Source organism: Lissotriton vulgaris, chromosome 7 (genome assembly GCF_964263255.1).
Source record: "Lissotriton vulgaris chromosome 7, aLisVul1.2, whole genome shotgun sequence".
Classification (NCBI taxonomy): domain Eukaryota; kingdom Metazoa; phylum Chordata; class Amphibia; order Caudata; family Salamandridae; genus Lissotriton; species Lissotriton vulgaris.
The window spans coordinates 1,057,738,911-1,057,810,999 of NC_141695.1; positions in this window are offsets into that span (position 1 = coordinate 1,057,738,911).

Consider the following 72,089-nt stretch of genomic DNA (forward strand, 5'->3'; position numbering starts at 1 on the left):
AGTGTGAAACAGGTATGGTCTCAACTTCTTTAGTGTGCAGACCACAGCAAAATCTTCTCTTTCATTGAGACCTCCACCTCTGTTCCCTGGGGAGTAACTTCCTGGAGATTTAGGCTACAGTTTGATCCAAGTTCTCTTCATTTAGCTATGATAAAACTGCCCCTATTCCATGTTATGAGGCATCTGTTTAAACGATAAACTCCTTGGAGAAGTTAGGGGCCCTGAGCACATGGCCTTCTTAAATGCAGTTTGGCATGCCTTTATCCAAATCCCATTTCTGGGCTGCTTCGTATAGATCAGCTCTGTCAAGGGGGCAATACTGGGGCCATATCCCTTGACACGTCTCTTGTTGTACCCAGTGAGGCATAAGAATGCTATGACTTCAGCCTGGGCTTTGCTGGGCTCTCAGGCCATAATAGTCTGTAGCTTGGCCTGGAAGGGCAGCGCCTTACCCCTGCCCACCAGGTGTACCAAATACACCACAAACCCTTTCCCTTCTGTCACTTACTGGTGAGGCCTGCTGTGACAGAGCCTGAAGCACTTCCTGGAGGTGAAAAAGTGGTCCTTCCAACTGCTACTTAAGACAGCTATGTCATCTAGATAGGAAGCTCAGAAGGCCTCCATACCAGCATGGTTCACCAACCTCTGGATAACCCATTGCCTATACTTAGTAGTATTTGAGGGCACATGGATGTTATGAACCATCTCACTGTTGCGCAGGGACACTAGGGTGACCCCAATAACTTCTTCCCATTATTTTGGACAGGCTCCTCCCCCAGCACTATTCTAAACACCCCTTGATTCGTGTCTCCAGTAGGAGGAGGTGCCCTATTGTACACTTGGGATTGTCTTGTAGAGTCCATACTCGTAGCACTCAAAGCACCTAATGGACTTGGGCTGCTGTCTCTTTATCAGGGTTGTTTTTGGTCTCTCCTAGCCAGCGTGCATGCGCTGCACTAGGAGGGTCTTTAGCTTTGGACTTCAGTTCTCAAGCACTGCACTCATGCTTGTGGCGGCATCCACCTTGCACTAGCGAGCAGCAGAGCGCCACAAGCACTACTTCAGTGCTTGAAAAGTGAAGACTGCTCTCACAAGCGCGCACACGCACCATTTACTTTACAGCTCATGTTTGAGCTCCATTAGTTGTTTGACACTCTCTCTGCCTGCCATCTGGTTTCTTTCATTATCAGTTATCATTCTCGCTCCAACATTAGCTCGCTCGTAATCGGGCTTGCAGTGCATCTGACTACAGTCTGTTAAAAGTATCTGAGTCTAGTTAAAAGATAACATTTTATGGTTCTTTTGTGCATCTTGTTTGTCTGTTATAAAAAAACAGTCTCATTTATAGTTGCCTTTGTGCTCCCTTTCATATTTGGTACGTTTTCTGGCTTCAGGGCGTTATTATCTTATTTTGGTTATGGTACATGTTTTTTGTGAGAGAATATGCTATTTTTCATGCTCAAGGTACTTAGCTTTGGGTATGGGATGGTCCGACCTGAGCTGTATTTTTATTTTTTATTTTTATTAAAACAATGATGATTGGTAGCTTATGTATCTGTTCTTGGAACATAGGTGGTCTGAATGATAGGAGGAAAAGAGGGGTGACCGCTCAAGTTTTAAAGGTTATGCTTATCGACCTGCTCTGTTTACAAGAAACCCATATCCCTTGGAATAATAGGGGGTGGCTGAGGGATTTGGGTTTGGATGTTCTTACCTGTATTAGACAAGGTACTACGACTAAAGGGGTAGCTATATTGGCTAAACACGGCCTAGGAGTCTGTAAAAGTGTAAAAGCGGACACTTTGAGGCGGTGGGCCATTGTTGAAATTCTGGTAAATGGGTCTTTGTTGTCAATTTGCTTCATCTATGGCTCAAATTTAGATGACCCGGAAGTGCTGTAATATTTGAGTGTTAATTTAGCACTATGGTCTCATCCCGTAATTCTTTGTGGAGATTTTAATTTACACTTAGATAGTGGTTTTGACGTAACGAGTAACCTCCCATATAGGAGGAAAAAAGGGAAAGCCACTCAAGGGTTAGTTAAGGAGTTTGGGCTGGTGGATGTGTGGTACAGGCCCAGAAGAAATGATCATGGAGCTACTTTCTACTCAGCTCCCCATAAAAAATGTGTGTGTCTTGATTTTTTTTTGTTTCTGTGGAAAAAGCTGAGAAAGCCAAGATAGAGATCGTACCCAGGGTTGTTTCAGATCACAACCCGTTAATTTTAGAATTACCAGTCAGTTCTAAGAAACAGCAAAAATCTTGGACTCTTGAAGGAAAATTATTACTGGACTCTGTATACTGTGTGCACATGGGAAATTGAATTCAAGAATTATTCCCGATCATGTATCACCAATGAATGGATTAACCCTAATCCACCCGCCTTTATTAATTGGCGGTCGAGATTACTAGCTATATATAAATAGAAATCTCAATCTACAAAACCAAAGGGAAAAGAAAAAGGGCTTTGGGTTGAAAATTTGGGCTCCTGTCACGGATTGGGTACAGTAAACTTTGTGCAGGCTGTATGATAAGGTGGTAAGAAGGCTAGGGTGCCAGTATCTGCTTATCTTTGCTGGATTTTTCTTTGAAGGATGTCATGTTTATGCTAATAATCTACTGGTGGGGTTTGGGAAACAATGTTAGGTACTATTGTAATACGCAGTATTTTGTGGCGGATAACCAGCCCAAAATGGGTAGTGATTTGTTCAATCTTTTTTCTGTTGTTTATTGCTTCTGTTTATTACTGTCTTGGTTGTACCATAATCATGCTTATTCGGTTTGTTCCATGTAAAAACGAAAGTTCGAAAACCTAATAAAAATATTAAAAAAAGAAGATATTGGTGCAGCTCTGAAAAACAAATATCAAGCATGTGCTTCTTTAAAATTAAGTTGCACAGCCATCAATAATCATCAACCTTGCTGACCCTGACCTGTCTCTTCATTTGCTTCCTGGCATAATCCAAGAACTCCACCCATGTTTCTGATGAGATCTTGTGACTGCTCTGAATCGGAACTTATGCCTGTCAGTAGTCAATCCAAACTTACTGACTAGGATGGACTTCATTGTAGTGTAGCATGTCTGGTTCTCTACTTCTAGTAGAAAGAGTGTGTCCCCGCCTCACGGTGGGCATATACCTCCATTAACTTCCACCCCAGAACTCTCCTGTGACCTTGTACACTCTCAGAGCCACTTCATAGGCTGCAAACCCTTTGTCTATGTCATCCCCACCCACATAATTGGGCACCACATCCTTGGGTATCTGGACTCTGGAGTCACCAGTGGACACTGAAGGTATACTGCCACACTTGCTGTTTCTGGGTCATTTTTTTCTCCTCAATGGCCAGCTACCTTTCTTCTCGAGCCTGATCTAACTTGGCAAGCTCTAGCTTTAATTTTATTTCCCCCCTCTTGTCTGCCAGCTCCTCTGGGTACAGGTTCCTGGATGAGACACTGCTCCCAGGCCTGGGAACCACTACTTCTCCAGGCAAGTTGTTGGCCTCCTCGAGAGGCATTCCCAAATCCACATTGGAATCCAGGCTCAGGTCCTCCTCCTGGCCAGGAATTTTTTGCTCCACCTCTGGATTGTCATCTCCTGCTACCCAGGTCTCCGCACAGTCTCTCAAGGCTTCCCGCAGCTCCACCTTCCCGGTGAAACTCCTTCTAGACACTTGAAAGCCATTACAGAAACCCTCAGCTGTTGCACAGTGTAAGACACTAACCTGGTCAGCTCAAAATCAATCACTGCAGGTGCTGGTGCTGTTTTTCCAGAGAGAGACATGGCTTTAGCAGAAAACTAAAAAATACAATAAAGGAGAAGTGAAAAGGGCTTGAATTCCTCTTAGTGTGGAGTTGTAGTGAACAATGAGTTGCTATATGGTATTCCACAAACACAAGTTCTATCCTCACTGCTGATCACCATTGTTAGCAATTGGGTCTCTAGTTGACAAAAGTATGCACCCTGTCCAAGAAGGGACCACAATACTAGCCAGGGTAAGCTAGATGAACACTTAAAGATAATCTGTGCTCAACCTCTGGCAGCTTGGACCAGAGACAGTCAGGCTTATCTAAAGAGGCAAATCAATATTTTATTTTTATTTTTGCTCAATGGAGAACATTTATTTTTCGTTGGAGAAATCCTAACCCAAACACCCTCATAAAATGGGTATTGCTAGAAATTGGGTCGCTAGTAGGCAGAGGTATGTACCAGCGTAAGATAGATACACACCAAAAGATAACCTGTGCTCCGCCTCTGGTACCTTGGCACAGAGCAGCCAGGTTTATACAAAGAAACAATGTGCAAAGTATTTGTGCAACACACACACACACACACACACAGTATCACAATGAAACACCACTAAAATACTCCACACAGCTTTAGAAAAAGAAAAATAGAGAATAGTTTCATGAAAAAACACAAGAGCAAAACAACACACATCCAATAAGTAGAACCGGGGTTATGAATTTTTTAAAGAATAATTTAAAATGTAGTGCTTAGAAGAACTCAATAGTGCTAAAGAGTTAATTGATGTGGCACTAGACTAGGGTAAATTCAAAGTTCCTGTCAACTGCGATATAGGGCAGTCAAGCTACAGAACTCACTATCTACTAGATAGAAGGGGGACCCCGCAAGATGATAGGCAGGTATGCGGGGAAAATACGAGGAACACTATCAGAGAAAAAGGACATGCATGTTAATATCAATCAAAGCCTCAGGAGGAAGTCAGAGTAATTGCAAAAGGTGCTCCATGGAACAGAGAAAAGCAAATTTACAAAATTATAAAAAGTTATATTTTATTACATGATATAATTCTTTAATAAATATACACATCAAACAAGATAGGGGGTTTTCTTAGGTTTCAAAATATGATTCATCATGATGGTCCCACATATCATTCTCAAACAAACCTTCCATATCAACATACATTCGCGAATGGCATACATTCCATACCACATACACACAGCGTATCCAAGTACAAAACAGCGACTGGCTGATCTACATATTACAGAGTGAAAACAAATTCTCGCGGAGATGGAGGAGAGATCAGTCATATTGTCCCAGAGTGAAAAACGCCAATGCGCGTTTCGGTGTATGGCCCCAGCCGGGGCTACACATTCGCCAGGGCTGGGATGTACAAATCAAAGTGGGACACAGTGATCTGAAATGAAAACATATAAATAATTCAGCAAAAATACATCCTAATACATGGATATTTAATTAAACGAAGCATAAATAAGTCCAGGGAGCAGAGAGATAATTATGATAATATAGACTTTAAACAAAATATGCCAGGCATAAGCTGCAAGATCATAATGAATCAGGTCAAAAGGGAATCCACCAATGGAAAATATCAAGAGTTTAATAGAATAGAAGAGATAGGCCCAGGACAGCCACGTGATTCGGGAGAAAGAGTGAACATTTGGGTGAAAGAAAATTAGCAAAAGCACAATTGTGATCACATAGACCAATAGCCACATACTCAGAAGTTCAAAAAACTAACATGTGACATGGGTTCCGGCATACAAAATAGTTCAGATCAGCAATAGATATAGCAATCTCAAAAGAATTATACCAACCCAGGGGGAAGAACCCCTCAAAATTCCAAGGAGATTAAATAATCCTCAGAGGAACAAATAGTAACAAGGCAGGGAATATCTGAAAGGAATAGCGAATATTAGAGAATAGGGTTCCATGTCTGGAACTATATGTTCAAGTCAAGCCCATGTCTGATTATCAGTGAAGCCAGAAGCTAATACCTACCAGAAATCTTAAAAGTAGACAGTCCTATGTAGAGTTCATTTAACGTCCTGTTAGGGAGCCGGATACCATAAGGTAATATGAGGTATTCCGGAGTTGGGAGCACACCACTGACCTCTTCCGCCGTATCGCCCCACTGCATCATGGTCTGTGCAGTTCAAGTATTGTCAGGAACGGTTCAAAGTTCAATTTTCAAAGTTTCTTCACCATAATCGGTGCAAGTAAGTACTTGTGTTTAGATCATCTCTAGACACGAGCCTAGCTAGTGTTTCGGGATTGTTTCCCTCATCAGTAGAGATAGTTTTCGGGTTGCAGAACAGGTCGCCAAACACCCGTCGAGGGGCCTCGTTGCCCCTCTGGCGCGCAGGTGCATCTCCAACTAGCTCGTCAGCTATTATGGCTACAGGGAGCCATCAAAAGGGATTCCGGAGTTGGGAGCACACCACTGACCTCTTCCGCCGTATCGCCCCACTGCATCATCGTCTGTGCAGTTCAAGTATTGTCAGGAACGGTTCAAAGTTCAATTTCAAAGTGTTTTCACCACAATCGGTGCAAGTAAGTACTTGTGTTTAGATCATCTCTAGACACGAGCCTGGCTCGTGTTTCGGATTGTTTCCCTCATCAGTGGAGGGGGTTGCAGAACAGGTCGCCAAACACCCGTCACGGGCCTCGTTGCCCCTCTGGCGCGCAGGTGCATCTCCAACAAGCTTGTCAGCTATTATGGCTACAGGGAGCCATCAAAAGGGATTCCGGAGTTGGGAGCACACCACTGACCTCTTCCGCCGTATCGCCCCACTGCATCATGGTCTGTGCAGTTCAAGTATTGTCAGGAACGGTTCAAAGTTCATTTTTCAAAGTTTTTTCACCACAATCGGTGCAAGTAAGTATTTGTGTTTAGATCATCTCTAGACATAAGCCTAGCTCGTGTTTCGGGATTGTTTCCCTCATCAGTAGAGATAGTTTTGGGGTTGCAGAACAGGTCGCCAAACACCCGTCACGGGCCTCGTTGCCCCTCTGGCGCGTAGGTGCATCTCCAACTAGCTCATCAGCTATTATGGCTACAGGGAGCCATCAAAAGGGATTCCGGAGTTGGGAGCACACCACCGACCTCTTCCGCCGTATCGCCCCACTGCATCATGGTCTGTGCAGTTCAAGTATTGTCAGGAACGGTTCAAAATTCAATTTTCAAAGTTTTTTCACCATAATCGGTGCAAGTAAGTACTTGTGTTTAGATCGTCTCTAGACACGAGCCTAGCCTGATGTTAGTTCCTTTGATGGGGGTTCCGGGTCCTCGGGCGAAAATTCCCTCGGCGGTTGCCTAAAGACTGGGCTGGTCTGTCAAAGGGTTCTGGCCTGGCCTGAAAATTCGAATTATAGTTGGGGTCGTAGTTGGAGTCATAGCTATTGGAACCTTCCCCCTCCGAATCAGTGTTATCCGAGAACGTAGTAACTCTCCAATTACCCCCTCTAGGGGTTGTGCCTTGGGGGTTAGCCTCACCCGTATTATAATAGTTGGCAGTCAAAAATGGATAAGCATGTTCTTGAGATTCTCAGTCTTCCTTTTCAGGAGATAGTCTGAGAAAGAATCGAGTTCGTTGGCTATTTCTTCCAACTTCCTTTTCCCAATTCAACAGAATTATCTTGTTTTAGTTTAGCCTCCAGTTCCTCAATTTCCTTGTTGAGAATGGGAATAACCTCCCTGGCGGTCTCCATGATGAGCATCATCCAGTCCCTGGAGCACCTATTGGAAATTAAGGCCCATTTTTCTAGGAACTGTCTGATCTCAATGAATAGGCCAGGGATGTTGTGCACCCTCAGTCCAATCGGTATTGTTTCAGCCTTTAAATAGCCTAACATAAACTGGGCATGTAATTCAGTCCGTTTCGACTTATTACGTAGGTTGAGGAGTTTAGTCCATTCGCCCTCTAAACACTTGGATAAAGTAAACTGTTTATCACTACCTGCAGAGGCACCAATCATCCTCATAAAAATCCACATCGGAGAACCCGAATGTTTTAATGCTTTCCATTGTCTAGAAATAGGAAGATGGATAAAAAAAATAACAAAAAGAAAACCAAATCAAATTCAATCAATAAAGAATACTAGATTTGCAAGACGCAAATAAAGAGCAGATATAGACCCGGGCACCAACCCTATCACCAAGAAATAATCAACACAAGGTGGATTTCAATAACAATATACAATTGCAACTATGCAGGGCAGCAGACACACAAATAACCCCCACAGCTCAGGGCTGTGAAAGCAAGTACTAAATAGAAGGGGGACCCCCGCAAGATGATAGGCAGGTACGCGGGGAAATACGAGGAACACATTCAAAGAAAAAGGACCTGCCTGTTAATTTCAATCAAAGCCTCAGGATGAAGTCAGAATAATTACAAAAGGTGCTCCATGGAACAGAGAAAAGCAAATTTACAAAATTATAAAAAGTTTTATTTTATTACATGATATAATTCTTTAATAAATATTCACATCAAACAAGATAGGGGCTTTTCTTAGGTTTCAAAATATGATTCATCATGATGGTCACATATCATTCTCAAACAAACCTTCCATATCAACATACATTCACAAATGGCATACATTCCATACCATATACACACAACGTATCCAAGTACAAGACAGCGACTGGCTGATCTACATATTACAGAAAGAAAACAAATTCTCTGGGAGATGGAGGAGAGATCAGTCAAATGGTCCCCGAGTGAAAAACGCCAACGCGCGTTTCGGTGTGTGGCCCCAGCCGGGGCTACACCTTCGCCAGGGCTGGGATGTACAAATCAAAGTGGGACACAGTGATCTGAAATGAAAACATATAAATAATTCAGCAAAAACACATCCTAATACATGGATATTTAATTAAACGAAGCATAAATAAGTCCAGGGAGCAGAGAGATTATTATGATTATATAGACATTAAACAAAATATGCCAGGGATAAGATGCAAGATCATAATGATATCAGGTCAAAAGGGAATCCACCAATGGAAAATATCAAGAGTTTAACAGAATAGAAGAGATAGGCCCGGGCTTGGACGCCGGCCAAGATGGCGACGTAGACCGGGAGCTCCGACAGTGATCCTCGCTCTCATCACATTTGGGGCAGTTCACCCGCGACTCCAGTCAGCATGCAACGCGTCCCGTGAACCGGAACATGAGGAGAGCCTAGCGCCCTCATTGTTTCCCGGTTTTGCGGTTCCACAAGACAGCTGTGAGGGAGTTCCGTCTCCGCGGCTGCAGCCGCCATTTTGTGCGCCGGCCGCGAATCTCGGAGGCGGCTGGCTTCTACGCTTATTTACTCCCTCCAATACTCCCTCACTCAGTGGATGACTTCTGCTGCGCGGACCTCTACTGGTGAGCCTCCTTCAATTCTGAACTATTTTCTGGGATGCTTTCTCTTTTGCTCTGCATTCCCTTTGGCTTTTGGGCGCCATTTCATGATTACTACGCTTCCCCTCATCGCCTACCTGCTTCACATCTCTGCCTTCACGCACCGCAGCTATGAAGTGCAATGAATTAGTCTTTTGCAACGCTTTCCAGCATCTGACTTCATTTTGCTGTGCCATATATTGAAATACTGCGTCAGGAGATTCCACCTCAAGATTGTTTTCAGGTAATCAAGTCACGCTCGTTGCGCATTTCCATGTAGTTTTCTCTCATACATGTTCTTGCCTGGAGGATTGACTTTGTTCTCTTATGAACTCCTGGAATGCTGTATTTGGCTATATTTGTTCCTGCTGCTTTCTTTCTCCTACGCAGTGTCATCATCCTTAATTGCATCTTCTCACATGGCTCTTTTGATTTTCTTTCTGGTCTAACACCTGCTATTGTGCTGCCTGTTTCCATGGCTTCGTGCTGGGACTTTTATCATTGCTCTTCATGCGTTTTTTCTTGTCAGGAGGACTCCATACTCTACACTGACTTTTTGTCTTCACCTTCGCTACTCTCGCTGGCTTGTATGGGGAAACTTCGCACTTTGAAGTTCACCAATTTACCGAAGTTACCTGTCGGTTCTGATTCCGACTCACCTACCCAGGAAATGGAGGAAGGCAAACCTTCGAAGTCGGACTCTGCCCATGGGGCTATTCCTAAAACTCAAAATGGAGGGAAGGTGCAATCTTCCTTGACTTCATCCAAGCGTCTGAAGAAAGATCCGCCGTCCCCTGGGAGCAACTCTTCATCTTCCTCTATGGATCTTATCCTGGAAGAACTGCGGGCCTTCAAGCCATTTATGGAGGCAACCACGAAAAATATGCAGGCCATGCAGGAGAAATGGACATCTCTGGACTCACTTGTCGCAAACGTGGAGCAATCCTCGGATTCTTTACATTCTGCTTGTTCCCGAATCTCTTCAATAGAAGCTGAGATCCTTCTGCTCAGGCGTCAAAGAGAGGATTTGGAAAACAGAAATCGCAGGAACAACCTACGCTTAAATGGTCTTCCGGAACTTACAGAGGGGCCCAATCCTACCACCTTCTTCCAATCTTTCCTTGCAAAGATCCTCGACGTTCCGGCCTTATCCTCCATTAACATCCAGCGAGCTCACCGTCTCGGACCTAAGGTAGCTTCCAAGCCTAGGGATGTTATTATGCTGTTCTTGCAGTACACCGACCTCTTGCAGGTCCTTTCAGCCGCCAAGCTCAAAAAGCAGATTATTTGGGAAGGTCACCGCCTTTATCTCTGGCAGGATGTCTCCAAGGACACCACAGATTGGAGAAAAAAGTTTTTAGACCTACGGCCGCAGTTAAGAGCCCTCAATGCCAGATATGGTCTCTTACGCCCCTGTCTCTTCAAGGTCACCTATAAAGACAGAACAACCACATACGAAGATCCTGCAGCCTTGCAAGCTTTCCTTCGACAGCAGGTTCCAGATGTCATGGACACCTCCAAGCCTGGATGAGAAGCTTTGTTGTTCTTTGCCTTATTGATTTCACCACATTGTGGTTCTGCTTTTCTTCTTTGACATTGCTGGTTCTGTTTCATTACCGTTTTTGCTAATTTGATTGTTTTATCACTCTATTGTTTTTATACTCTATGCATTCCATTTCAGCTCGTGTTTTGTTGTAGACCCTTGTATTTTCCCTAATGTTTCTCTCATTTCTTTAGATATGTCCCTCTTCATCCTCATCCTGATGTCTTCTACCGTTTTCCTATCTTGCCCATTGGATTTATGGTACTAGAGGTTCGATGTCTACCCTGGTTGTTGTCGTCGTCGTCTCCCGCCACCACCATCCCCTTCCCTGTTCTGGGTTTTTTCGTTTTCGTAAGTATGTCTTTCAGTCGTTCGTTTCGGACTCGTACTGTCTCTTTGTCTATTTTTGTCTCTGTTCTCTTTCTCATCCTCTTATTCTTGAATTCTCTCTTGCTCTTTTCCTGGTCTCTCCTTCTTTCTTCTTTTCTTCCTTCTCTGACTCAGTCTTATCTATTCTCCTTCTTTTTTCTCTTCTTCTCTCTCAAATTCATTCCTGTCTTTTTAACAGTCTTTCTACTTTTTCCTCTCATCTTTATTTCTCCTCTTTATTTTCTCTCATCCTTTTTTCTTCATCACTATTTTTCAATTTTTCTCAATTTGTTTCCAATGTATTTCTTATGCATTAATAAGCATGTTGCACTTAGTTGTTTTTCTAAATTATTCTGTTCCGTGTAATGACATGGAACGTTAAGGGATTAAATAATCCCATTAAAAGACAGAGTGTTCTCTCACATTTAGCAAGACTTAAAACTGATGTTGCCGTCCTTCAGGAGACTTATCTTGCTGAACCAGAGACTCTGAAACTCAAACGTTGTTGCGTGGGTCATGTTATTTGTTCTCCTACGACATCTAGAAAGAATGGTGTTGTAATTTTGTTGCCTAAAAAGTTAAAAGTTTCCTCGATTACTCATGAATGTGATGTTGATGGTCGTTGGCTCATTGTTACTTTACTCATCGATAACATCCCACTCACCCTTTTTAATGTGTATGCTCCTACTGGGATCGATAGATCCTTTTGGCTTTCTATCTCTACCAAGTTGTCTTCCCTCTCTGGAGATTACATACTTCTCGGTGGAGACTGTAATCAGATTGTTGATCTCTTCCTTGACCGCGACTCGAAAGTCAATTTTGTTCCCTCTAGAATGCACACGCAGTTTGTGAACTCTTTTCAAAACAATGCCTTAGTAGATATTTGGAGACTATGCAATCCTGATGTTAGAGAATATAGTTTTTTCTCCCCTCCTCCCCAATCCCAATCCCGCATTGACCACATCTTTCTCACTAAATCCTTGTCCCAGCACGCTATCCGTTCTGAAATTGACTCCATCTTACTTTCCGATCATGCCCCAGTTTTTGTAGATATTGACCTACTCCCATTCTCTCCCCACTCTGGCAGTTGGCGATTTAATAATGCTTTGCTTTTGGAACCTACCTTTTGTACCGAATTCACTGCCTTTGCCAAGGAATTTTTCCTATTAAATCAAACCCCTGACTCCCCTTTTGTTACGGTTTGGGATTCATTTAAAACAGCCTCTAGAGGTTTTAATATGAATTTTGTGTCTCGGCAGAAGAAACTTCGAGAGGGCAAATCGGAGAAAATGTTGGCTGACATTAAAGCTCTAGAACTTGCCTATTATGCTTCTAAATCTGATTCTTCCCTTAAGGCTCTTATTGAAGCGAAAATCTCCTTTAACAAATTCACAACCGACGCTGCTTCTAATATTCTGCTAAAATGTAATTCTAGATATTATGGAGGTAAGAATAAAATGGGGAAGCTTCTGGCCAATTATTTAAAGATTCGTAAGGAACGTACAAAAATTCAATCTATTAAAACTACTTCGGGCGAATCCACATTTAAGGATAAAGATATCCTCACTGAATTTGTCAAATTTTACGATACCGTTTATACTCCAGAACAGGTTCCGACGTCTGATGATCTCCTTTCTTACTTACATTCTCTCCCATCTCCCTCGGTTTCACATGTTGACTTCCACACCCTGGAACACGACATTTCGCTCTCTGAAATCTCCCATGCTGTATCTGAACTTCGTCATGGCAAATCTCCCAGCCCTGATGGGTTTACTATCGAATTTTACCGCCACTTTGCCTCTCTCCTTCTTCCTAAACTTTTACTCTTATTTGAATCTTACTCTGATGCCGGTTCCTCTAGCGGTTCTTTTCAACAAGCCTTAATTTGCTTAATTCCCAAGGAGGATAAGGATCACTCATTATGCAAAAATTATAGACCAATATCTTTGGTTAACACTGATTACAAAATTCTAGCGAAGATATTAGAATTACGCATGGACCCCCTTTTACCGGAACTAATTGGCCCAGAACAATCTGGTTTTGTCAAGGGGCGTCTCTCCACCGATAACTCCTGGGTTTTTCTTAACGTACTTAGTAAGTCTTCTTCTTTGACCCTTCCTTTCGCAGCTATCTCCCTAGATGCGGAGAAAGCTTTTGACAGGATTGGGTGGGATTTCATGTTTCAGGCTTTACGTTGGATTGGTATCCCTCCTAAAATCATTTCTATTGTTTCTTCACTTTACTCCGATCCTCAAGCTTCTATTTTTGTTAACGGGATGTCCTCGGACTATTTTTCTTTACATAGAGGGGTTCGACAAGGTTGCCCCTTATCTCCCTTACTTTTTGTTTTAGCCTTAGAACCCTTCCTTACTAAAATTCTCTTAGATGACACTATCTCTGGTTTTCATTTGGTTCCCAACAAGTCAAACTCTCGGTTTATGCCGATGATATTCTTTTTTACTGCTCCGATTCTCTTACTTCTACTTCTTCTTTTCTTCAGCAGGTCTCTTCCTTCTCTGCTGTTTCTGGCTATCGCTTGAACGCCGACAAGTGTGAAATTTTGCCTCTGAATCCTCTTTGCCAGAAACATCTTTTTTCGTGTACAGGTTTCTCATGGCAACCATCTAAAATCAAATACATAGGGGTTTGGTTTGCTCCTCTATCTGACACTCTCAAATTAAACTTTGATTATCTTTACAAGAAAATGGACACGGCTATCACTCGTTGGCATCCGCTCTTTTGTCCTGGTGGGGTCGGCTCAACTCTATAAAGATGATGCTATCCCCCTTGCTTCTCTATACTATTTCCATGCTCCCTCTACACATTCCTCTTTCTTTCTTTAAAAAGATTGACTCTTTATTACTGAAATTTTTTATGGAACGGCAAACGTCCTCGAATAGCTCTTGCCTCTCTGCGTAAGGACAAAGCTCAATCTGGAGTACGTTTTCCTGATTTTAAACAATATCACCGTGCTTTTTCCTTGAAGCAATCAACTCGCTGGTTTTCATCTAGTCTGCCTCATTATCCTCCTGTCTGGCTAAGTATGGAATCCTCTTTAATTTCCCCTTTTACCTTCCGCGAATTCTTGTCTTTTACATCTTCTTTAACTCGTCTTCGCACGCCCATTATTTCACATTCTCGTAATCTTCTTTCTCCCTGCTTATCTTCATCTTATCCTTCCCTCCTCTCGACTCACGAACAACCGATCTGGAATAACTCCCTTCTCAAAATCCGTAATCGTACCATTTATTGGAAAACTTGGCACTCCTGAGGAATATATACAAACAAAATGGCGGTAGTGTTTCTCATCAGAGAAAACGTCCGCACCTACTGTTGTTGGTTATTCTCCCCGGGTACGTAATGCGTGAGGTATCAAAAAGATATAGAGGTGCACTGAGAACTTGATAAGACACCCACCACCAGGGGTGTTTGAGCAATGCAACTTAATGCAAATACCATGAATCAAGAGAGAAAACCAAATTGCACAAGCACCCTCTTAACAGTCCATTAATCTATGAACATGAATGTAGTCATTTCCAAAGTTATTGCACCAACATTATTCAATGGTTCGATGTCAATGTAAAATATGGATCCAAAACCGAATCTTGTACTTAAAGTTCTTTATTATTCAAATAGGTTAAAAGATTCCCAGCTTATCACTGCCGACACGTGTTTCGCCCTCTCCAGGGCTTTTTCAAGGCTGGAAATATAAAAATTGCAATAAGTATCTCATAAAATATATATACACTAAATATATACAAAATCCCTAGATAGATACATTTGGCCTATTTACATGGTCTCATACATATAATCCCGTATATATACATTCATATTAACATCCCTAGAAAACCACTAAAACAGGGACATTAATATGTTGCCTGTGGGCTGATCACAAAGATATAGAGAAATGTCAGATATTGCCTGTAGAGACATCACAAACATATCAACACAGGCTAAAGAAATATATACATATGGTTTCAAACTACGAGGCTGTAGTTTCATAATACTGCATGTGTAAATTAAGTATGTTAAAGGTTTCTTAGCTCCAGTATATTGAAATTGTCTAATGTCTGAGTGGTATCCAGATCTTGTTGCTTTTTCACTCTTCACTTAACCATGTTCAAGATTAAATAACACAGTATTCTGCAACAAATGTTGGGCTTTGAATACATAAGATGCAACTATGGTGAGACAAAGACCTACCTATCTTGTTCTGGTCTTATGCTGCTCTGGTCTTGTGCTGCTCTGGCATCGGACTGGTTTGTAGTCAAAAAGATATGGGTATGAAGCGTTTTGTGCGAAACCTAATAGGGATGGAGTACAGCATATGTTATAAACCTATTGGGATCAAGATGTTTAAATGTAAGCAAGATTGCGGCCTAATTAAAAAGATTACCCTACCTATTAGAAGTCTTGGTCACAGCGAGCTATTCAGCAAGTATATTCCCTCTAAGTAACACGGATCTAGTTTTGTCCCTCATGGAGCATTGAACGAACAGAGCTGATTTGGATTAGACAAGAAATGGACACATTAGTTTTGGTTCTGGGTGCAGCAGAGGGAACACACAAGAAAAGTGTATAGGTGTGTTAACACATAAATCAGGCCAGTTATATCGGTGTGTTGACTGTGCTCCTTATAAATGCAAGATATTAATCAAGCTCCAAGAGACAAACTTCCTACAGTGAGAACAATGGTTTTGTGTTTGTAATTCCTTGTAGCATATCCAAGGAATTACGAAAATTGGAGAAATTCCAAAAGAGAGATTTGATTACTAGTCACTCACTTGTTATAAGGGTGCGTCTCGCTGCGTGGAGATACGTCCTATCTCGTTGAGTGAGAAATTCTTAAAGACCCTGATAAGTCTGAAAAAAAAAAAAAACAAATAGAAAAAGGACTGATGTATCCAGAGTCTATATGCCCTGCATGTCTGCGTTTTAATAAGAGATCTGTTGGGGAGAAGCCCAATGTACAATTCAAAATGGGGTCAGAGTTTATATTAACCCTTGTGGAACCAGTGGCAGGAGGTAAAGTACACCAAAAAACGTTTCAACGCACTGTGTGTCCCACACGACCTGTTCCTGGCTAGCCACGAGGGATTCAATGGAAAGAGACCCAAAGAAAACACACAGGCAGACCAAACTTAGTGTTATAGTTGATCTTTCCCAAAAAGTTGAAGTATAGATGGGCACATGGAAATGTCTATGTGCTCTTGATTAAACCCCATATCCATAAAATGCTGAGCGCACATGGCCCTAGTCGTATCCCGGTATAATATAGGCACCAAAAGGGTGCCCGTGGTATGTTAGACTGACGTGGACAAAATAAAATGGAAAAGAACGGGCAGACAACTAACTGTCCGAGTCAAAGAAATAGAAAATGGCGCATGTCTGGCAGAGTGCCACACATGTACGAGCTTTTTCATTTACCTTATTCATGTTGTTTCCGGGCGCCGAGTCTCCACTGCAAGGCACTGAAATTGACGAGACCCCGCGTTCAATATTTAAAGGGACGCCGGGGGGGAGTTACCGCGGGAAAAACAGAGGCAAGCGACCATCCTATCAGATGCGACTAGTTCAATGGAAATACGGCGGCCATCTTGGAACGGTACTTAAACCATAGTATTACATGCCGGTCCACAAAACAGACCTTTGGTATTTGTACTCGAGCAGTTGAGTTTTTCAAAAATATGAATTTGTAAGTAAAGGACTCTATTTATGCGGTAATATAAATTACAAACCCGTTTAGAGTAGGAATGCAGGCATAACATTGTGTTCAGTTCATTTCTACATTCAAACTGATGCCTGTGAACGAAAAATGACAGGCTAGTACTTCTGACATGACCAACTATTACTGTTGTTGTATCATCGACCTTCTGTTGGGTATATTCTACGAGTATACAACTATTTTGGAATTAAAAGACTGTGAGTCCTCATATAGACTAGTTTGATAAATTATATAGCGTCCCTATGTATAAATTTCAAGCCTGTGGGGCCATAACGGGCTGAGTGTAGAAGAGAAATAGTACTTGGGGTAACAGTATTAAACCCCCTCAATATAGAACAGTGTGGCAATCTATCCAAACCCTTTATGGCAGTTAAAATAAAAATATAGAAGGAAGAAGGGTTAGGAAAAATTAGTTAAACTTGAGGATACAGGAATCAGCATATCCACATATATACATCCTAGCAAAGTCTTGTATATGATCTTTCATCAGGAAAACAGTGCATTCATAGATGAAACATATATGTACTACATGTCACTATGAAACTTATCACATGTAAAAAACACAAAGATCGCAGTTAAATTTCATAATATACAGAGACATATGACAGATATAATTAATCCTTGAGGAAGACATATAGGTCCCTATCTGTGTTCAGCCCTAAGTCTACTGCACGCAATTTGATTAACCATTGTGATTCTAATTTACGGAGGGCAAGAGTGTTATCACCTCCTCGTGGGTCAGGTTTGATCATATCAATGCCATGAAACCGGATGCCCAATACCTCCAGTTCCGAATGCTCCTTATTGTAGTGTGCTGCTAGTGGGTATCTGGCATCGTTATTGCGGATAGCTCTAATGTGTTCCTGCAGTCTTTCCTTGAGGGGACGGATGGTACTCCCCACATAGATCAACCCGCAGTGACATATGATGCAGTAAACTACCAACTTTGAATTACAGTTGATAAAGTGCCTGATTTCGTGGGTTCGTTTGGTGTTGTAAGAAAATGTCTTTTTCTTGTCCATGGCAAATTGGCATATATTGCACATGGTGCATTTATAGAAACCACAGGGTCTGATGGGCATCCATTTGTTAATGATTGTACTAATTGTTGGAGTTTCTGGCAGATCGTCATCCAATTGGAGAAGCATTTGAACCTCCATAATGTCCTGTATACTTTTCCCACTTTCACATATATCAAAGACCTTGATTTCTTTAGGTTTTTTATTTTGATCAAAAAACTTTTTTAGTTTTAATTTTCTCACAAACTTATACAAGTCTATATGTACAGAGGTGAAGTCAACTTTACTCATGGGACAAAAACGTAGTCCTTTTTTTAACAGTTTAAGCTCATTCTCCTCTAAATCTATTTGGGAGAGATTAATCACAGATACATCGTCAATAGTTTCTCCTGATTTCATAACATTATCACAGTCAACAGTATTGTTTGGCATCATTACAATATTCTCTGTACTGTCCAATACCTTTATTTTCTCTGTTGACGCGAGACTGATCTGGTCACTCTTTGGGTAGGGTCTTCGTCTGTTCTTCCTACCACCCCTCCTTGTTCTTTTCCTTGTTGGGGTTTGCGGTTGAAGCCCGCCTGAATTCCTTTTCGGTACCTCTCCAGCTCGTTTAAAAAAGATGAACCTGGGATTGGACTTTTGGAAGCTCCTGCCAGTAGGGAGGAGTCACTGCGTCTATCACTAATTTCTGTGAATTCGCTGTTGATGCTTGATAATTCTGATTCACAGACTGAGGTGGTGTTATCTGTTCTGGGCTGGGCTAGGGTAGATGTACCAGATCTGGGTTTGGTTTCATCAAATTTCTTTGCAAACGTGAAGACTCGACCATTTTTATAGTCAAGTTCATCGCGTTTCAGTTTTCTGATCTTTTTGTCCCTGATGTAATTTTGGTGAGAAGTCAGTACATCTTTTAGTACTTTGTAATTATGTTCAACAATATCACCTTGATTGAGTGCACTTATGTCTCCTTCTACTTTCTCAATCTCTTTTAATAATTTCTCTCTTTTCCGTTCCGCATGGCGGATTAATATGTCCATCATCCCAAATGAGGATCCTGCAATGAGGATCTCCCATTCCTTAAGTAGGTCTGGGTCTAGGTCCTCAAAAGTTGGAAAAATAATGACCCTCAACCCTCTGGGGATTTGTTTGAGTTCTATGTATTTCTTAAGGGTAGTTAGATCCCACCAACGGGATAATTCTGCCTTGCGAAGGCGTTCCAATTTAAGGAACAGTTGTTTAATGTTATGTGGTTTTTCCTCTACCGAGACCTTGGGTTTGCTTTGGATCCCCTGTGATTGGAAGATTTCATTGAACATTTTGTCACGGTCATCCTCAAATGTTGCCATGATCAGGGCGTAAGGACACGAGTTATTACTAAGCTAGTGGATAGTACCAACCAGCTACACGTCAACCAGAGAGAATATTACAGAAGTGCATGGACTCACTTAACAAATTTATACAAACAAAATGGCGGTAGTGTTTCTCATCAGAGAAAACGTCCGCACCTACTGTTGTTGGTTATTCTCCCCGGGTACGTAATGCGTGAGGTATCAAAAAGATATAGAGGTGCACTGAGAACTTGATAAGACACCCACCACCAGGGGTGTTTGAGCAATGCAACTTAATGCAAATACCATGAATCAAGAGAGAAAACCAAATTGCACAAGCACCCTCTTAACAGTCCATTAATCTATGAACATGAATGTAGTCATTTCCAAAGTTATTGCACCAACATTATTCAATGGTTCGATGTCAATGTAAAATATGGATCCAAAACCGAATCTTGTACTTAAAGTTCTTTATTATTCAAATAGGTTAAAAGATTCCCAGCTTATCACTGCCGACACGTGTTTCGCCCTCTCCAGGGCTTTTTCAAGGCTGGAAATATAACAATTGCAATAAGTATCTCATAAAATATATATACACTAAATATATACAAAATCCCTAGATAGATACATTTGGCCTATTTACATGGTCTCATACATATAATCCTGTATATATACATTCATATTAACATCCCTAGAAAACCACTAAACAGAAGGTCGATGATACAACAACAGTAATAGTTGGTCATGTCAGAAGTACTAGCCTGTCATTTTTCGTTCACAGGCATCAGTTTGAATGTAGAAATGAACTGAACACAATGTTATGCCTGCATTCCTACTCTAAACGGGTTTGTAATTTATATTACCGCATAAATAGAGTCCTTTACTTACAAATTCATATTTTTGAAAAACTCAACTGCTCGAGTACAAATACCAAAGGTCTGTTTTGTGGACCGGCATGTAATACTATGGTTTAAGTACCGTTCCAAGATGGCCGCCGTATTTCCATTGAACTAGTCGCATCTGATAGGATGGTCGCTTGCCTCTGTTTTTCCCGCGGTAACTCCCCCCCGGCGTCCCTTTAAATATTGAACGCGGGGTCTCGTCAATTTCAGTGCCTTGCAGTGGAGACTCGGCGCCCGGAAACAACATGAATAAGGTAAATGAAAAAGCTCGTACATGTGTGGCACTCTGCCAGACATGCGCCATTTTCTATTTCTTTGACACGGACAGTTAGTTGTCTGCCCGTTCTTTTCCATTTTATTTTGTCCACGTCAGTCTAACATACCACGGGCACCCTTTTGGTGCCTATATTATACCGGGACACGACTAGGGCCATGTGCGCTCAGCATTTTATGGATATGGGGTTTAATCAAGAGCACATAGACATTTCCATGTGCCCATCTATACTTCAACTTTTTGGGAAAGATCAACTATAACACTAAGTTTGGTCTGCCTGTGTGTTTTCTTTGGGTCTCTTTCCATTGAATCCCTCGTGGCTAGCCAGGAACAGGTCGTGTGGGACACACAGTGCGTTGAAACGTTTTTTGGTGTACTTTACCTCCTGCCACTGGTTCCACAAGGGTTAATATAAACTCTGACCCCATTTTGAATTGTACATTGGGCTTCTCCCCAACAGATCTCTTATTAAAACGCAGACATGCAGGGCATATAGACTCTGGATACATCAGTCCCTTTTCTATTTTTTTTTTTTTTTTCAGACTTATCAGGGTCTTTAAGAATTTCTCACTCAACGAGATAGGACGTATCTCCACGCAGCGAGACGCACCCTTATAACAAGTGAGTGACTAGTAATCAAATCTCTCTTTTGGAATTTCTCCAATTTTCGTAATTCCTTGGATATGCTACAAGGAATTACAAACACAAAACCATTGTTCTCACTGTAGGAAGTTTGTCTCTTGGAGCTTGATTAATATCTTGCATTTATAAGGAGCACAGTCAACACACCGATATAACTGGCCTGATTTATGTGTTAACACACCTATACACTTTTCTTGTGTGTTCCCTCTGCTGCACCCAGAACCAAAACTAATGTGTCCAGTTCTTGTCTAATCCAAATCAGCTCTGTTCGTTCAATGCTCCATGAGGGACAAAACTAGATCCGTGTTACTTAGAGGGAATATACTTGCTGAATAGCTCGCTGTGACCAAGACTTCTAATAGGTAGGGTAATCTTTTTAATTAGGCCGCAATCTTGCTTACATTTAAACATCTTGATCCCAATAGGTTTATAACATATGCTGTACTCCATCCCTATTAGGTTTCGCACAAAACGCTTCATACCCATATCTTTTTGACTACAAACCAGTCCGATGCCAGAGCAGCACAAGACCAGAGCAGCATAAGACCAGAACAAGATAGGTAGGTCTTTGTCTCACCATAGTTGCATCTTATGTATTCAAAGCCCAACATTTGTTGCAGAATACTGTGTTATTTAATCTTGAACATGGTTAAGTGAAGAGTGAAAAAGCAACAAGATCTGGATACCACTCAGACATTAGACAATTTCAATATACTGGAGCTAAGAAACCTTTAACATACTTAATTTACACATGCAGTATTATGAAACTACAGCCTCGTAGTTTGAAACCATATGTATATATTTCTTTAGCCTGTGTTGATATGTTTGTGATGTCTCTACAGGCAATATCTGACATTTCTCTATATCTTTGTGATCAGCCCACAGGCAACATATTAATGTCCCTGTTTTAGTGGTTTTCTAGGGATGTTAATATGAATGTATATATACGGGATTATATGTATGAGACCATGTAAATAGGCCAAATGTATCTATCTAGGGATTTTGTATATATTTAGTGTATATATATTTTATGAGATACTTATTGCAATTTTTGTATTTCCAGCCTTGAAAAAGCCCTGGAGAGGGCGAAACACGTGTCGGCAGTGATAAGCTGGGAATCTTTTAACCTATTTGAATAATAAAGAACTTTAAGTACAAGATTCGGTTTTGGATCTATATTTTACATTGACATCGAACCATTGAATAATGTTGGTGCAATAACTTTGGAAATGACTACATTCATGTTCATAGATTAATGGACTGTTAAGAGGGTGCTTGTGCAATTTGGTTTTCTCTCTTGACTCCTGAGGAATATGTTGGATTTCTCAACTCCTTTCTCGGGATACACCTCTCTCCTTCCAGGAACTTCAATCCCTTTTCTCTTTGCCTGCTTCTGCCTGATCGCAATACACTGCCCTTTATCCAGTCTTGCTCTCCTATCTTCAATCTTTTTCACCTTCCAACGATGTTCCTTTAGATCGCAGACCCACTTCTCTTTTACTGGAGACTTCTCCTTCTGCATCCGCTCTGTATAATTCTTTCAGTTTTACCAATGATAGATTGAAGTCTCGCATTGAACTTGCCTGGGAGTTGGACTTTTTTCAGAGTTGGCCTGTACTTTTTTGGGATAAAATTAGGACCTCTAGAGCTGCTAACACTACCCAAACTTTATTCTTCATTTATCACAGAACTTTATTTACTCCACTTGCTTTATCCCGTTTTTCACCAGACACTCCCTCTACCTGCTGGTCTTGTCCCTGCCCCTCTGCTGATCTCAAACATATGCTGTTTGATTGCCCTGCTACTTCCCAGTTCTGGCAGCTGGTTTGGCGGCAAATACAAAAGATTTTCCAGTTTCAGGTCCCCTTTTCACCCTCACCAGTTTTTCTAGGCTCCCTTTCATCGGAACTTCCTCATTCTCCCAACCACTACCCTTTACTTGACCTTTTCATTGCTGTAGCTTTTCATATCATCACTACTAACTGGAAACAGGCTGCAAATATTTCATATCAGTCTTGGTGGAATGCAGTCTGTTTTAATCATCGTTTAGATACCAATTATGTATCTCCCATCTCCCTAGCCATCAAGCGTGACCTGATTTGGCTTCCTTTGGTAACATACCTTTCTTCCTTTGCCCCTGCTCATCCCTCTACTGATTCTGCAACAGTTGAAGTACGCAAACCTCCTTGATTTTCTTATTCCCTGTTTTTTCTTTTTATTTGACTGCTGTAATTATTAAGTCTAAATATAATGTATTTTACTTATTGTATTTATACTCATATGATGTGTTCATAATTCTTCATGCTTGTAATGCTTACTTTTTATGAAATTATTATTGTATTTGCTTATTTCATCCATCTGCTTATTGTAACGCTTCTCCCCCCTTCCCCCCTTTTTCTATTCCTCAATACATCAAACTTAAAAAATGAAGTGATAGACCCAGGACAGCCACGTGATTCGAGAGAAAGAGTGAACATTAGGGTGAAAGAAAATTTGCAAAAGCACAATTGTGATCACATAGACCAATACCCACATACTCAGAAGTTAAAAAAACTAACATGTGACATGGGTTCCCGCATGCTAAAATAGTTCAGACCAGCTATAGATATAGCAATCTCAAAAGCATTATAGCAACCCAGGGGGAAGAACCCCTCAAAATTGCAAGGAGATTAAATAATCCTCGGAGTAACAAATAGTAAGAAGGCCACACCACAGGCACATTGGCAGGGAATATCTGAAAGGAATAGCGAATATTAGACAATAGGGTTCCATGCCTGGAACTATATGTTCAAGTCAAGCCCCGTCTGATTATCAGTGAAGCCAGAAGCTAATACCTACCAGAAATCTTAAAAGTAGACAGTCCTATGTAGAGTTCATTTAACGTCCTGTCAGGGAGCCGGATACCATAAGGTAATATATTACTGAAGGAGCTATTGCACGAACCAACCTTCGATTACATCCAAGAATAGAGGTTCAAATATCTAGAAGAACTCAGAACTCAGGTAGGTCCTGCTGACAAAGTACCTTGGATGGAGCAAGCGTCAATGTTTAAGATTTGATGCAAGGAGCCGGGGATGTGATGCATCATCGTTGATCCCATGGATGCAGACAAAGCTGCGGGTCGGAATCACGAGGCTGGAGAAGGCCTTGGTATCGAACCCCTTATAATGTAGGTGCTGAATCGTTTACGAACCTCGCAGTCAGGTTCTACATTGCATCGAGCCATGCAGGGATGTCCTAGGGTCGGCATAGCGTCGGTGTCTAAGGTCACTACGTTGGTTCTGATCAGTGGAAAGTAATCACTGAGTTGATTTTGAAGCAATAGAGCTGAAGAACCCCCTTCTAAAGCCCAGGTCCGAATTGGCCCCTCAAACACGGTAGGACTCACAGATGGCAGAGTCCAGCAACAGTGTTGTAGGAAGTCTTAATGGCCTTGAGACATCAGAAACAGGGGGGCAAGCTTTCAAGCACTTGGAGTCACTCTGAGTTCAAGTGATATGGGTCCAGTTCGTGCCCTCAGCAGGGCATAGATCAGTGGCAGCAGGGCAGCTCAGCAAATTGAAGAGCAGCAGTAATCGATGTAGCACAGCAGTCTTTACTCCTGGCAAAGTTCTTCACAGGTCCAGTAGTGTACTGTCTTGGCAGGGTCAGAGACCCAGTACTTATATCCAAAAGTGCCTTGAAAGTGGGAATTACTTAAAAGCAGATGACTTGAAGTGCATTGTTACCCCTTTCACCTCAGCCCTGGCTCCAGCCTATCAGAATGGTGTAATCAGTCATTTGTGTGGGGAACAGGACACTGCGTATTCAGGTGTAAGTGTCAGTTCCCTCTTCCTGCCCAGGAAGAGCTATCAGAATGTTGATGAATCCAGATGAGTTCTCTTTCATGCCCAACCTTCTGTCACATGGTCTGGATAGGCCTAGCAGAAGCAACACCATTTACATGCTCATGTTTCTTGAGTTGCCTTTTCTTTTACACACAATTACTTTTGACAGTCATTTGTATGCTTGTCAATGCAGGATAACATTCTCTGAATCGGCTTTGCTTATATTTCAACTTTGTATGCACTCTATCACGATACCTTGAACATTCAGTACAAGGGAGAAAGTTCACTGCATAAATGTCATATTAGTTATTTGTCTCAGTTGGCGACACTGTTATCCAACTAGAATAAGCAACTGCGGTCCAGAAAGGGGTTGCAACATGGTCACATGGGTTCTGTTGTTATAAATACACAGTCACTTCCTTGTTTAGGCAGCGGAGCACTGCAGGGTTACCACATGTCGGAATTTCATCTCACCCGATTTCTGCATACCAACATCGGGGATATTCAACTTTACATCAAGACGGATAACCTGGTGATATTTATTCACAAGTAACAGGGAGTTAGTCCACCCGGCAGGGATTTGGTATATGATCCAACCTAGGCAAAAACTAGGTTAGGCAGTGCTGGTTAGACGTATACATATAAACAGTACTTATATGCCTGCATATATGGTGAACAGACATATTATCAAAAAAAATATAGACTGGAAAGAATATCGAGTTTTTTATATAGAATGGACTGAATATCGAAGTGCAAAAATATAGTGGTGCAGAATATCGAAATTCAGGTAAGAGAAAACGATTTCCATAATATCCAAGTTAGTAATATCGACAGTCATAAAATAGTTGTTAAAGTGTTTTAAGTGTTAGTACATGTGTTAAAAGTATGTATTATTTTTGTAATGTATGTTTGAATTGTTTTAAAGTAATGAATTTTATGTTATTTAATTTTTGCGTAATGTAATTCCGTAGCGGGTTGTGGGTTTATAGGGGAATAGGGTGGGAATTTAATTATAGTAAATGACATATTAATTTTTAGGAATTATTAATTATTTTTAATTTCATTTAGCGTTTTTGTTCTGTAACAGGTTGTGGGTTTATAGGGGAATAGGGTGGTAAGTAATTTACTTGATATTAAGTATTTTGTTTTATTGTATTGATAAATAATGTATTGTTAAATAATTATTAATTGTTAATTAATTTTTCTTAATTGGTAATTATTTTTTTAATTGGTAATTAATTTTGATTCATTGACTAATTGATAAATATATTACTTGTATTACTTTATTATTCAGAGCTGGTTGTGGGTTTATAAGGGAATATGGTGGGAAGTAATTTAATTGTAATTAAGTATTTATTGAAATTGTTTTTGTGTATTGATAATTAATTTACTGTTAATTAATTATTAAGTGGTATTGTTTTTATTGCTTAGTAATTTTTGGTATTGAAAATGAATTGGTTGTTAATTAATTATTAATAGGTAATTTATTTTTAATAAATAATATGTATTGGTATTTATAATTAAATAATTATTTCATATTTTGTAATTTGTAATTACTTTTAATCATTTTTTATTGGTATTGATAATTAAGTTATTTTTATTTAAATATTAAATCATTAATTTCCCAACTGTTGCACTCACCGGAATGGGAATAGTAATTCTTACCCCTACGCTATCCAACACTTTCCCTACTGTTTCACTCTCTGGAGTGGGAACAGTAATTTTTACCCGTACGCTATCCAACACTTTCCCTACTGTTGCACTCACTGGAGTGGAGATAGTAATTTTTACCCCTACTCTATCCAATTCTTTTACTACTGTTGCACTCACTGGAGTGGGAATAGTAATTTTTACCCTCCCGCTATCCAACGCTTTCCGTACTATTGCACTCACTGGAGTGGGAATAGTAATTTTTACTGTGCCGCTATTCAGCACTTTCCCTACTGTTGCACACACTGGAGCGGGAATAGTAATTTTTACCCTCCCTCTATCCAACGCTTTCCCTACTGTTGCACTCACGGGAGTGGGAATAATACATTTTACCCTCCCGCTATCCTACTCTAAAATATTGAATATTTTTTATTAATATTAAGTTAATATATATGTATTAAAAATAAAAATGCATGTTTATTTTTATTTAACTTACATTAATTATTTATTAGTTTTAAGGTTATTTAAGTATTTTTAAGTATGTTTAAGTTAATTATATTTATTATTTCATTAATTTTACATTACTTTAAAGAAATTTTAAAAATATGATATTTTAACAAACTATATAATTTACAACAATATTTTGGATTCAATATTTTTTTACTTACCTGATTGTAGATAGGAATTCGATATTCTGCCATTCTATATTTTTTCCTTGATATTTTGGCAGGTCGTTATTTTGCTCCTCGATATTCTGTCGTTGATCCTGCATATATACACTGTTTCAGCACATTGATGGAAACTGTTATTCTTTTCACTGTTCTTGTAATGCTAAATACACTAATCTGTTTCATTCTATTCATAATCACAGTGCACCTCTTTTATGCAAGAATCACAATGCTAAAACAAATATTTTAAAGCCTTGCTAGTATTACTTATGTACTTCTTTTAATATGCAAGAGAATCCAAATTAAAAGTTTCTAGATCTGTTACCATGATTTCTTTGGGGATCGGGTTGTCATGTTCTAGGAGGCACACACATTTGTTACACTGTTAGGCTAGGGATTCGGATGGTGCTAGCAGGATTATAGGCCAACATCTCCTGAGGGGGTGCAGGGAATCAGACTCGCACCATTCCAACTTTTATATTGTCCAACAAATGCACAGGTTTACCACACTCGATACAAGCACTACAACATGGCACCACCAGAGTTAGAATTTGGGCTCTTATTTAGTTGGATCACCTGAGTAGTTTTCCTTGTGTACCCAAGGACGCCTCCACAGCAACTAACAGAAGACGTCCTTGGTGTTAGGAAAAACATCCTCCTCAACTAAGTAGATTAAATTCTATGTTTTGTCTATAGCTTGAACCGATCAAAGGATCTCCCCTTAGGGGTACCCTCTTTGATTCTACATATCCAAATGACTGACAAAGAAGAAATGGTTACCAATATAACAAGATGACTGCAGATTTTACCTTTGTGGTGGAGGCTCATGAAGCATTCAGGGCAGAGGTATTCTATTCATGGGTTTTATTCCCAGCAGTGAATCAACTACAAGACTGTTTCACACATACACTGCAGATGCAGTACCTAACAACTACAAAGCTTGTGAAGCTCTAAAAGTACCATTAACTTACCAAGAACATCAAAACTGGTTTGAGGGCGCCCTACCACATATACATACCTGTGCTATACTAGTTCCCCGTAGCAATGAGGGTGCAACAAGGCCAGTTTTAGCAGGATACACACCATATCCAGATTTATATTGCCTAGGAGCTCCAGAACTGCATACACTGTACACAGAACTGGTTAAAACATATACAGGCATATGCATCAAATTAAATACCGGGAGCAAAGGGGCAGATTCTCAGAATCTGTCCGTTTGCTCCCGGTATTTTTGCATTTGGGATGCATCATCCCAAATGCAAAAATCACAATTTAAGGAATCTCTAAATTGAGATTCCTTAAATTGCGATTGCATTTAAGGAATCCCAAATTGAGATTCCTTAAATGCAATGCATGAAAGTAAAAAAATTAGCGAATTCGCTAATAGGAGTAGCAAATTACCATGAAGATAAACTTCATGGTAATTTGCTAAAACTTTGAAAAAAGCACTTTTGTGCATTTTCAAAGTTTCATGTTGCGCACACACATGCCCTTAGCTCATGTGTTTGTGCAATATATGTGCAGAGATCAATTTCAGGGGTGCAAGAGGGTGTCATTTTGACACCCTTGCACCCTTGAAATTGCATGAGCAATTTGCGAGTACCTACTGGTACTCGCAAATTGCTCATGCAATCTCCAATTCATTCCTATGGGCCTGTAGGCCCATAGGAATGAATGAGACAGCATTCCTTAATTGCGACTAGCAATTAGCGAGTAGCAATTAAGGAATGTTTAGGAATCGCTATTTTAATAGCGATTCCAACATGCATAGGCTTTTGCTGTTCCTAAATAGCGATTCCTTAAAATTCGCTATTTAGGAATAGCAAAAGGTTACGTTGATGCATCTGCCAGATAGATGTTTAACAAAGTTTGTCTTGCAAACAATGATAATAAATCCTGGGCTGCTCAAGCTGCACAAACACAATTGTCTACACCAGGCATTAGTCCACAGACTATCAGTGCCATCATGGGTAAGATACCCACAAGACATGAGGAAATGTTGTTCTGAATTGCACAAAAAACAAGCCAGTGTGAAGCAGTGTTTCCCCATTCGACACCTCAGAATTTGAACAATTTGCTTTCCAATGGGGATGGCTCCCCAGAGGAGGACTGCATCACATGGGGTATGGTCTTTGTCAAAGTATATACCAGAACTCACGGTACACCCTCATTAGCTGTTTTTCCAGATGTGCCTAAACAAATTCAAAATGAGTATGTGGTGGACCTTGCCCTGAATTAAGGGATGAAACTGATGAGTCATTTTGCTGCAGTGTGCACCATTATGTTAAGTAATGCTAAAGGGGAAGCAGCAGCATTGGCTATATGCCAGCACCTTTGGGATTTGGCTTCGGATCAACAGGAGCGTGAATTACCGAACATTATCAAAGAAATTTACGCAACAGTGGGTAGAGATACCTTGGGAGCCAAACCAGGTAAACCTTAACTTAAGAGTAATTCTGAGAAGGATGACTCTAGGCAAGTGCCCGACTCTTTTACAAAGAAGAATTGGGATAATAAAAAACATAAATAAAAAGACAAAGGGGTAGATTAGGGTGGCGGACGGACTTAGTCCGTCCACCATCCTGTCGTAGCATGAGACAGTCCGCCATAATGGCGGAGGTCCCGTGCACCGAATTAGGATGCACCCGCCACAGTGGCGCGTGCTTGCCGCATTTTTAACATTGCAGCGGGCGGTGCTGAAAGCAACGCCCGCCGCAATGCTAAAAATGCATGTTGTGCGTTTCAAAGAACAACATGACAGGCACCGCTCGATGCCTGCCATGTTGTACTTTGAAAGGCGGGGGGGTACCATAGGTACCCCCCCCATGTGTACCCCCCAACCCCCCCCTTCACTCTGGGGGCCCGCAACGGACCCCCAAAGCAAAGACCGTATGCCTTTCCGAGGTGGCATTGCCGCCACGGAAATGCATTCCCCAAAGCCCATCCTAATATGGCTGGCGGTGTCTGATAGACACCGCCACCATATTAGACCTTTTCCGCCACGGTCGGAAGGTGACCGCGGCGGAAAAGCGGCGGACGGTCTTCCCGTCTGCCGCTGACCCCCCAGTCATCCTAATTTGGCGGGGGGGTCTTTTCAGGAAGGATGGCGGACGTATTGCCCCCGCCGGGCCGGTGGGGGAAATCCGTCCGCCATCATAATTGACCCTTTAGTCACGGAGTGGAATCTCCACAAAATGGGGCCACTGAAAAATGCTATAATCTGCGTAACCATAATATTATCAAAGCGGCTGACAGGTATAATGTTACTGATACATGTTCATCTTGTTCCTTGAAGGAGACATCTGAAAAACGTTCGGAGATCGGGGGACAGTCAGAGCGCAGATCAGAGGAGTAGTGAAACCAACGAAGGACTTAAAATGCTCATCCTACTACAAAATGAACAAGCATTGGAAATGCAATAGGTCTCGGATTTATTTGAGTTAGAGCAAATGGCATTGTAAATGGCAATGTCTTTTAGCCATGTGTTATGGAGTGTATGCATGTGGTGTGTAGTGGAATTATGTGGGTTGGATTGGAATTGTAGCAATGGTGGCATGCTGCGCTTTAGATGAATATGTTTAAAAGTAAAGTGCACCATACTGCGATTGCTACAATAGTTAATTGTGGATGTAAAATGTAAATGTAAATTGATACTTGTATAGCGCACTACTCACCCGCAAGGGTCTAAAGGCGCTTGTACGAATACCACTGTGGAACCCATACTGGCTTTCCCTGTGAGGCGTCCACTCCTGGGCACCCCCAAGGTGGAGGCCAGGCATCCTTAGTGTTGTGGGGGGCGTTGTGGAGATTAAGCAAGCTATTGCCCAGAGTTGCAGAGTGGGACTCGATGATTGGAATAGGCACCGAGGCGAGAATCATCAGGTCCAGGCCGAGGCGGGGAATTGAACCCTGGTCCCGGGCTAGACCTCTGCATCAGGGTCTGCCACTCTAATCATTGAGCCACACTTCTCCTGGATGCGTTAACAATTGATGTGTGCATTTATGGCTGGTGGTGTGTGTGCCTGTAGAAATTGTGCACTGATGGCTGGTGGTGTGTGTGTCTGGTGGAAGCATGCACTGCCGGCTGGAGGTGTGTGTGCCTGGCGGAAGCATGCACTGACGGCTGGTGGTGTGTGTGCCTGGTAAAAGCGTGCACAGACTGCTGGTGGTGTGTGTGCCTGGTGAAAGCGTGCACTGACGTCTGGTGGTGTTTGTGCCCGGTGAAAGCGTGCACTGACGGCTGGTGGTGTTTGCGCCCGCAAAAGCGTGCACTGACGGTGTGATTGTATGTGGTTGTGTGGGTGGTTGCGTGTGTGGTGGTGAGTGTGTGGTGGTGAGTGTGGGGTGGTGTGTGTGTGTGTGTTGTGTGTGGTGTTATGTGTGTGGTGTTATGTGTGTGTGTGTGGTGGACCTAGTTCGAGTTTTCGTACCCTGCACACTCACACACTGCCACTACACACACACACACTGCTCACCCTACACACTCACAAAATGTTCACCCTGCACGCTCACACACTTCTCACCCTACACACACACACTGTTCACTCTGCACACTTACACAATGTTCACCCTGTACTCTCACACACTGTTCACCCTACACACACACACACTGCTGACCTTACACACTCTCACACTGCTCACCCTACACACTCACACACTGGTAACCCTACACACTCACACACTGCTCACGCTACACACTCACACAATGTTCACCCTGCACACACACACTGCTCACCCTACACACTCACACAATGTTCACCCTGCACGCTCACACACTGGTAACCCTGCATGCTCACCCTTCATGCTCACACACTGCTCACCCTACGTAATGCGAAAAGACCTAGCTCTGCCATTTTGCCTGTGTTGTAATAGTACAGTCTATTGCTCGCAGGAAGCTTTCTATAAAAATACAATATTTGCCATGAATAAATACGTTTGCCATGAGTTACTCTAGCGTCTAGTCTTTTATGAGCATCGACAAAGAAAACAGATCTCACCTTTGGGAGCTATTGGCTTTGCCAATGGTATCAGCAGCAGGTTTCCATATATATATTGCATATTTTACTCAATTAAACACTTTGAATGTGTTATCATTGGTAAAGCCTCTTTGCTTTAGTGCAATTTTGTATTTTTATTGAAACTTACTAACGACTAGTAAAGCCAAGCAGTCTCTGCTGTAAAAGGCTGAGCTATTGAGTTTTCCACTGCTTGTATGGTCCAAGTGAGTGGATATGTATTTAGGTGTCCGGGTATGTTCTGGTTCTGGAAAAGTGGTAGTAATGGACCATTAGTGAGGGCTCTGGAGCCGAAGGCAATGCTAGTCAGTGAGCCGTAACAGTGCTCACATTACAAGATCAACCAATCCTCCACTCCTTGGTCTTTCTCTAGTGCCAAAATAGTGATTGGCAAATGTGTAACATTATTTACAACAAAACGATTATCACTTATTTATTTCAAGCTGCTAACAAGTATTCCCAAAACAACAGGTCTGGCTTGTTTTAAGCATATGTTTGTTGTTGTGTGATATGTCTGGATACAATGGGAGAAAACTTACAAAAAAGGAGATAAGTCCTGGTCAGATAGCATGCTTTATAAAGAACAGCTGTAGTTGACATGTTTTAAGCCGTGCTCCTAATTACTGAAGCCATGCCACTTTTAGAGGCCCCCACTCCACCTTTTTCATCTAATTTAAGGCCCTAAGGTCCACTTTAGGCATTTGTCTACAGACAGCTAAAAGTTGACACGTGGGGGCATCTCTGGGAGGAAGAATCTCTGGAAGACCAGAAGCATAGCTGGTGTTATGCATTAGGGTGGGAGGGGGTTGCACTTTATTGAAAGTAAGCAGAGGGCTTGATCTCCTCTACTATGACACCCCAGGCAGTGATCTAGGTGACACCACGCCCCTAAGAAGTAGAGCTGCAGTAGCGGATCCTAAAGCTGTGCAGGCCATTTGATCCCTGGTGCAACAGATCCAAATACCCTCAGCTTCTTAGGGATTCAAGCACAAATGGTGAAACACAGGTGAGAGGCAGCAACATGGACCATGGGGGAGGGTGAAAGCAATACAGAGGGAAAGAGGCAGGATCACTGAGGATAGGGACAGGGGTGGGTGAGCAGTCACACTAAGAACACAGGGAGGGAAGCGAAGTAACGGAGAGAGAGCTGTGTGGCGGTGATCAGAAGCAATACAGAGGGCGGGTGGAAAGCAAGGGGTTGGGGAAGCAACAGGAGGGCAGCGAGGGAGCAACACAGGAGATGAGGGGGATGTGGTGGGGAAGCACCATGGAGGAAATGGGGAAGGATGCAAACCAAGTAGGAGGGAGCACTGTGGAGGGTGGAGTAGAAACAAGAGCAACAGGAGACAGCATGGGATACATCACATGGGCAAGAGAGCGAAACACGAATGAAGGGAGGGGAAGAAGCACACTAGGGAAACTTCAGGGAAACACATGCACTTTTGTGGAGTGCATAAACAAAAAGATAAAAATAGTGCCTGAAAATTGAACAGTGGAAGGCCACAAGTAATGCATCTATGCTCCTGGGAAGGCAGAAACAAAAGAAAAGGAAGGAAAGCCCGCAGCTGCTAACGAATAAGCAAGCAATCAAATGACAATGAAGACAACCATAAGCATAAGCAATGGGAGGCTTCAAAGCACACTGTAAACCAAGAAATCATTTCGCAACACATGTTGCCTAGTAGGCAAGACCAAAAATGCATTTCTCATCCCCATTCTAAGATGAAGTTCAAGTAGAATGGGAGCAAAAGCATGTCTATAAAAATGTTTACATTCCATCTCCACGCTGACCCGACCTAAGATAAGCCAGACCTTCACCACAAGAATTTCTTGTGGCACAGGTTGTTGACTGTCATCAGATAAGCCTTAAAAAAACAAACAAACACTCCATTTCACAGAACAACTTTCCAACCACAGCACCGAGACCTCCCTCATTGCAGCCACTGACGACATCCGAGCCCTGCTCGACAACGGGGAAACAGCGGCCCTCATCCTCCTGGACCTCTCTGCAGCGTTCGACGCGGTCTGCCACCGCACCCTAGTGCAGCGCCTCAACAACATCGGAATCCAGGAGAAGGCACTGGAGTGGATCATCTCCTTCCTCGCCAGAAGAACACAGAGAGTCCCGCTCCCCCCGTTCAGATCCGAAGTCATCTGCGGCATACCACAAGGATCATCGCTCAGCCCCACGCTGTTCAACATCTACATGAGCCCCCTCGCGGCCATCGCACGCCAACACAACCTCAACATCATCTCCTACGCCGACGACACCCAGCTGATCCTCTCCCTCACCAACGACCCGCCACCGCCAGGACCAACCTACATGAAGGGATGAAAGACGTAGCCGAGTGGATGATGAACAGCCGCCTAAAACTTAACTCAGAAAAGACGGAAGTCCTCATCCTGGGATCATCACCCTCCGCCTGGGACGACTCCTGGTGGCCCCCCACCCTGGGCAGTGCACCCAAACCAAGGGACCACGCACACAACCTGGGCTTCATCCTGGACTCCTCCCTCTCGATGACCAGACAAGTCAACGCCATCTCCTCGTCATGCTTCAACATCTTACGCATGCTACGTAAGATCCTCCGGTGGATCCCCACCGAAACCAGGAAGACGGTCACCCAGGCCCTCGTCACCAGCCGGCTGGAATACGGAAACTCCCTCTACGCCGGTACCACAGCCAAACTTCAGAAAAGACTCCAGCGCATTCAGAACGCCTCAGCACGACTCATCCTGGACATCCCCCGACACAGCCACATCTCCAGACACCTGAGAGACCTGCACTGGCTCCCCGTCAGCAAGAGAATCACGTTCCGACTCCTCACCCACGCACACAAAGCTCTCCACAACCGAGGCCACATATACCTCAACGACCGCCTGACCTTCTACACTCCCACCCGCCAGCTACGATCGGCCAGCCACGCCCTCGCCGCCGTTCCCCGCATCCGCAGAGCCACCACGGGAGGAAGATCCTTCTCCTACCTGGCTGCCAAGACGCGGAACTCCCTCCCCATCCACCTCCGCCTGACCCAAGACCACCTCTCCTTCAGGAAGCAACTCAAGACCTGGCTGTTCGAGCAGTAGCGGACCCCCCTCCCCCAAGCTCCTTGAGACCCTCCGGGTGAGTAGCACGTTATACAAATGCTGTGATTGATTAATTGATTGATTGATTGATTAATGCAATAAAAAAATATAATATTCTTTGCACTTCCGAGGCTGGCACAGTGCTGAGGATATTTACTCAGCATGAAAAACGTGGCAGTAACAACTTTGTGCACTGCTCCCTCACGGCTGTTTTGAGGGTCGATACGCCGGCACGTTTTTTTCAGAAACGACCAAACTGCCTGTGTCCTGCACCTTACCGGCGCTTATCTACTTGTTCCGATTTGATGTCCCAGTTGCACCGCACCAGTAGGGTGAAGCGGTGCACTCAAAGATTGCTACTTCCTCCTTTTTTTTTCTTCATTTTACTCATCAAATTATTGCTTAATTTAGTTTTTCCATTGGGTAAACTCCGTCATCTTCACTCATCTGAAGTGATGATTCACCACTTGGGACAGGTCTTTCATTACAGACTCGTGTGCATTTGCGTACACCGGACGTTACTGTTTGCTCTACTTGCTATTGTGAGAACAGAAGTGGGCTAGGAGACCCAGAAAGCCAAGAGACAGTGGCCTAGCCTCTCCGCTCCAGAGGCCAGCAGTTGGGAGATAACGTGTTCCTTTGAGAGCACAACTGGTCCGGTCTGCAGATACTACATGGCAGGAGCACGGCTCTTCAAAGGCCGACATTATGTAACAGGCAGATACCATCTATTTATATCTCCTCCCCCCGCCCATGTTCTGACCTCTCCATGACTTCCCTGCGCATCACCCTCGGCCACGTGAGCACCATGGGCCGGGGGGGCAGCCTCCGACTAGAAGCAGTGATAAAACATGGTGAACACCCCTCGGGCAGCAGACAGCATCACCAATGGGCAGAGATATCTGCCGCAATTGGAACACAAATGCAGCCCTTTCGCTGCACTCTCACTCAGGGGAATGTTCTACAGACACAAAGGGTAGGGCACAGACGCCACCAGACACAGCGGACTCGTGGAAAGTTAATGAAGTGACCTAGAGGGTGAGGCTGTGAGACTCCGCTACCATCGAGTTCGTAGAAGAACAATATTACATACAAAAAACAAGCAGCACAGAAAGCGAGCACTTTGGTGATCGCAATTGTTTAAAAAAAAAAAAAACGGTTAGTGGTGCACACACGCGCGCCACTGCCAGCATATGTCTTCAATTATCTCCGCCATCACGGCCGAGATAATTGAAGATATATGGCCTTCTGGTGCGCGTAACAGACACCAATGGGGCATAGGTGGAGCTACTCGACCGCCTATGGCCTATTGCGTGTTCTGTTTCGAAAGCACTCGCACATGAAGACCTATTGCATTGCAGATAGCAAAAAAAACCCACAAAAATGCACGAGCAGCCTGGAATTCGTAGGTACGTTTTTCGAAGCCCTGAGAAAAGGACTCTTAGGCCAAGCCCACTGCTGACGCAGTGGGACGTAGGCCCGAGCCCTAAAAAGGGTCTTCCGGGTTTCCTACTCGGACCTACCGTTGCAAGCCCTTCGTGGTACATGCCCGTTCGTGGTGACCGAAATATATCCCCCTGAAGAAGTGCCACCTTGGCACGAAATGCATTGGGGTTTCCATGTCATCTCATGTTGATCATTTGCTATTAATTACGATGGATTTTTGATCAGAAGTTGAATCATGTGAAGAAATATGTACTAATGAATATTGTTTGTTGGACCTATTCAAAAACACTTGGATGAATAAATATTCATGAAATTCTTGATATTACGTTCATTTACTTCAAGTTAATCTGGAGCCACGCACCATACAGTGCATCTAGAGTGCTCAGGGCAGTTCTTACCTGTCGTAAGACTTCCCCTTTTTCTCATTTGCTGTTCACACCTGTTTGGAACCAGTAGGTGTTTCCCTGAGTGCCTATAAGACTTTCTACTTTGAGACTATCCATTTATTTGCTTGCTTACCAAGGAGTGCCACGGTTACCTACTTTTGTATATTCAATTATCTCCGCCATCACGGCCGAGATAATTGAAGATATATGGCCTTCTGGTGCGCGTAACAGACACCAATGGGGCATAGGTGGAGCTACTCGACCGCCTATGGCCTATTGCGTGTTCTGTTTCTAAAGCACACGCACATGAAGACCTATTGCATTGCAGATAGCAAAAAAAAACACAAAAATGCACGAGCAGCCTGGAATTCGTAGGTACGTTTTTCGAAGCCCTGAGAAAAGGACTCTTAGGCCAAGCCCACTGCTGACGCAGTGGGACATAGGCCCGAGCCCTAAAAAGGAAGATTAACCCAAAAATCAAAACATCAGTTCAAAAAAGAATAAGGTAGCTAGACTGAATATCAAGCAAGCCGCGGATATTGAGAACACTGCTTTTGAGTAGGGAGTGGACTCTGACCATGCTGGACAATGCAGCAGAAGTCACATTACTTTGCCAGAACCTGATGAATTGTCTTATGGGAGTAGAGTTAAATAAATATATCCAAGTGGAAATGCCAGCTACTAGGGTAAGCGATCTGCATTATTTGTACGAGATGCAACTCCAATTTGAGTGGGACATACGTAGAGATATTAATGTTGTTTTTTGGGAGAACTTGTCATTGAGCTATAATATTCTTTTGGGCATAAAGGATTGGCCATCTGAATTAGGGTTGGATTGCCCAAATGGGAAAATAGTATTTTTACCCTCTTTTTCTGACCTTGTCCCAGAATCAGTAAAACATTCAGTTTAGGAGTAGTAAAGTTAGGACTCCCAACTTTAGGACTCCTAAACGGAGAACAATCCTAACTTTAAGACTTTCGGTATTCACAGAAGGCATTTAGGAGTCCTAAAGTTAGGAGTCCTAACTCTACTACTCCTAAACTGAGAAAATCCTAACTTTAAGACTTTCGGTATTCACAGAAGGCGTTAGGAGTCCTAAAGCTAGGACTCCTAACTTTGTGAATACCGAAATGAGTAAGTGCCTTCTGTGAATACCAAAATGGGAGTAAGTTTAGGATTTTGTCTTAAATTAGTTCTGTGAACCCGGCCCATAGTGCGCAGAAAATACAAAACAACATTAGACATCTCAAATTGATTTTTCTGCCAAAATATTGCACCTGAAAGCAGGTATTTGAGCACATTTTCCATGCTGGGTTCCCAAAGACAGTTCTGTCAGTTGCCCCAGGTGTATAAGAATAGCCCTGGGTAGTTTTCACTGTCAATATTGCACATGAAGACACATATCTGCCAAAAGGCTTTCTACCGAAGTACTCCTAATAGTTAAGTGTGCAAAACATACCATTTGCTTGTATACCCGGAGTGGGGGATAAAGTAATACCAATTGGATTGCAGGTTAGGTTTAATCCTTTCAGCACATGAGGGTTTAGCATCAGCACACACATGGGTGGCAGCTACAATATCACTATTGCAGCAACGCTATTGATGGTCAGGTGTTTACAAACAGACTTAAAACTTAGTCCCTAAATGAGACATCTGCCAGCAGACAAAGGGTTCCACCATAGCACGTCCACCACAGACATCTCTTTTAATTTCAGGCAGGTCTCTGGCTTGCATTTATCTAGATCACTGTTGCCCCTAGCAATCAGATGTGGCTTACAAATATATATTGGTTGCTGTGGATTCCTGCTTTTGATTTCTATGGGTTTGGCCACAGCAATCAACTGATGTCCGAACTGTTATCAAAGACTTGCAAGTCTTGATCAGGACATATGCAGTTGGCACATACCATTCCAGGGGCCATCGTTCACCTCTAAGGCTCACAAAGACACTATGGGAAAATTGGGTGTGACCATGTTGTAATCTTCCCCCTACCATCCAGAGGGAAACGTGGTAGTGAAAGGAAGAACAAGAGCCTTAAAGCAGTCTTTAACTGTGAGAGTATTAGGCTCAGGTCACAGTTGGGTCCATCACTTATATGACAATGCTACCTGTCTTTGTGGCTGTCTAGAAGGAATGCACAAAGTGTAGCTGTCACCAACTCCAGACGTGTATTGGAGACAGAATACAAGGCACATAGAGCAGTAAGTAGCATTTCTAAAACAGTAATGTTAAATCCAAGTTTACCAATAAAGATGATTTATCATTACAATTCCAAAGTTATATGAAACATGATGCAGGTACTCCTTTCTAATCAGGAATTACAGCTTAAAAGTGTTTTAAGGAATTCACAATGCTAGCCTATGAGAGGAGCAGGCCCCACAGTAGTGAAAAATAAATGTAGATGTTTGTCACTGCCAGGACATGCAAAACTTAAAAGTGCAGCCCTACCTTTTAGTTACACAGCACCCTGCCATTTGGGATACCTATGGTCTACCTTAGAGGTGACATGTGCAATAAAAGGAGAGTTTCAGGCTTGGCAAGTTGTTTTAAATGCCAAAACGAAGTGGCAGTAAACAGCACACACAGGCTTTGCAATGACAGACCTGAGACAGGTTTGAAAGGCCACTTGTGTGAGTGGCACAACCAGTGCTTCAGACCCATTTTAGATTACAGGCCCTAGGCATATGGTATACCACTTTACAAGGGGCCTATAAGTAAGCTATATATATGCCAAAACACCAATGTCACCATGTTTTAGGGGAGAAGCACATGCACTTTGGCTCTGGTTAGCAGGGGGCCACAAAAAGAGGAGGCACAAAAAGGGAGGCAAAAAATATTGGGGGAAGACCACCCTAATTATGACATGTCTAACAGGGATGATTCGCTGACATTTTATTTTTGTAAGGAGGGTTAATCCTTGGATCGTCTAAATCTCTGGCCATTTCCACAGTGGGGGAAGGGTCTAATTAGAGTTTGAGAGTACCACAAAAGTTTGCGGGTCATTGCCAAATTTCTAAATGCATGCCACACCTTTGAACATCCTGGTAAGAAATTGTTTAACTATTTGGGGTGTGTAATTACCCACTTTGAGGAACATTCACAAAGCTTGCCAGGATGAACCCTCGAAGTCATTGAATTAACCTGAGCTAAACATCCTGGCAGTTATGACCCATGGCAAAAAGGCTTAACTTAGGGAAATTTGTAAAGTATTATGCAGTACCAAAGCAGTATAAACTCAAAATGCAAAACCATACAAAGCTCAAACTCACTTAGAACAACAGTTTAAAATGTGGTAAACAAAATGACACCAAAATAACAAAGATCTAATAAGATTAACCGGAAATATGATTTTTTACATTTATAAGTAGCCAAAAGCACAAAAAAAAGCCAATGAAAGTCAATGGTTTAGTAGACCAACAGAGACTCACAGGGTGTCAGGCAGAGGTCAACAGCAGGGTTCAATCTAGAAGCAGTACCCATTTTGCAGCTGGGTGCTTTCTCGGAAAAGGCCTTGGCAACATTTTTAGCCTGTAACTTGAAGTCAGCCTTATGACCCTTGGAGTATACTTCTTTTAGTGGGTAGAAGAGGGTGTAGGTCTATTCTTTAAGGTCTCCTCTCAGGTCACAGAGAGCTGGTCCAGTCCTTTTATGATTTCTGCAGGTCCAGGAAGTTTATGGAAGTGGGTGCCTGAATGGGCCACATGTATGCGTGGCACTAGCTAATTGTTGGGATTGACTCCTGTATACACTCTAACTAATGGGGTAAACATTGCCATGATCAACCCTACCCACTTTGGGCATTTTCAATATGGTGAAAGTCTACGCCCAAACAAAACTTGGACTCTGAGGGCTGAATGTGTATGTAGGCAGTATACTATGGTAAGCATAGTCGCTTCCCACATCTAACTACATTTGGTTTGAGGATACTATGCCCACAATACACCCAGAGACAGAGGACTGGTAGAGCAAAAGCAGAGTCCTTCAGCAACCAGATGTAGGGCCCTCAAGAATTGCCTTTGTATCCTGTTCTCTCCCCTTTCAAGTGGGGCCCAATGGATATATGTAAGCCCTGAGACAGGGGTCTAGTAGGACAAACACAGGGGCATATTTACTGATGCATCGGCATCAATGTGTCAGATGTCTTGCTCCTGCCATAAATGCTCCTACGATGCCATGGATGTTCTGTATTTACAATACAGTGCTCCATAGCACAAGGATTCACTGATGCATCAGAAATTCTGAACTGCAAATGCAAAACTGAGAAGAGAAAAAAGAAAAGGGCTAGACATGGTAATGGATGTATCAATGTTTAAAGATAATCTAAGGAACAATGGGCCAGATGTAGGTAAATCCCATTTACCGATTTTGAAATACCGAATATTACCGAATTTTACCGAATTTTACCGATTCGGTATTTCAAAATCGGTAAATGGGATGTAGGTACCAACATCTGGATTTTTTTTTTATCCTCATATTGCGGATTATGCAAAAAGAAAGAAAGGCGTTTGGGAGACCAAACAGCATCCGAACAGGATGTTTCACAAAGGCTGCCCCTGATCGTCTATCGGGAAAAGTACAAGGTGTATGCCTCGTTCTTGGTCTGATCAGTTCTCCGCCGCACACCTCCATCTTACTCAATAATTCCATCGTTTCGTGAGATCTCTGACCCTTTGGATATTTGGCAGACTTCAAGTCATGCCAGGAATTATTGTCCGCTTAATCATTGGAGTCAGAAAAAAAAGAAGAAAAAAAAAGAAAAAAGAAAAAAAAGAAAAAACCAGCAAAGGGACCTCTGGCATGGAAAGATTATAGATTATTGTCTAGATTCGATATAATTTTCCAGGATCTCCCAGTATTTCATCTTTTTGATTTGTTTCCCTTTTTTATCTAAACTACTAGTTATTATTACAGAGTTTAACCCGTTTTCATGTGTTGGAGGAACTGGTTTTGTCCAATTAATACATATCTCTCTACGTGCTAAAAGGATCATGACAAATAGTAAATTTTCTTGATGTTTGTCTAACTTTATCTGATTACGTTGAGTAGTATAATGTATCCCAAAAATAATTAAAATAATACTCACAGTTATCGGAGTTGCCAGTATTGCAGTTAGAGTCTTACCAATTTCTTGCCAGTATTGTGTAAGCACCCACCAAACATATGTATATCATCCGCTTTTTCCTCTCCGCATTTGCTGCACGATTTTACTGTAGCTCCTTTGAATTTTGACAGTTTTTTAGGGGTCCAGTACGCTCTATGTATAGAGAAAAGGTGATTCCTTTTTAATGGAGCGGCCTTTACACATGACCAACATTTTTCTACTGATTTTTTCCAGATTTGACAGAGGTCTGAAACCTCATTTTGTATGTCTTTCTTCCATATTTTTTCAACAATTGTTGGGTCTTCTTTTTCTGTTTCAATTAGTGCCCAATACCATTTTGATATTTCTTTTTTTAATACCGTTTCACTCATCATCTCTGATTCTAGGTTCTCCGGATCTGAGGCTCCCTTTGGAATGGTGCTTACCCAGCTGCTCAGTTGATAATATTTAAACTTCGAGATTTTTCGATCTGTAACTATTTGCAAATGATCCCATGATAACAAGGAGTTTCCAGACAGAAGTTGTCCCCATTTTTCAATTCCAGCTTGCCTAAGTGGGTTTGATAAAGAGTCTTTTAAGCAGTCAGGGGTGCCTGGGGAATCCCATATTGGAGCCATATTACTGTAATATGGAATCTGTGTGACAGATCTTATTTGATTCCAGATCTTAACGGCATTGTTCAGAACCTTTAATTTAACCTTTTTGAAAAATTTCGGATGGCCAAACTTGAAGAGGAAATGATCTTCACCATTTGTCAAGTGTTGCAAGTATGTTGGATATGCTTGATGTGCTTTTAGTAAAACTCTGATGTTTTTAAATTGGAAAGATCTGTAATATTCGTATATATCAGGACTTGCTATACCCCCTTGTTCCTTCTTTCTCCTGAGTTTATTCCATGAGATTCTTGTACTCTTTGATGACCAAATAAAGCTAGATATTTCTCCTTGTATTTTTTTAGGGCTTCCTTTTTAAATTCTAATGGAATGTTATTGAAAAGATAAGTGAATTTTGGAATAATTGACATTTTAATTATATTGGATTTACCTAAGAAGCTTAATGGTAGACCTGACCAGATTTTAAGGAGCTTTTTCGTTTCGTTCATAACTAGGTTAAGGTTTGTTTCTGCTAATTTTCCAAGATCTTGTGTTATGGTGATTCCTAAGTATTTTATTTTATCCTTCAAGAGTGGTGAAATTAGTTGTGAGTTCCACCTCATTATCTCCGTTTTAACCGTATTTACTAGGTATCCTGAAACTTTACCGAATGTGTTCATTTCTTCATCAATTGCCAGCTTAGAGAAATTATAGTTGTCCGTGAACACCATTAGGTCATCTGCGTAGAGCGCTACTTTCCTTGTCCAGTGTAAATATCTGAAAGGTGTGATGTTAGTATTATTTCTGATAGAGCATGCCAGGGGTTCAATATATAAATTGAAAAGTAATGGGGATAGGGGACATCCCTGTCGTGTGCCTCTTTGGATCTCAATGTTTTCCGTAAGATTGCCATTAACAGCTACCTTTGCTCTTGGGCTCGAATATATTTCACTTACCATGTGGATAAAGTTATTCCCGAACTTACTTTTCTCTATGCTTTTAATTAGAAAAGTCCAGTTAACACGGTCGAAGGCTTTAGCGGCATCATATGTGATGAGTGTAAGTGGAAGATTTTCCTGTACAGCTATGTCAATTGTTGCTATTAATTCATGCGTGATTTCTTGTATCTGTCTGCCCTTTATGAAACCTTTTTGGTCCGTATCAATTAATTTGGCCATAACCTTAGACACTCTTTTCGCTATTATATTCATAAAAATCTTATAATCGCAATTTAGGAGCGATATTGGCCTACATGATGCGCAGTTCTTTGGATTTTTTCCTGGTTTTAGTAATATGCTTATCGTAGCGTCGTTCCATGAGTCTGGGATCTTTTCATGTTCCAAATATGTCTTGTTCATCGTTTCAGTTAAAGGTTCGATTAGTGTTTCTTTCAGTGCGATATAGAATTCATTGGGCAGCGCGTCTGGGCCTGCAGCTTTTCCTTTCTTTAGATGACTTATGGCGCTCCTTACTTCTTCTGCTGTTATTTCGGAGTTCACAGATTCCGCTTCTTCCTCTGTCTGACGCGGGAGTTGAATCTTTTCGAGATAATTTTTAATTTCTTCTTCTGTTGGGTTTACGTCTTCCTTATATATTGAAGTAAAAAAATTGAAGAATTCCTTCCTTATTGAGGCATCATCTGCAAAAATGGTTGATTGATCTTGGTTATAGATGTTTAATATATTGTTTCTGTATTGATCTGTTTTCATTTTCCAGGCTAGGAGTTTTCCACATCCTTCACCATACTCATGGTTTGCTAATTTACTGCTCTCCCATTTCTCTTTGACTATGTTCTCTAAATAAACTGTCAGATTTTCTTTTGAGTTACGAAGACTTTCTTCCAGTTTTTCCTTTTGTTCTTGCGGGATATCACATTCTAGGTGTAGTTCATCTTCTTTGATTTCTGCTTCCATTTTCATGATTTCCTGTTTTTTTGTTTTGTGTTTATAAGCACCCAGGCTAAGCAGTTTTCCTCTTATTACCACTTTGTAAGCATCCCATGTCATTCTTTTTATTGTACTAGTTGCGTTTTCTTGAAAATATTGTCGGGTAGTTGTTATAAGTTCCTCCACGCATCGCTCGTCCCTAAGAATTATACGGTCAACAGTCCACCTGCTAGGCATTTGAGGTTGCGGAAGTGTTATATTTAGCTGAACAGCAGAGTGGTCCGATAGGTGTGCGGGTAAGTGTTTGATACTTTTAACTTTATCTCGCAAATTTTTGTTTAATAAAAAGAAATCTATTCTTGATTTGTGTCCTAATTTTTTATTGTGTAAGGTATATGGGTAGTTTTTTATTCCTTTTAATTTCCACATGTCTTCTAACAATAAATCTTTTTTATAGATCCCTAGCCACTCCCTCATCTTTGGTAGGTTCCATTGTTTAGTTGGTGGGGATCTATCTTTTTTAGGATCTCCTATGAGATTGAAATCCCCTCCCATAATGATTGGAGCTGGGAATGTTAAGAGTTCAGAATAAAGTTTTTTGAGTGGCTCAGCGTCGTCCCTATTGGGGCCATAATACCCCACAATAGTGAGAATACGTTCTTCAATTCTGACTTTGGCGATTGCCCATCTACCTTTGCTATCCGCTTTGTCAACTTCTATTTTGGCGTTGAGAGATTTCTTTATAATGATTACTACTCCCTTTGTATTACACTCTTGCGTTGTATGTATGCTTGCTCCAATCCAGTTTAGGTTTTTTGCTAATTGAGACCATTCTGCATTTGTTAAATGAGTTTCTTGTAGGATAATAATTTCACTTTCTATTTCTTTGAGATATTCCATAATTCTTCTTCTTCTAGAAGGAGTTCTAAGCCCATTAACATTCCATGTTAGGATTTTTATTGATCTCTCTTTTGCCATTTTAAGTTGTTTTTTCTTTTGAGGCAGTTTTTAACCCCCTTGCCAATCTTTTTATATTCCAATTTTGAGGATTTTTTTTTTTTGTTTTCCCTACTTTGCTCCCCACCCGTGTGTATTTACAGTCCTGCATTTTGTGAGTTACTTTGGTTTCCCTCCCAGGGGAAGCCTCCTTTCTTCTTTTTCCAGGTGTTATTTCACCCGGTTTTGTGCTCCGTTTTCTCCAGGTAGTTTCTTCTTTTGGGTTTAGTTTAGTAATTGCTTTTCCCCATATATGTTCTATTATCTGTTTTCTTTGCCTCTGAGAGCTTTTTGGATCATTCTTGTTTATAATATATCAAGTGTGTTTCAAAGTTTTGTTCCTTCAGCTCTTGATTTGATAGTTTATTCCTTGTTTAGTTTATCAATTTCGATTTGATCCCTTATTAACTGAATAAGATTCTCTACCTCCTTTGGGTCCCTTAGGTTATGCATTTTATTTTGCCACATTATTCTAAGGGAGGCGGGGAATTTTAGTTGTACGCTTGCTCCAAGTGTTTTTAGTTCCTGCATATATTGCCCCAATTCCCATTGCCGGTCTTGCGTAATTTTGCAGATATCTGATCTGATGCGAAATGACCAGTTCATTTTGTTGAAACTCCCAGTTTTTAGACCCTCGCTCAATATTTTTTCTTTCAGAGTGTATGTTCTGAAATTTACCAAGATTTTCCTTGGAGTTTTCTTCTCTTTGCTCTTCCTAAAAGGGTCTCTATGGACTCTTTGGATGTCCTCCGCTAAGTCACAGTCTTTTGTCCGTGGAAGGAATTCTTCTAGTAGAGATATTACGTAAGCCTTGATATCCGTTCCCTCTGAGTTCTCAGGGACGTTCAAAACGCGAATATTATTTCTTCTTCCTTGGTTTTCCAGAGATTCAAGTTTCTCCTTAACTATTTTATCGTTGTCCTTTAAGTGTCTTATCTCTCTTTGGGTGTTATCCACTCTTTTACTTAGGGAGCTCAACTCGCTCTCTACTGCTGTGACTCTGACCCCTAAGTCATTTATTTTTTGATCCAGACTTTCTACCGCTTCTTGTATTCTGTTCTGATTTGTTTCAGAAATTGCACATTTTTCTCTCATTTCCCCCATTATTTTTTCCATCATTTTATCCAAACACAGTTCTAAAAAGTTTCCTGTCTCACTTTTGTCTATGAGTTCTTGCTCCTCTTCGTGGGTCTCTTGGGACTCTTGGGACTCATTTACAATTTCAATTTCTGGTAAAGCACTCGTGCTTGGTTGAGTTAAAGAAACTGGATGTGATGATTGAGTTGGTAATAAAGGTTGTTCCATTGAAGAAGTCATACCTGTAAATGGATCAGGAGGAGACGACGCCTGCATATTTCCTCCTATTAACACCTCTTTATCTGCAGGATCTTCCAATTCTTCCACTTCTTTTTCAAAGATGTGATTAGTGCTCTGAGTACCTGCTGTTGTACTCGAAAGCTGTACAGGAGATATATCTGGTGTACTTTTTGTATTCGTTGTGTCGGTCGTATTAATTACCCGACCGTGGTTTCCTCCTCTCACTTGCACCACTCGTTGTATTTTAAAGTATGACCTCAATGACGGAGTAATCTTTATTTTCCTATCTTTGGATTTCCTTGATCCTCTGCTTTTTATACTCTCCGTCAATTCCTCTAGTCTTGGGGGGATTTTCACAGCTTTTTTAGTGCTCTTGGGGGTCATGCACTTTTTTTTTATTGGCTGTAATAGGCTCTGTTTACTTAAGCTTTGGTTCCTGAGACAGTATGCTGATTTTCTTACTCCCTCTTCTGATCCTTCTTGCACAGGAGGGAGGGTTCCTGGGAGGATTTCTGTTCCTGTTCCACTCCTTGCTCTGGATCTTGTAAAGTAGTTGATATTAGAAAGGGTTTTCTCTTTTTTGTTTTTACTACTTTCACTTTCTCCTTGTGTTGAAGCAGTGTAATATTTGTGAATATTTCCAGTGTTTTTAACTAGTAGGTCCGTATTTTCTTGACTTTCTGGTTCTAGTTCAGCTGGTTCAGCTACACCAGTGCAACGGTATCCTCCTTTTTTTGCTACTGCACAGGGACAGAGACTTTTGTTTATTTTTTCACTCATCCAGCAGATATATATTGACTTTTTTGCCTTTGTTTTATTCTCTCTGCCACAGTATCCTTTGTTGTAAAATATACCACATGCAGGCCTTTGAGTGAGGTTTTCTGAGTTAATATTCGCCCAAATCACCCTATCCTCCACACAGGAAAATTCTTGTTTATTTTCTCGTATTTCTCCCTCTCTGAACTTTTCATCAACTCCTATCCCCTCTGTGTTGTTCGTGTAGCCGATTACTATTGTTGCTGGAACAGCGCGATTTTGCTCTCTGCAGCTACCGCTTCCTCCTCCACTCTTGCCCCGGAAGAAGAAACCAGTTTTGAGGAGTTTCCTCCTGCCTTCCCTGGCGGCTTCTCGAGCTCTCTTCCACAGCCCGCCTACCGGATCAGCTGCAGGGGGCGCCTGAGCTCGAGCCGGAACCGGGACCGGGTCTTGCACTGAGTCCGTGTGCCAGCCTGTCATGTGTTCCCCTTCTCCCCCTCTGCATGCGCGGCTTTACCGGTCAAGGGAAACTGCAGAGAAACACCCCACAGCGCGTCTCTCCACTCCCAGCCGTGCACCTCGACTCTCTCTTGAAGCAGGTAACGAGAATTGTCAGGGTGGCGAATGGCGGATGCGAATGACGGGTAGAGGGTTTAGCGAGGAACCAAGATAGCGGGTAACAGAAAGATTTCGACGAGCTTCATGGGGTCGGGTTTTTGTTTACTCAGAGACGCATTCTAGTCGCATTGCTTTTCAATGAAGAGTTCCGTTAAACGAGAAAGCATATGTAGCGGTTACCTGGAGACTTTTCCACGGAGCTCGCGACCAGCGTCTTCAGCCGGCCGCCATCTTCCCCGGTCCGCCAACATCTGGATTTTTTACCGATTCCTTAAAAATTCGGTATTTACCGATTCGGTAAATACCGAATCGGTATTTGCTATTGAATCCTATGGGCCTCGAATCGGTAAATACCGAATTTGACAAGGGAGCAGGGGGTGTCACTTTGACACCCTCTAGCACCCCCAAAACGGGCATGTGTGCCATGTGGCACACAGACATGCCCTAAGGGCACGTCTGTTTGTCACATGGCACATGTGTACATGCACAGATGTGCATGTACACAGGAATCGGTATTTTACCATGGATTTGTATTCCATGGTAAAATACCGATTCTGAAAGCCATGTGCCAATGGAAAATTGGCTACCCACATTTCAATCTTGCATTTTCGGTAACATTACCAAATCAGTAAAATTACCGATTCGGTAAAATTACCGAAAATGCAACATTTAAGGGCCCCTACATGTCAATGGCCATTTACCGGTCGGTAACGGCCGAATTCGGCCGTTACCGATCGGTAAATGGCTATTTTCGGCCACCTACATCTGGCCCAATGTGCTTAGTTAGCATGCAGAGTCTTAGTAGTGATGACATCACACTTTGCCATATATAGATGAGTGAAAAGCGTATCATTTTATTATTCACTCAACGACTTTTGCATCCTTCACTGTTTGCTAGTCTGTACAAAGAAGACACCGTAGTCTAGCTTTTAAATCCCCAATCCCTTTGTAAAACTGCATGTTTTTTCCGACAACCATAAGATTTCATTTAGTAGGGGTTTCAAACAAATACCACAACACATATAATGTGCTTGCACTGTTTTTTTACACTATTTTTAAAAGAGAGGATATTCTATGCTATCTGATTTGTATTTTAGATGTCTTAGTTTAAGCATTTCTACAATCTTAAATTAAAGTTACAGAAGAATAAGCGTAAAAAGGTTGTGTGTTTTAGTGTGATGTATTGTAATATATGTAAAACATCAGTTACACCAATGGTTGGAAAATCTATCCCTTTGTAGCTATTATCTTTGCATTGAGAATTAACATGATATATTTTTGGTTGATCTCCCCACTAAAAGAAACTTTAGGGGTTTTGGATTGCTAAGTAATTAAGCTGGTTGGTTGGCATACAATCCAGTGGGTAGGAGCATTAGAAGGCCACTGGTAAGTGGGGTATTTTCACAATTCCTTAGCTTTTACTCCCTGAAAAACCTGTTGCCTAGTAGCTTTCATGTGCTTTACCATTTCCAGTTTATTCATGTCTGAGGAAGCATCTATAAAATCTGAAAAACTCTTACATCAATATATTTCTTGCTTGGCCCACTGAAAGGCATCATGACCTTTGTGGATCCTATGATTTTAGCCCATAATAAATGTTCTTACGAGTTTGGCGGTCCCATGGACCTCTGTATTGGTTGGTGGTGGTGGCCCGAGAGCAGTGAGCTGGACAGTCCGACTGCCGTATTATGAGTTGGGCAAATTGGCTCTCCGAAGACCGCTGCCACCACCAGATAACTCCAACCGCAGTGGCTGAGGAGTGGGCCTATGAGGCTTTGGGAGGCTCAAACCGCCCACCCAATCACGTGTTGCTTTACAGCCGGTGTGACCATGGCAGTCCATCCATCACATCAGAGAGAGCAGAAAGGGAGGGATATTATGCCCAACTCACCTCTACTCAATTTTCTAGAGTCATGGAGCCCATCGTGCCCATTCTGCTGCTGCTCTACCTCCTCGCCCACCTTCAAGTCCTAGTCCCTCATGACAAACTTGGCGGTAAGTCATTAAACTACCTGTTGCCATACACTCCACAGCACAACGATGCACCACAATGGACCAGGTAAGGAAGGTGGGGTCCTAAATTAATTGACACATTTACAGGGACTCTGTCTGGGATTTTCTCTTATCAATCATCAAAAATACATCTGTAGGATGCCCTGCTAGTCCAAAACACTGGTACTGCACAGGCACACTTTATACAAATGGACATGTGTATGTAAATTATATACAGTGATAGTGATGTGTGCATTATTTTGTGTTCCACAACACCAACTCATCAACAATATCACACCTATTAATCTGTTACACATACTCTTTGCCATTTCTCACGTGTACTAGTAATCCGGCTTATCATTTCTCAAGTGTGGCTAAAGTGACATTGAACAAACGGCAACTACCATGAGGCCCTTTGACTGCAAATCTAACGAAGATGCTACACTCCTTTTCCCCCTTCTCACTTGTCTCCCATGTGATTACTCATCTTCACTTATAATGCGGGTTATCATTTGTCAAGTGTTGGTAAAGTGACATTGAACTGACTACAACTACCACGAGTCCTTGTGAATATAACTCTAACCAAAATACTATAGTGAATGTGACACACACATGATTGTACATATCCCAGGTTCTGTTTTGATGTTAAAGAAACATCTGTATGGATGTGTCAGTAAACCCACGCACACCTTCTTTGCTACAACTCAGTATAAGACTCTCACACATCACCCACATGAAAACAGCAATGTCAGACAATGGGAGTACATAGAATCAGTGTGAGGGCCATTTTAAGGGCACAATGGAAAAACTTCATGCAGGATAGCTATGCCTCTATCAGGAGGAACCATCAAAGGCTGGGGCACAGTACATTTTTCACATGCCTGACAAACTCCATGTGCACTGGACCTGGGAGCGGAAGTATTTCTGGGTTAAATAATAGGAGAACCATGTTCAATGCATGTGCAGGCAATCGGGAAGTGTAAATTAGGAAAACAGATATACACTGCAAAATGGACACATGTTCATGCAGAAATACACAAAGGTATGACAAGTTGACACTTTCCATGCATTGATACACTAATATATAACTTTAACACACCTGACACATATCCAACCTACATCATAAGGGAAAAGTGCAACCTAAATGTTGTTGACAGTAGCCAGGCCAAGCTGAAATACTCACCACATAACAAGTCACCCAATCCAATGTCTGCCCAATTTGGATGTCATCCTACATAGACATACATCCAACATTTCCCCTTGTCCTGTCTAACTCCAGCATTTGCTCCAGGGGCACATCATACTAACCACTTCAACTGGATCCGCAATCAGGGATCAAACAAACACATCTGTAATCACACATCACTGACTGTACAATAAAATCAAATAGAAATGAAATGACAGGACCAATGTCTTCTAAAAGAAGATACTTTTTATTCAAACACTTACAACAGATCAAGGGAAATCAAGGCCAATGGCCAGTCCATATAATCAAAATGTGCCACAGCGCAAGGCTGGGAGATGTAACTTGCCCTTACTGGCACTGCCACGGACCTCCTCACAAAGGGGCATCCATTAGGCAAAGCAGTCACCTCGAAGATAGCACTTGGGAAGGGGGGCAGAGGTTATGGGACTGGTGGGCTACTCCTTGGGAGGGGATTTCAAGGGTGTGGGGCTTTTTGGGATGGGTTTCCGAGGTTTTCTTTTTTTCTTTTTTTTCTTTTTAGGGCTGGGTTCAGAGGGTGGGAAGGCTGTTTTTCAAGGTTGGCGTGGGAACTGAAAGGGATAGATTTGGGTGCGGAAGAGATTTTGGGACATTGGGGGTCAGGTTGCGCAGGGGAAAGGGCAAGAGCAATCAAGACATAATCAATGGGGAAACAGGTAGGGTGTTCAGGATAGAGTTTTCATTGGGAGGAAGAGGGAGTAGAAGTGTGTGTTGTGATGGTGGCTGTTGTGTTGGGTGACTGCGAGCATATGTGTTTTTTGGTGAGAATGCTGTGGATGTGCTGGGTGCTGAGGAGGGGTCTGTGTGTGTTGTTGTAATGCCTTTGGGTATGGTTGTGTCAGACGAGAGGTCAGTGGATGTTGCTGTGATGTCTGCAGGTTATGGGTGTGTCTGTGGAGGGGCTGTGGCTGTGATCTCTGTGGGTGTGGTTGTGTCTGTGGATGTGTCAGTGTGTGTTGGTGTAGTGTCTGCAGGTATGGGTGTGTCTATAGAGGGGTCAGTGTGTGTTAGTGTGGTGCTAGGGATATGCTGAGGGTGGTGCAGGTGGTGAGGGAGTAGAGTGTCTGCTCTGTTCATGAATGTTTTCGTTTCTTGGATGTCTTGGGTTTGTGTGTGGTGCTTGGGTCTACTGAAGTGTGTGAGCTTGGGATAGGATTGGGAAGAGGGAAAGTGGATGGGCAAGGGGCAGCAGGGGAGGTGGAAGGTTGGGATGGATGAAGGGCTGCCGTGAGGGAGAAGGCTAGAGCCTGAAAAGATCTCTGCAGACCAGAGATGGCAAGGTCAATGCCCTCCAGGAAGGCAACCTTCTGGGTCTTTTGGGTGCTTATCCCCTGGATGGCATTCTGCACTGCAGTATGACCCACAGATATGCTCCTCAGGAGGTCAATAGTATCCTCACTCAGGGCAGCGGGCTAACAAAGGCAAGGGCTGAGGTGCCTGGAGCAAAGGAGAGCCCTCCTCTCTTAGGGGGAGTGGGAATGACGAACTTTTGGGGGGACCACTGGGAGGGTGGCAATAGAACAGAGGGAGTGGACTAGGATTAAGGTGGAACTTATCCTGGTGGGGTTACCACCACTTCAGAGCTTCCACCAGAGGATGACTCAGATGATGATGAGATTTGAATGTTGTGATCTGGGGCACTCCTCCCACCCTCCTGGTCATTGGGTCCCTAAGTGTCTGACGATTCACATCTGGAACCGCCATGACCAGCTGTGTCCCCACTGATGTTGGCCCCTTCTCCTCTTGCCCTCGATTTATCTGAAATGACATGTAGCATGGGCTTATTGAAACTTCATTACCACACCTGAACATCACAAATCCACAGAAAACATTGAAGAAGTCCACATATCTCACCACCTTCATGGTTCACTCCATAGGCTTTCAAGTTAGCATGAGCACATACATTCATGCTATATAACCTGCAAACAATTGGGTCCACTCATGTCAGAACCTCAGACTGTCCCAAATGCATGGATGGAATTCTCTACAATCCACCCTTATGTCCATATTTGGATAGTTGATGAACTTGTATACTTTGACACATTAACAAAAATTTCACACAAGGCCCAGAGTCCAACAGATCTACCTATTTCTCATAACACATCATTATGTCATGAAGGCCAAGTTGAACACCAATGTAACATCAATTACTGTGGTGGCAGACATCATGCCACATGCAAATTCTCATTGCCCACCAATGACACTTTGGACTCCAAATTACATCATTTGACCACTACCTGAAAAGTCAATTGAAACTTCGGTAAGTAGTTTAGCTATGTATCACATTAAACAGATAAAGTTCCCATAAAACAATTAGGTCCTAACATTTGGGAGATAGATACTCTCAATTCACACAGCATAACACTCCATATAGCCGTATAGACATCCCCAAATCTGCTTGGTACAGGTGATGACGCCAGTCAGAGATTGTATATACACAAACCAATACATCTTTTAAGGTTTTGGTATCCCTGAACATCTATGACATGAAGACATGGGATTACTAGAGTCACAATGGTTAGGCATATCACACTACTCTTTTGTATTGCATACTCAGATTGCCTTTGAAGGATCAGCGTAGGCACTCACATAGGATCCTCACAGTTCTACTTCTCACTCACTGATGCATGTCACCAGTCAGTGAATGGGTGTTTAGGACCACTATTGCAGATGAACCTTCAACTACCAAATGCACATTGGCCAACATGTAGGCACTAATGCTGATGGCACAAGTGATGTTTGCACTGTCATTTCACCATATAGCCTGTACTTACCAATGGAAACTGTTGTACGGTCACTGGATGTACTGTGAAATCAATGTCATATCCCATGTAACCCTGGGCGGAGTACACACAACTCCGCAAAATGGAAAAAAACTCAGCCGCGCTAAGCAGAGCTCCGCAAGCGGCGGAGTGCGATAGAAAAATGCAGTTTGCAGTTATTTTCAGTGCCGGATGCTTGTCCGCACTGTGCAATGACTGTGAACGGCACCATGCACAGCGCAAGCGTGCGCTGCTCTCCTTGCTGCCGCTCGAGTTGATTTTTATTTGAGCGGCAGCTTTCTCAGCGCAAACGCGCAGTTTCTCACCGCCAGTGTTAATGAGCATACGCAACCACTCGCAATGAGAACCTGACCACCCTGCGTTGAGAAATCTCGCCGGGAGCTTTATTTGATGTTGACGATTGCGAGCGAGGAAAAATCTCACCGGGAGGTGGATTTTCTTTGCTAGCGCTCGCCAACCTGACGTTGAAGAACGGGAGTGAGGAAAAAAACTACGGAGTTTTTCAGAACTTCTGCAAGCTCCGCGTAGCGCAGAGTGCGGAAAATGCTGCAAGCGTAGCGGAGTTCACCGCCCAGGCTTAGTCCCATGCTATAGTGCCACTATCAAATGCAAGGCAGTAGTGAGGGTACATCACTCCTCACACAAGCATGACGATTGCCTGTGTGGTACAATTGTCACCGAGATTTACTGAGAACATGAGATGATTACTCATTTGAGTCAGCCAGGTGCCTACTCAAAAGGAGATAATTGGATGTGGTCAGGACTCTGCTGTCTTCAAAGTCAGAAAGACAATAGCCACAGCACAGCAGCATGCACCTACTACCCCACTTACACTAACAATGACTCAACTTGCATGGCACATGGGCCACCACTAATCTTGGTTTGGACATGCCTGCCCGTAACACAGAAAGTTGGCGGAGTAACATGCATGACTCTGGCCAGGACTCAACCCCTTGTCGCTGCTGTTGGGCCCTCAACTGCCCATCAAGGTCCGAATAGGTCACCACCAGTATGCAGGCCATTAGAGGGGTCATGGTTTGGCATGCACCCCTTCCATGTTGGGAGGACTTCCCCAGCTGGACCTCTATGATTTTCGAGGTCCAGTGCTGCAGGTCGTCCCACCTCTTCCTGCAGTGGGCACTATGTCAGTTGTAGACCTCCAGGGTCTGCACCTTTTGGGTCATGGCTTTTTTTGGATGGGTGTTGACCTGTATGGATGCAATAGATGTAGAAATAGATTGTAACTGGAAGTTTGAGGAGAACTGTCAGCTCGATTCACACCACACTGACATCTAACACAAGCCTTCATCACGAGTTAACATATTACATGTGTCCATGTCACATGCTAAGCACCTCTAAAGCGTGAATACACACTTTTGAGGTAATCTGATGACTAACCTCAACCCTGGTCATGACCTACACTGACGTAGTCAGCCTACTAACATTTAGTAGGCCAGGCCCATCCTTCATGGAATGTGATGTGAGGTACCATAACACACAACACACCATTTGGACCTTCTGTAGTGTAAACTACCTGTGCATGACTGTCCAGACACCTTTCCTACCAGGCTCATTGTATCTATGCATATTATCCTTAGAGGCACGAATCATAGTATATACAACATCCTGAGACTAGGGTCACAAGGTAAGGGCTGGTATGTGTGACACTGAAAGCTATCTCTCTGGGGGCTGTGTGAACATGTGGACTGCCTATTTGAGTATCTTAGTAAGTCAACAGACGTTTATGTGAGATGTACTGCCATCACAACACCCCTTTTGCTACATGAGGCACTGCACCAGTGATGACAATCAACATACCATTGTATGTGTTGTCTGATAGGGAATGTTGTAGCAAGCAGATGATTCACATTTCTAAGTCTCTTCCAAAGTAACCCACTATCTACACTGTTCATGTCTCAGATGTGCAGTAAGCCTATACAGTGGAAGCAACACTATTAGAAAAGTGTCAACAGACCTTTGTTATTAAAGGGAAAGTAATTGTTGACAGACACACATTGACACTTTGGTTCGAGGAAAGAAGTTTCAGGTCAGGGGATCACCTCAGTCACCATGCCTCATATTATCCACGTAACAGATATCAGGGCTAATAGTGGGACAGATCACTCATTCTGTGGACATCCATGGATGAGCAGGTCTACAGGGACATTACTCTGTTCATCAGATCTCCTGCTACAGTACCTTTGAGCCAGGATGGGCCATGTCCCACACTGCCAACATATCAATGTCAAGCCTTGCACTTTGCAGGCTGAGGCTGCTTATTCCACATACACCTCACATTTCCACCAATTCAATACAGAAAAGTGAAACTTCTAGGCATTCCATATGTGAACATGTGGTTGTTTGGCACTCTGTAGGGGTCTGTGAGGTGTAGATACCTCATTGACAACTATTTTACAAAGTCTAATATGAGCTGAGTGATAAGTCGGATGGTAAACTTGGCTAACATCATGCTCAAGACAAGGCTCATGGTGTGAACCCATACATAACAATTCACATATACCATGATGTTTCTTGAGAACTCATTATAGCTATTGTACTCAGAGTTACATTGTAGCCTAGGTGAACAGAAAGGAAGAAGTTAAACAGAGGGAATAACTGTATCTGAAATAGCTACCTGTTCCTCTGGTGAGTCATAGAGCTGTGAATACAGGGGAAATACCTCATTTACCAGGGTCTCTATCTCCTCTGGAGAGAAGAGACAGGCCCTATCCCCTGTAGTGCATGCCATGATTGCTCCCAGAGATGAAAAATAGCAGCCCAAATCGAGGAAGTGTTGACAGAAGCAGTGTCAGGAGGCAAGTGAGCTAAACCATTGCGTTCATATACGCCACATATGCGGTCAGACGCACATAGCCATTGGCCCGCGACCATCACTATACCAAACATTAGCCTATGGCTGTGGTTGCAGTGCATGCGACGGCCTACCGCAAAGTCGACTTCAACCAGCAGCCAACGTTCGACATGTCCAATTAAGAGCGGCCATGCAGCCGCCATGTTAGCGGTTGGGAAAACTGTACATAGGCCTAATGTGCGCTGCCTACTGTACACTCTGGTTGGCGGTATTTTAACATGACATGTTATGCTATCCTAATTATAGGGAAATTTCTTATTTTCTGATTTGATGATGTGCACAGTTCTATTACATACCTGTGAAGGCCACCTTAGGGGTGACAGGTGGATGTTCAAGATTTGATAAGGATAATGTAAGATGTGTACTGCTTCATGAAGCATTAATGTTCAGACAGATGCCTTTTGCCTTACTCTTTACATATGTTACTCTGCACACTGTGACCAAAATACATTTTTGTGTTACTCCTTACATATGTATGTACCCTAGTAGAGGGAGGAGACACCGGCCACCTCTATACTACCCATTTCTAGACCTACACACCATGGAGGAATGATACATCATCACACATCACAAAGTTCAGTATAAATAGGTAAACAATCATGGTTCTATGTCATCAATTGGAGCCTGACCCCCTACCTCACCTAAATAATCCCACATCAATACCACCACTAGAGATAGCCATGTCAGTTTTGCATTTTTTTGCCACAGGCTCATTTCAATTCACTTTTGCTATTTCTGGTGGAATGTCACAACTAACATTCAGTCGGGTCCTCACAGAGGTGCTCACAGCAATGTTGAGACATGTGGCCAGCCACATCCATTTCCCCAGGTGTGAGGATTTTGCCACTGTGAAGTTGGATTTCTGTGGATTTGGACACATCCCACATGTGATTGGATCCATTGATGGCACCCATATTGGCTTAGTACCACAACACGACAGCGAGCAAGTCTACCGGAATAGGAAGCACTACCATTCTATCAACATGCAAGTTGTCTGCTTAGCAGATTTGTACATCTCAAGTGTCTGTGCCCGGTTCCCAGGATCTGAGCATGATGCCTACGTACTTAGGACCAGCACCATACCCCACCTGATGTCACAGCTACTACCGGAGAGGGCCTGGCTTGTAGGTAAGTTTGATCTGTCCTAACTTTGTTTGCGAAATATGAGGTAGTGTTGTGTAGTTCCTATATAACCTATACAGGATCTGTGCATTTGGATAACATAAACTGTGGGATTGGTAGCAGACTGATTCCGTGCACCCCCACCGGGTATGTTAGCCTGTCTGTATCAGCTAGCTCACACTGCCACTAGAATCTCCTGTTATTGGGGATAGAATAGTTCTCTGGCAACCTCAGAACATGACAACCCTGATCCCTCAGGATCATGGAAACAATATACTACCTTTCGCTCAGTCATGCGTGCTCACTTAGTTTTTCTCAGAGATACAAAGAATAAACAGGCTGGGTGTTCTCAATAAGAATTTATTGAACAGTTGTTATTCTAGTGTAGAATAGATGTGTTGCAACAACCATTAGAAAGTAGCAGAGATACATGATTAGAAGTACTACGAAAGAAAAGGGATGGTACAGTTCTACCATCTTGCAATAATCATGATTACATACAAGCATGTACAACACATGATAAAAAGTGTGTACTCCTACGATTTCTCCCTAACTAGATGTACCTAAATTTACCTAGCATCTGTGTAGGTGTTATGCCAAGTATCCCTCTAGGATCTAGTCATCCCCATTACCTGAGAATGAGAGAATATGAGACCCAGTCCTGGTCTCAAGTTGGACACCCCGTGAGGGATGTTAGACCACTGCGAGTTGGAGCGTCTGCTTGCAGGATCCTCAGCATCTCTGGTCAGTGGGTCAGCCGGGAAGTCTCAGTCTCCTCTGGCTTTCTAAGCAAGATGTAATGTATATATACCCATAGGTCTCCCCAGGTGTCCTACCTTGCTGTGTTACTGTGTCATCTGACATCGGGCCTGACTTTATACAGATATATTATACAGGAGATGATAGTCCTGCTGTGATTACTAGAAGCCTCATGCATAATGTATGAGATTCGAATTAGGGAAAAACCTGCGTTCTGTATACAGTGTCATATCTAGGTAAAAGGTCAGTCCCTAAGAACCGTTATGTATGTAATGTAGGGAAGAATATAGGTGAAAGGTTGCAATTGACAACTGCCTATCTTTCAAACCTCAGGCTGTAGCAGTGGCAGGTATGTGCTTTCAAATTATCAAAGCACTTAGGAAATTTTTTGACCTCCTTCCCCTTTCGGCGAGGAAAACAGTCGCAGTGGCCTTAATAAATTCTAGGCTAGATTACTGCAATGGACTCTATGCTGGAGCAAACAAAATCGTGCTCCACAAATTGCAGATGATCCAAAACGCGGCTGCCCGCCTCGTACTGCGTCTGCCCCGTAGATCATCTGCCTCTGCAGCTCTAAATACCTTACACTGGCTGCCAATAGGAAAGAGAATTTTGTTTAAACTTCTCTTGATTACTTTTAGAGCCTTCCATCAACGTGGCCCGACCTATTTACGAAGTGGGTTCAAAAGATACTACCCAGCACGCTGCCTAAGATCTGCTAGTCAGAATTTACTTACCATCCCCCGTTTTAAACTGGCTACAAAGGGTGGCAAATCCATCTTTGTACTGGGAACCAAGGCTTGGAATAAACTCCCCCTTCCCTTGCGTTCTTTCTCCCAAGAGGCCCCTTTTAGGAAGGCACTGAAAACCTGGATCTTCTCCATGTCTGACTCAATGTGTAGAACCCTAGTGTAGTGGCTGTGTTTAAGAAACTGGACTTCTTTCCCTATCCAACCCTTCCACCTGGGTTGTGTAAGCGCCAAGATACTCCTTGGAGTGGTAGCAGCGCTCTATAAATGCCCATTACATTTACATTTACATTTACAATGTGCCTATATAGGGTACCTATATGGAATATAACAGTAGTATGATCTGAAACAGTGTAACTAAATGTTGCCCTCCTGTCAGTCTTCCATATAGGAGACTCAGAGTATCACAGCCAGCCTTGGTTATTGCCATTGCTGAGAAATCCTACAATGCCAGGGGAATTCCGCTTCAATCAGGCCCATGAAATAACACAGCGGCCAGTGGAGTATTAATGGGCTCCTGAAAGCCAGATTCAGATGACTGACCAGACTGGTGGAGCCCTTCTCTACTCACCTGAAAGGTGTGTAAGATCACTGTGGCCTGCTGCATACTCCACAGCATTGCCCTGCTACTGAAGATACATTACATCGCAGAGGAAGCAGGCCATGAAGACCCACCGGTTGGGGACCCTGGAATGCCAAATAAAGATCATGATAGTGGTGAAGAGGAAGGATCTGACTTGCATCATGATCTCATCCAGAACTACTTCTCCTGAGTGTAAGTATGGTGTGAGATGTAATGACTTTGACTATTCTTGCAACTCTTGTAGTGATGTTGTGAGGAAGATGTTAAGGTTATATACTAAGGAAATATGGGTTTGGCAATGTCTTGGGAAAGGTGTTTGTTTTATAGATTTAACTTTGTTCAGCTGTAAATGTTGTATTGGGCTGTGTTCTCAGAAGTTTGCAATGTGATGTGTGTCATATATATGTTTCCTTAGCTAATCTCTCTGTGTTGGTCTGTTTTAGGTACCTTCACCATGGCATTTTCATTTTGACATTCCAGGACTGTGACATTATCAGGTATATAATGCTGTTCAGACACAGGAAGTAGACATGGGTTTATCCTGGGAATGTCTGTCACAGAGTTTGGGTGTACAAAGCTGGTACAAAAGAGCTTGGACAGCAATAGGATGGAAATTACCTGGCTTCCATTGGATTTGCTCCTTGTGGTGAGTTGGTTCTAATGAACTATGTGTGCCATCATGTGATCCAACACAATGTGTATCATGTCCAATTCATGCTATCCCGCCTTCATCTTGGCTAATTCCTCACTGTGTATGAACTGGATGTAGATGTCGATGTGCTTCCTCATTGTAGGTCAAAGTGTTTGCAGCACATCACTGACATTTGTTTGTGACATTCCAACAGATGCAAGCTACACTGGATTGAAATTACCACTGTTGTACTGACATGTATTGGTTTATTTGTTTACTTAATGTAGGATTTCTTTTGTGAGGTAGGCAATATGGCTCCAGTTGATGATGTAGACCCAATTGATCGTTGCCTATTGTATATGATAATGTCAGATGTATTTCCTCTTTACATGTTGTGAAAGTCTGCAAGTGATGATGTGACCACTGACACTGAATAACTGAGTTTGTCTTATTTGCTATCTTTCTGACATCATGTCAGCCTATGATTTGAATAATGAAATAAAGATGTTCTCAGTTCAGACATTTGTATGTCTGTTTTGTTGTGACATTTAATTTAATTTAATTGTGGGTTTATATAGCGCTAGAATCGACTCCCGCTTCGACCGCTGGGGAACCCGTCCTGGCTCACCCTGAGAGATGGTCTCTAATGGGTATCTCTAAGGTGCGACCAAGCATCCCCGGCGGTCTGGGGGGGTGTTGTGAAGATGAGGCAAGCTAATGCCCAGAGTTGCCGAGTGTGGTCCCTGACTGGAGTAGGCACCGAGGCGAGAATTATCGAGCCCGCTGACACTGGTCCACGACCCTGCCGCGTCGGGAATCGAACCCTGGTCCCGGGCTGTCCTCTGCTTACGGGTCTGCCGCCTCTAACCAGTGAGCCACACCACTTCACATGGCAGTGATTCTGATATGAATTATTTTTACATACCAGATATCCGTGCTTCCAGAAGTCCCTCATTTTGATATTGCAACGTTCACCTAGTAGAACATTCCAATTGTTATGTGTGAGAAATACAACAGGAGATAGTGCTTTAGTGACATTTTTAATGAACTGAACAAGGCCAAAGAATAAACAGAAAATTAAACAGTGAAAACAACGAGGGAAGTATTCAGTCATGGTGGATGAAATCATAGTAGCAGAGTCCAAATGGTCACGAGTCCAAAGTCTAACATACTCCTCCCAAACAATATGGAAAAGTGGGCTAAAATAGTAAAAGAAAAAGGAATGGGTAGCACATACCTGTCTTTTTGATAGATGGGGGATCTGGAGCTGCTCAGACAGGAGGACTTGCAGGCATGTCATCCTCTGGCAGGTCCTCCCTTCCTGTAGTTGCGGTAGATGTTGATGGTGGGGATATATTTGGACTGGAGGAAAGGGTAGATGAAGGTGGAAAAGCCCTACAGAGGGTGGTGTTAATGTTCCGCAGTACTCCAACCAGGGAGGCCACCTTGGCGAGAAGCTGGCCCACTCAGTGTACATGCTGGCCACCTCAATGTGGATGTCAGCAACCTCCCAGTATGTGTCCTTTAGGAGCTCCTTCATTTCCTGGATTTTGGCCAATACCTGGCCTTTGACACTTTAGGAGTCCTGGTAGACTCGCATGACTTGGGTAATGGTAGCCTGGTTGACCGTGGCCTCAGTGGGCTCACTCTCTAGGCCCACAGTTACCGTCTCACTACACCTACCTTCACGTCACAGGACCCTTGGCACAGACTGCTTCCTCCCACTGGGTACTGTCTCCTCCATGAATCCATGTGGTTGTCGAAGAATCCAGGACAGGGGTGCACTAGATGATACTAACTGTGCTAGGTGCACAGTTGGGAGGGCAGTGGATGGCTGTGATATTTCAGAGGTGATAGGAGGTTCTGTAGTGAGCACAGTGAGCCCCACTGTTGGCGTCTGCTAAGGCTGACCAGATGGGCCAGTAGCATCATCAACGTCTACCTCTTCAGGAGTGTTGTCATCACTGAGGGCTTCGACCTGTGGGGTAGAGGAAGTCTGTTCTATTTCCAACCTCTGTGCAGGCACTGTGGTAGATTGAACTGTTGAGAGATAGAGAACATTGTTAATGTTGGAAGTGAGGTATCTACATCCACTTTGTTTGTGTCAAGGTTAATGGAGACCTAGAATGGAACCAAATAGATGGAGATTAGTATTGTCATCTATTTGTATAGCGTTTGAGCTGGGTACTAGACATTTGTTGACATTCATTGGATGTAGTAGGTTTCATCAGCTCATTGGCTGTGCAGATATGTGGCATTTCGGATTTAGGGATAGACATGCCATCTCCAAAACTCTGCTACAACAATGTTGTCCTAACATGTGCATTTGTCCATTCCAAGGCATACTTATAACTAAAACAGGCATACAGCCAGCTTGGTACCACTGTTCATTATGTGAGAAGTGCAGATTTAGGGGTTACCTGGCACTGATTATCAGCTGAGTGTCCTTCTTGGCTCACATATATTAGTGGTACGCCATTGTTATGGTGTCACTGATGACATCATTAGTTTGAGTTGATGGGTCCAGGACACCCTCAAACAAAGTATTCATATGTATATCTGAGTGAAGCATTGTCTGTACATTTCACAGTCCATGGTAAGTGAAGATCAGTTGCAACATGGGAGACAAATGAGAAGGGGCAAAAGGAACATATCAGCTTGGTTAGAGTTGGAGTAACTAGGTCTCATGGTAGTTGCAGTCACTTCAATGTGACTTTAGAAATACTTGAGTGATGGTACCCTTGTCAAGTAGTAATCTGCATAATAAGTTAACAAGTTGAGTAATGGTAAGATAAGTTAACAAGATGAGTAATGGTAACCCGCATGACTATGTAGATCAGTAGTAACATGGTAGACATGTGAGTAGGGGCAAAAGGAGTGTAGCATCTTGGTTAGAGTTGGAGTGTCAAGGACTCATGGTAGTTATAGTCAATCCAGTCTTATCTTAGAAACACTTGAGTATTGGTGACCTGCATGACTAGTGTAGATCAGTAGTAACATGGGAAACAAATGAGAATGGGCAAAAGGAGTGGAGCATCTTCGTTAGAGTTGGAGTGACATGGGCTCATGGTAGTTGTAGTCACTTTAATGTTAGTTTGACAACACTTGAGTAATGGTACCCTGCATGAGTATTGGACATTAGTAGTAACATGGCATACAAGTGAGAAGGAACAAAGAAGTGTAGCATCTTGTTTATAGTTAGAGTGACAAGGTCTTATAGTGGTTGTAGTCACTTCAATGTTAGTTTGGCAACACATGAGTAATGGTAACCCGTATGACTAGTGAACTTCAGTAGTGACATGGCAGACCAGTGAAAAGGGGAAAAAGGATTGTACGAACTTGGTTGGAGTTAGAGTGACAGGGCTTCATGGTAGTAGTGGTAGCCTTTCTATCTGAAATTACTAGCACTTGACGCATGCTAACCTGCCTGATGAGTGTAGATCAGTAGTAACATAAGAGACAAGTGAGAAGGGGCAATAGGAGTGTTTCATTTGTAGTGACAAGGCCTCATGGTAGTTGCAGTCTCTTTAATCTCACTTTAGCAACACTTGACAAACTATTAGTATACTGTAGCATTTGGCAAAATGCATTTGGGATGGACCATACATTTACATTTTAACACGTCATGAGTCCTGGATAGATATTTTGATGGAAATGCACTTACAGACAGCATTGAAACATGTGGCATATCCTGGGGTTGGATACATGTACTCTAATATGCAAGACTATACATTGCCACAGACAGACCAACATCCCAGATACTTTGAGTATTGCATGTTATGAAAGTAGATAGAGAACAGTATTTGAAAGCAGAGTTGCAGGCAAACCGGTCATTGCGATATTGTGGCAGTAATTTTCAGAGTCTACTCCCCCCTCAGTTCCTGACAAGCCCTCAGTATGCAGGATGGCCAAGACCTTCTCCTCCCAGGGTAAGAGTTGTAATGGTGCTCTGGGAGTGCTTCAGCCTGTCCTCTGAGTATCCAAGTGGTAGCTGTTGTACTTGGTATGGGCTCTCAGCCTGAGGTCATTCCACCTCTTCCTAATGTCATCCTACATGCGCAGGGTGGTACCTACAGCATTCACTCTGTTGACTATTCTGTCCCACATTTCTATTTTCCTACTGAGAGGAGTATGCTGGGCTCAAAAATGTGTGGCTCTACTGTAATGATTTCATGCAACATGACTGTCAACTCTTACGCAAAGAAGATATGTTTTCCCCCAGGCATGCTGAAACAAACAAAAATGTGCATGAGTATATGAATAAAAACAAACAAGTGATTGAGTTAAAAAGGTGCCAAAATAGTTCTTACAGGCGCTGGAGAGTGCTAAATGGAAAGATGAAAAAAGGGGAGCCCTCCTTATAAATACCTAAAATGTAATCTTTCTTGCTGCGCAGCTTTTTGGAAGTAAAGGATGCTGTCAGGTATGGGGTGTGTTTTATAGTGTGATTTGCAGGCGTAGCCACTTGCCAAAGCACAACAGATGTGCAGTTTTTAAATCCTTCCACTGGTCACTGTTTTGCTTTGGGTTTTTTGGCACGTACTTTGGTGGTCAACTGCAGTTCGGGTAACTTCCATTTGTGAGCACTGCTTTGAGACCACAAGTACAACTGTGTTGTCATAATACGCTTGGCGGGTGGACCACAGACATGGCGGCATTGGGGGACTCACCGCCAACATTGCATACTGCCGCAGTCCAGGCCGTGGCCTTGATCGGTGTTTCAGACAGCACAACTAGTAATACGGTGGGAAGTAGATCACCAGCGCAACAGTTTCATGAACGATGCAGATGAGGTTCTCGGGTGTTTGGACCGCCAAACTCGCAATAAGCCCCTTAGTTTATTTAAGAATTGTCTCTTTCGGGGGAGGAGCCACGCCAGCGACCAATATGGCCGCTTAGGGACCCGACTCCGCCGACCTAACTCTCCTGGCTCAACATCCTGGCACCTATCCTTAGCTCCAACCCCACTCCCTGGTGGGGGAACCACAGCGACGTCCGCGGGTGAAGATTTGGGCGGCTCCCGAGGTCAGGCGGCTGCGAAACGCCGTCTGTAAGATTGCGGCCTACTGCATTGGGAAGCTGGGGCCTCGAGTGGCGGCGTAGCCGCCCACAAGTGGAACAACATCTGCCGCCGGGGACCGGATGGGGTCGGCCTGACTCGAGACTCACGCTGAAAATGCCCCGCAGTTGCTAAAAAACCCTGCATCATAGGAGCATTGACTGGGCAACAGCGTAGGGGCACAGACACGGTGCTGCCCCCGGGATCTGCCCGTCTTACGGTGAGTGGGAGCCCCGGTGGAGTGGTAAACAAGCCGTGAGTGCCCCGGGATATGTGGCGGGCCCCGCGGCGCAGGATCATCGACTGGGCATTGGCGGAGGGGCACGGACGCAGTATTGCCCAGATGAAGTCGGCCTGATTTGAAAAGCTTGCCGCAATTACCCCGTGATATTCACAAGGTCCCACATTACAAGAACATTTGCCAGACAACAGCATCGGGGCACAGATGCAGGGCTGCCCACTGGATCTGCCCAGCTAACTGTGTGTTGGAGCCCCGGTGGAGTGGAAAACGGGCTGTGATTGCCCCGGGGTGTTTGGTGGGCCCTGCAGCGCAGGATCATTGACTGGGCAAAAGCAGAGGAACACGGACACTTAGCTGCCCACTGCGTCTACTCGATTGCTGGTGGCTGGGAGTCCCCGGTGGATCCTGGACGCCCGGGGGAACTGCTTGGTGGGTGCTGTGGTTTTTCTGTGTGGCTCGGGCTCGGCCCCCCTGGAGCGCAGAGAGTGCTTGTTGCCTGACTATCTCGCTAGAGAACAACAATATTTGTCTGTTGGGGAGGTTCTGACAGTGGCGTTCGACCCCTGAAGAAGGCTATACCTCTCACCGCGTGACACAGTCTGATAGGAGTAACCTGGATTGGCTACTGGTTTGGGCCTAGCAGAGGCGAGTGCTGCGAGATTGGAAGTAAGGGTGGGCGTAGTTCGCGAAGTAGCGCTACGCGAAGCTACGCGAAGTGCACTTCGCACTACGCGAACTTCACGTAGCACTACGCGAGCTTCATAGTAGCATGTTGCAGTGGGCAAGATTTGTTTTCAATAATTGCACAGTGCGGAAAAGCATCAGGCACTGTGCAATCATTGAAAACTGCATCTTGCACAGTGCGAGCTGTAGTTTTCTGCTGCTCGAGTAGATTATTACTCGAGCTGTAGCTTTCTCAACGCGAACTGGTAGTTTCTAATTGAGAGCGGCCACGAGCATGCGCAACCACTCACAATGAGAAACCTTACCTCCCCGCGTTGAGAATCTCGCTGGGATGTCATTTTGCTTGCTCGCAGTCGTGAACATGACGTTAAGGACCGCGAACAAGCAAAAAATGAGCGTTGCACTACGCTACGCTGCACTACGCGTGTTCGCACTGTGCTACATGCAGCTCGCGTAGTGCGAAGTTGCGCAAACTTCGCAAACTCCGCGCGCGTAGGGTAGTGCTTCGCCCAGGCCTAATTGGAAGCGGCCCATTGCTGGATATTGGGGGCTGGGGGAGATACTGCGACTTAGACGACGGACGTGGAGAAGGTGTACTTGTCATCGGAGGGCGAGATGGTGGCAAAAGCTGCCTTGGATAAATCCCTGCCCAAGTCCACTAGAGGGACCAGAAACATTCAATCCAACAAATTGGACCGCTATACCCTGCCTAAAGGGTCTCTGATTGATTTGAAAAGGGGCCCTGTGGGGGGGGAGGACACTCCTGCAAGAGAAGAGCCGGCACTGACGGATCTCATGGCGGCCATCACTGGAGTGCAGGCGTCCTTGGGCCAGAAGATGGAGGCCTTGGACAATAAACTGGATACCGTCACAATTGAGATGGGGCTGATAAGAGCAGATCTCACAAAGGCAAGTGAGAAAGTTAAATCGCTAGAAGTCAAGACACCTAGCCTCATAGACGATGTTAACTTGTTGCAGTAAGAGGTGCGTGACCTTAGGGCATCCAGGGTTCTTACTGACCGGAAGCTTGACGATTATGAAGGACGGGCAAGACGCAACAACATTTGTATACTTGGAGTGCCAGAGAAGTCAGAGGGTCCAACACCGGATCTATTCGTTGAAAATTTTATTCTCAACCATCTCAAACCTAAAGGTCTTAGCAACTTCTTTACGGTTGAGCGTGCCCACAGGGTGCCGGGTGGTAGACCTCGACCGGGGGTGAAACCCCGTCCGATGATTGCTAGAGTTCTCAATTTCCGAGACAGGGATGTGATCCTTCAGACGGCTCGAGGCACAGATCCATTGAGATTCGAAAATGTGACCCTCTCATTCTTCCCGGACTTTACCTAAACGGTACAAAAGCAACAGCAGGGCTTTTTGGCAGTAAAAAAAGAAACTGAGAGACAAGGGTATAACATACGACAGGATGTTTCCAGCCCGCCTTTGAGTAGAGCTCAACGGGAAGGCCTGGTTCTTTGACAATCCTGATGTGGCAGCGGACTGGTTGGATAATGCCCAAATGCCAGGCTCCGAGACTCAAGACCAAGCAGAGGCAGATGAACAATGACTTCGTAACTGCGGGGATGTAATGGGGCTATCATCTGTAGTAAGTGGCTGTAGGTTTGAAGGGGGCACATAATTGGATCCCCTGCCTATCTGAGTCTAGCAAATTATTTTGGTGAATCAAAAAGTGCAGGGGTGGCTATGATGGGTCAGGGGAGGGGGGAAAGGGTGGCGGACCTGCCAGATGGCCCTCCTCTGTTTTCTACTTTTAGTTAACTGTAGATTAGATTGTGGGCGACAGGCACACTGTTAGTTGGGGATGAGCATTAGCTACATGCAGGGGTGCAGGTTGGGGGGATGGGGGTTCAGAATTGTGAGTTGTTTTGAGTTTCAGTTTTTCTTTTGTTTACACATTTTTTCTTTGCTTCAGGTGACAGTCTTGTATTTTGATGTTAGTGGTGTGGGGTGAATGTCTCGTACTAGTCAGGGATCGGGGAGGAAAGTGTTGAGCTGGAATGTCAATGGGCTGGGCGACCAGATCAAAAGAGGGATGGTGAATCAGCTAATCAGAAGACACTGCCCGGAGGTTGTTTTGTTACAGGAGACACATCTTGTTGGGAAAAGGTGTATGGCTCTCTATAGAGGGGGATACAAATTAGTTGCAGATGCTGGATTTACATCTGGGTCTAAAGGGGTCGGTATCCTTCTTAAAAACTCCTTCCCATTCGATTTGCGGACTACATGGTCGGACCAGAGGGGCAGATATGTTGGTATTTCGGGGAAGCTGGGGGGTAAGACGGTCACCTTCTTGTCCATATATGTGCCACCTGGCCTTCAGACTGACACCTTTAAAGATCTGAGCGCTATCTTTCTAACCCTGCCCCTGGGTCTTCTGGTACTGGGAGCAGATTTCAATGCCGTACTGGATGGCGGGTTGGATAGATTCCCGCTGCGTCCACATGCTTTTACGACGCATGCCTTTACATCGCAAGTTTCACAACGCATGTCATTACAACGCATTCCGCTGGGGGGCGCTCTAGGATAGGGAATAGATTTAATTCACTTCCAACACCTTCCCTACTATCCACGGGGACTGGAGTTGGAATAGTAAATTAAACCATTCACTATCCAGCACCCCTCAACACTATGCGTTGTAACAGCATGCGTTGTAAAACTTGCGATGTAAAGGCATGCGTAGTAAAAGCATGCATTGTAATGTCAGACAACCGCACAGAGGTGGCTCCTTGACTTTCTCGAATTGCTGTGATTAGTAGATAGTAGGAGAGTGCGCAACCCGACTCAGAGATGCTTCACTCATGTGTCCACCGCACACAATAGTATGTCTAGACTAGATTACGTACTGGTTCCGGAAGCCATGGCGCATACGATTAGAGAGGCAAGATATCTAGGGAGGGGTGTTTCGGACCATTCCCCGATGTGGTTGCAAGTTGATATTGGGCAGTCAGCGGTTAGTAGAATTGCCCCGATCAATGCATGCCACTTGAAGGACCCGGCCACAAAGAAAGGGGTATGCCAAAACTCGGAACATTATTTTCTGGAGAATTTGGGTACAGTCGATTCTGCACAGACCCTGTGGGAGGCATATAAAGTGATACTAAGAGGTGCGCTCCACTCCTTGATTGCAGGTAAAAAGAAGGCACACCAGGTATATGTGGGGCAGATGTGGTCAGAGTAGAGGCGGAAGTCATCGACTTGGAGAAGAGAGTGGCTGATGTGGCAGCTCAGGGAGATGCACATTTGTTGAAACTAAAGCAAGACGAATACAAAGGCCTCTCTAGGGAAAGGGCAATCTCACATAATAAGGAGGTGCAGAGCCGAGTGTATGAACACAGGGATAAAGCCGGTAAGCTGATTGCTTGGTTGGAAAGTGGAGAGCGTGCCTCTCGTCTGGTGCCTGAGCTAGAGGGGTCGGGACCCGATAACATCACGGACCCGCAGGCGGTGGCAGATGCCTTCTCCGAGTATAATAAAGAAGTATACGCCTCAGGCAATAGTTTCACAGAGATCGAAAATAGTGAAATGATAAGAGACATAGCCATGCCGAGTCTCTTAGAAGAGAATAGGAAATACTTAGATTAATCTATTACGGATGATGAAATTGCGCAAGCAATTAGAAGCATAAAATCCTCGAAGGCGACTGGTCCTAATGGATTGCCTATGGAACTTTACTAACTAAATGCCCATAAAATCGCTCCACATATTCGTGCCATGTTTCTGGAAAGCAGAGACTCGGGGCAACTCCCATATGATCAGCGGGTGGCAAATATAGTAGTCATTCATAAAGCGAGCAGAGCTAAGACGTCCCCTTCCTCGTACCAGCCCATTTTACTTCTTAATGCAGAGCCCAAGATATTGGCGAAGTTGCTCGCCACTAGGTTGGTCAAAGTCACCACAACCCTTATACACCCTGACCAATCTGGCTTCATGCCACACCGTAATACAGCCCTTAACTTGCGGAGACTTCATGGGATTTTGGGTGGCTCCACTAAGATACTGGAATCAGCGGTTTTGGTGTCTGTGGGTGCCACCATGGTATTTGATCGGGTTGAATGGGCCTATTTATTTGCGGTTCTGACCAAACTGGGCTTTGGCACAGAATTTATTGGGTGGGTTCGATTGTTGTATGCCGCTCCCTTGGCTAGAGTGATAGTAAATAATTGTAAATCGGTGGACTTCGCCCTTGGGAAGGGCATGAGACAGGGATGTCCGTCGTCCTCACTTCTTTTCGCACTGGCGATGGAGCCGCTGGCAGCTTGGGTCCGATGGGACCGATCGATACGGGGATTGCGGTGGACATCAGAATGGGAGGAGAAACTTTCGCTCTATGCTGACAATATCCTGTTATATCTCACCAACCCCAGAGCATCCCTGAGCAACTTCTTAGATGTCCTGATGATATTTAGTAGATACACTGGGTTTGCCATAAATTGGACAAAGTCAGCATTGTTTGTTATATCAGGCGATCCGCCGGTGGTCCCGCAGACATGCCCTATAAAGATCGAACCGGTGGGATTCAAATATCTTGGCATATACATAACACTGGATCCCAAAGCGAGATATGCTAATAATTTAGAGCCCCCCTTGAACCGGCTTAGATGAGATGTGGAATGTTGGAGGGCCTTCCCTCTGTCTTTTCTTGGAAGAGCAGTGTTGTTTAAGATGATGGCCTTGCCTCGGTTCCTATACGTACTCCAAAATACTATGGACCCAGTGCCTGTCACCTATTTCAGGGAAATGGAGACACTCCAAAGGCAGCTTCTTTGGGACGGTAGTGCCCGCATAGCCTTTGTTAAACAGACTCTTCCTTGGTATGATGTGGGTATTGGCCTCCCAGATTTGAAGAAATATTACTGGGATGCTCATCTTGTGGCAGTGAATCATGTAATTTATGGCCCCCCGGGGGACCCTGGCTTTGCCATGGACCGTGGGCAGGCTCCGGGTGGAGATATTGTTGGAGCATTATATGCCAGACCGGGAAAATTCACACTGTTGGGTCCAACGGTACATGCGGTACACGTCTGGCATGCGGCTACCAGAGGTTTGAGATGGGAAGGGAAGCTGACTACGG